At 39.1% G+C, this 72,089-nt stretch overlaps 2 protein-coding genes across 6 annotated transcripts in view; both read left to right on the top strand.

Moving 5' to 3' along the window:
- Window positions 1–21,636, top strand: part of unc13bb (unc-13 homolog Bb (C. elegans)) — a 162,822-nt gene extending 141,186 nt beyond the window's left edge. For 2 of the 5 annotated variants that reach the window (XM_037547066.1, XM_037547065.1), the window contains exons 27-43: window positions 457–583; window positions 1,295–1,391; window positions 2,536–2,679; window positions 3,897–3,974; window positions 4,078–4,155; window positions 8,076–8,096; window positions 14,626–14,646; window positions 15,330–15,418; window positions 16,160–16,306; window positions 16,483–16,606; window positions 17,025–17,075; window positions 17,392–17,469; window positions 18,143–18,290; window positions 19,466–19,522; window positions 20,277–20,369; window positions 20,782–20,941; window positions 21,351–21,636. In XM_037547066.1, the coding sequence (XP_037402963.1) occupies window positions 457–583; window positions 1,295–1,391; window positions 2,536–2,679; window positions 3,897–3,974; window positions 4,078–4,155; window positions 8,076–8,096; window positions 14,626–14,646; window positions 15,330–15,418; window positions 16,160–16,306; window positions 16,483–16,606; window positions 17,025–17,075; window positions 17,392–17,469; window positions 18,143–18,290; window positions 19,466–19,522; window positions 20,277–20,369; window positions 20,782–20,941; window positions 21,351–21,636 (1,799 nt within the window). The remainder of the gene's footprint in view (window positions 1–456; window positions 584–1,294; window positions 1,392–2,535; window positions 2,680–3,896; window positions 3,975–4,077; window positions 4,156–8,075; window positions 8,097–14,625; window positions 14,647–15,329; window positions 15,419–16,159; window positions 16,307–16,482; window positions 16,607–17,024; window positions 17,076–17,391; window positions 17,470–18,142; window positions 18,291–19,465; window positions 19,523–20,276; window positions 20,370–20,781; window positions 20,942–21,350) is intronic. The other 3 variants (XM_037547063.1, XM_037547062.1, XM_037547064.1) reach the window with 2 other exon arrangements.
- Window positions 21,637–27,967: 6,331 nt separating this feature from the next.
- Window positions 27,968–71,822, top strand: atp8b5b (ATPase phospholipid transporting 8B5b). The gene is made up of 28 exons (XM_017697258.2): window positions 27,968–28,288; window positions 33,522–33,603; window positions 34,491–34,546; window positions 34,638–34,751; window positions 35,310–35,408; window positions 37,101–37,162; window positions 37,262–37,334; window positions 38,474–38,544; window positions 38,668–38,750; window positions 39,078–39,236; window positions 39,463–39,551; window positions 39,647–39,840; window positions 41,476–41,684; window positions 43,165–43,208; window positions 47,155–47,320; window positions 48,901–49,089; window positions 49,269–49,384; window positions 55,718–55,882; window positions 56,085–56,196; window positions 61,476–61,581; window positions 62,400–62,541; window positions 63,153–63,336; window positions 63,568–63,791; window positions 63,975–64,058; window positions 64,283–64,528; window positions 66,068–66,206; window positions 67,975–68,105; window positions 69,315–71,822. The coding sequence occupies exons 2-28, from the start codon at window positions 33,549–33,551 to the stop codon at window positions 69,570–69,572; spliced, it is 3,570 nt and encodes a 1,189-aa protein (XP_017552747.2). The 5' UTR covers window positions 27,968–28,288; window positions 33,522–33,548; the 3' UTR covers window positions 69,573–71,822.
- Window positions 71,823–72,089: the final 267 nt, after the last annotated feature.

Below are 72,089 nucleotides of genomic sequence, written 5' to 3'. Positions count from 1 at the left end.
TCTAAAGGGAGGAACTTCTACTTTTACTGGAGTAATATTTTACCATGGGTATTTCTACTTGAACTCACGTTCATAGTTTGCGTACTTTTGTCCACCACTTCAGATGACTGGGGCAAATCTAGCAGGGCAGATTTTAATATTCACACAATATAGGCCTTTTTTCCCTCTTAGAACATCTGTGTTGTCTGTATGTTAAATTAGTGCTGAGTGCCATGAATATCATTCAAATGCATCAGTGTCACTACTTATCATTAATAATAATAATTAATAAACCCTTGCTTCCTGAGTGCATTATTCTGAGAGTGCCTTACAAACCTGACATAGCTTTTTTGATTTGGCTGTTTTATTGTTTTCTTCTTTTAAAAGTGCACAGGGTATTGTAAGTGTTAACCACACAGAAAGCATATCTCCAGAAACACAGTGTGTTATTTATTGTTATTCATTTTTAATCCTCAGAGCATGAGAAGCATCGCCTGTGTAAGAGTGCAGATTACATGAACCTGCATTTTAAGGTGAAATGGCTCTGTAACGAGTATGTGAAGGATCTGCCAACTTTCAAAGGAGTGGTACCTGAATATCCCACGTGAGTGACCCTCAGTTTACTTCAACACAAATATCTGGAGCGTGGATTATTATTATCTTTCTTGTTTTATGTGCCATTACTTTGTTGCATAATTGTAGCATGTGAAAATATATTTATTTACAAGTAAAGTCAAAGCACATTTCAGATTTTAGGCTAAAATCCTTTTTAGGCTTTTTAATGACCCTGTATCTTAATTATGTTGATAATATTAAAATAAATGATTGAACATTTGGCACCACCAAAACAATCATAACACTACCAAAACTGTCCCAAATGTTTCAGTAGTGACAGTTTACTTAATTGCAAAAAATCCATGTTTTGGTAGTGACAATTGTTAATATTCCACACTGATTTTCATACCTTGGGGTAAAATCAATGGAAACTAACTGTTCACCATGCGGCCATGAGGGACAGGGATGAGGCTTTAAAATACAGAGGCTTGGCTAAGATAAGGCTCTGCCCATTGTCTAAAACTCATCATAAATGTAAAATTTTCAACTTCACTTTAAAAGATATTAAAAAAAGAAGTAGTATTATTTTCACAGGTGTAAATTTGGAGGTTTTGGTTTGGGCCAGACACCTCCCAATATTTTTTTTGTACATATTTAGTTTATTTCCCTATCTTTTTGAATAGACCATAACCTGATCCTCGTAAATATCTTAGATCTGGAAGCTCTGGTTGTTGTAGTAATGACCTTGTTGTGCATTTAGGTGGTTCCTGCAGTTTGTGCTACAGTGGCTGGATGAGAATGAAGACGTGTCCATGGAGTTCATGCATGGAGCCTTAGAGAGGGATAAGAAGGATGGCGTGAGTTGATCTTTTGTTCTGCTAGTCCTGTTTAAATAGACATTGTGGTTTATTTCAAAAAGCGATGCTGTGAAGGTGAAGGAAGAAACTCTTCGGTGCCACTCGTCGCTTGCATTTAGAGATCGAAGTCAGAATCAAGCCTTCGCAAAACAGCTTGGAGAGAAACTTGCCTATGTTCTCTGTCACATAGCTTCGAATCCATGCATTTATACCCCAGATGTTTTTGACATAACGTATAGTCCACATCTGGTTCCTATTATAATAGCTTCAGCTTATTCTAAAGTGAGGGGCCCATCTCTCGCTTGGGACCCAGAGCTTCAAACCTGGGCCCCCTTGCAACATATGGAACAGTATCATATATAGCATTTTTATCAAGCCTGATACACTTCACTATACAGACTCATACTTGTTCAGTTAAGTAGGATTTTATACTTTGAGTGCAGTTTTACAGTTTACAGTTTGTTCCTCCTTTGTGAAGTACTGGTGCTGATCAAAAGTGCCTTGATCAGTTTTTGGGCACTACACACATTAAATGTAGTGAGACCAATCCAGTTCAAGCAGAATACGTTTGATAATCCAATAAGTTTTACATTAAGAAAGAAAATAGCCAGTGAAAGCTTTCAATTAACTTTTTTCAACAAAACTTTAAAATAATTCCCCACCACAGACATTACAATTCATTTATTTAAAAATATGTAATGTAATTTGCATACATTTGGGCTGTGATATTGTGTAAAATAATATCTTTTTGTACACAATAAGTTTTAAATAAATCACATTGTTAGCCATTCTCTCTTTCTCTAGAGTGTTTGAGCAGTCTGAGCATGATACTTTTAGATGCCCACCTTAAGTGAAATAATTCAGTTAAAAACACCACCATAACTGAAGTGAATCAGGTAAAATTACTACCTGGATTACTACCTTGAACTGAAAATAAAATACCACCTAAAATTAAGTGGTTCATCTTAAGGAAAGTGATTCATTTAAAAGTACTACTTTAAGTGATCAAATAAAAAAGTAATCTTAAGTGATTCAGTTAAAACAGCTAAATTTAAAACGTGGTTGTTAAAGTTTGGTATCTCATCTCGAAAGATTGTGGTCTCATCACTACCAGTAGAATGATGTTTCCTCTTTTCTCCTGCAGTTCCAGCAGACATCAGAGCATGCTCTATTCTCCTGTTCAGTGGTGGATGTGTTCACACAGCTAAACCAAAGCTTTGAGATCATAAAGAAACTGGACTGCCCGGACCCCAAAGTCATGGCCCACTACAGCCGCCGCTTTGCCAAGGTAAAGCCAGGCAGCACTGAGCACACTTACCCCTGACCTGTGCCATCCTTTGCTTTTATGCTTTGTGTAATTTCATTAGACATAGAGTCCTGTATGATGAATATGTCCCGATATTTCACTTAAGTTTGGGTCTGATCTGCATTTAGAGTGAGCTTGCCCAGTTTTGACCTCCACAAATGGTATCATTGGTGGAAAAAGCGGTCGAGGAATATAAATGGGACTGAAATACTTGTCTGAAAAAGAACGAGATTCTTCTGTAATCAAATGAAAAAGCCTAATGCGGCTCTATCTGTCAAACTGGAGCCGGCCCCAGGGACAGGCTTGGCTCACTCAGTCCCTGCATTTCTGCAGAGATGGGATGTTCCCTCAGGAGTCTTTATCAGGAACGCGAAGACTTTAGCAGAGCGATTTCCAGCCGTTTATGACTGATAATGCAGAAGAAGCAGCGGGAGTTTCAGTGGTTTGTTAGACACTCGCTTGGGCAAATGCTGCTTCAGCATCCAGCTTTCACTGAAATGGTTTCAGTCATGCCTCTTCTAACAAACTGATGTTTTGATTGCCCTGCTGATTTGAAAACTCTCAATTTAGAAGTTTAGTTTAGCTTAGTATTGGGGATTGAAACCACTGAAAATGTAAAGCAAAAAAGCAGTTTTTGAGAAAGGAAAAACAGCCAAAATTTTGACCAAAAATAATTACAGAGTGATAATGTAAGACAATCTTATCCACAAAGAGCTGGTGTGGCTGCAGGTTTTCTTAAACAGCAAGCTAGAGCTCTTCTGGTTCTCCTCATCAAATAATTCAGTGTCAGTCACTGAACAAGTGCTAATCTAATCCCCTGCTTTGTTACGAGTGAAAACCTGCAGCCACGCCAGGACTTTATAGATAAATTGGTCACCACTCTCTCAGATTTTTCTCTTAGATGTTCCTTTTGGTCAGATTGATGGCTTTTTCTTACTGCACTGGTCAGCAGATGCATTCAAGTACTTTGAGCTGCTGCAGCAGTTAAACAATAAAAAAATCGGTTGTGTAAATCTATTTCACAGCTTCTATGAAGGACATTAGACAAACCTGCGACATTCAACCAGATGCTGACACGACTCTGATCTGGCAAAAAGCCAGTAGGTCAGATCCACTTGAGATTCGCCTGAACCAGAATTTCTTAACTACATATGGCATTTTAAGTGGTATTTTGTCTGTTTTTATGTTTTCCCCATCAGACCATTGCCAAAGTGCTCCTACAGTACAGCGCCATTCTGAAAAAAAGCTTTCCCTCCTACTGCGACAAAGAGAAGATTGTGAGTCAGTCTACTACAGGACCATTTAGATTTTCTGTTTTTGCTTTTTCTGTGAGTTTGTCTTAAGTCATTTCCTACTTCAACTCTATTTCCTCTCCTCCAGCCATGTGTCCTGATGAATAACGTGCAGCAGCTGCGCGTTCAGCTTGAGAAGATGTTCGAGTCAATGGGTGCCAAACAGGTAGGAAGAACACAGCGTGGAGGACAAGTTTGTCCTGAGAAAAGACAGATAAATGCCTCTATACGCTGAAAGTGCAGTATCTGTCTTGGCTGTTGCTGCGACTCACGTTCTATGTTCTGGTTTTCTCTCGGTGTAAGAAGTATGTGTACCCAGCTGTCTGCAGGTAGAGGGATGGGTGGATGGGTGTGGTGTAAGAACATTGTGTGAAACATTTCCACTCCTCACTGAATCACTATCATCTTCAGAGGTCAAATGGTTTTGGAGTTTATCAAAGATTTGAGAGAATGAATGCATGATACAACTATCACTGATATGCTGATCGTAACTAATCTGCAATCTAAACTCTATCTGATCTAAAATCTAGTATTTGCATCTTTTATTCTCAGATTGCCACAGAGGAGGCAAGGGTATGTTACGATAGTCTCTTAGAGACAAGCTGCAGTGTGTATGTGTAGATGCCTCTTTAATTTCCCTTTTAGAAGTAGAAGAAACAATGAAGCTCCTGTTAAGAGTAGAGGAGTATTTAGTGCAGAACCCTTCAGTCTAAATACTAGCTGTGGATTTAAACAGTGGTGTTCTCTTCCATATTGAAGCTGGATGAGATAGTGGACCCTGAGGAGGAGGAAGAAGTAGAGGTGGGTGTGAGTGAAAGTCTCATTAATTCTAATTGTGTCTCCGAAAGATAAAGATGGCCACTTAAACCATTAGCAAAGGTCACGTTTCAGTTAGATGAAAATAATTCTCTGTGCTAATGGCTCATTTAGACATTATATTGTCTTTGTCATGATGTCAACTCTCTTTGCCTTTATGGTTGGCAGGTGACTGCAGAGGAGGAGAAGGTACCTGGGATGGGTTTAGTAAGAGCAAAGTGCTTGTAGAATAGTTTGAAGTGGACTTTAGATAAACTTAATTTCTCCATGAATATGGAGCTCCTCACTACAATTAGTTCTAGTTATGAAATATCTGTAGTTACAGTACCAGTCAAACATTTGCATTAGTGATGCGCTGATCCAGTACACTGGATTGGCATTGAGGCCTTTACTGACCTCATTAAACAGATCGAGTTTGATTAGGCATGACTCATCCACTGTCGAAACCATTTCTTACAGCTGCTCTAAAAGGGAAGCGTGTCATTCCAAAACATCAGGATACACGCATTATATGGACAAAAGTATTGGGGCACCTACACATTACACCTACAGAAGCTTTCATGACAGGTGTTGGATGGGCCTGAGGTCAGGGCTCTGTGCAGGCCAATCAAGTTCTCCCACATCAAACTCACTCAGCCATGCCTTCGTGGACCTTGCTTTGTGCACTGGGACACAGCCATTCTGGAACAGAAAAGGGTCATCCCCCAAACTGTTTCCACAAAGTTGGAAACATACAATTGACCAAATGTCCTTTCTGCTGGAGCATTAAGATTTCCCTTCACTAGTCAAGGTGCCTAGACTAACCCTTGAAAAACAATCCCATGGCATTATCCCTCCTCCACCAAACTTTAGTTCGCTCATTGCAGTCAGTCAGGTAACGTTCTCCTGGCATTCACTAAACCCAGACTCGTTCATCAGACTCAGATAGAGAGGCGTGTTTCATCACTTCACAGAATACAATGTGTTTTGGATGAACTCTTCACTTAACAACAAGTCATTTGAGGTATACAGATTCTGAATAAAAATATTGGATTGGTACCCCAGCAAGTAGTTTTTAGCAGCAAGTACAGTGAGATTGTAAGTGGATCTTTTTCAGTCCTTTTGGAAAGCATCTCAGGTCGATCCTCATGAAGCTGTGTTATTTTATGTATGTTATTTTATCATTTTGATGTCTTCAGTATTATTCTAAATGGTGGAAATCTGTCTAAGTAGGTGAGCACTAACTTTTAACTGGTACTGTATGTAGATCGTTGCAATAGCTTGTAGCATATCGTTGCTATCAGAGCAAAACCTTGTATTGCCAAAATGGTGTCTTTACTATATGAAAAGCTAGAGGAAAAGCTGTTAATCGCAAGTTAATATAAAGCTTTTATAGTAAGTGATTTTGGGACATTTTTTGTGTTGTATCAATTGAGAAATGTTGACACAGTGTGATACAAACCGACAAAAACAGAGAGGATTTGTATGTGGAAAAAAATAAATAACTTTTGAGGTTAGGGTTGGGACACCTCCCAATAGAAAGTACTATATAAATTATGATATTGTGTATATTACTTAATGATGGTAGTATAACTTACTACTATCTCTATTAATGCTTTGGGTTTAAATAAATAACAATATTCTTGTAAAAAATCTAATCTCAAATAAGAATATATTGAGCTCTCCGGATGAAAAAGAGAGTCAACTTGCATGTTTTTCAGCCTCCTGCAGATGGTGTTGCATGAGGATGTTCAGGCTGTAAATGCCTGGGGTGGTGAGATGAGATTCATGGATTGAGAGGTAGTACAGTGCAGTGAATGAGTTTAATATGTGGAAAATGGGTTGCGTAACAGATGTTAATGATTGGCAAAAAGTACTGATTGCATTTGGACAGTGTGAAGGAAGAAGCTGAATTTGCAGGTGTGCTGAAACATAGTCATACAGGTCTACCAGCAGTGGCAAAAATCTACAGACAGTTCTCGTTAGAATTGTTGCAGAAAGATAAAGCTAACAGACAGGGACTGCCGGAATGTTTCACAGCTTGTGAATAGAGATTACTTCACTTCCGGGCAAGATTTAATTCTAGAGGTCAACTCAGGTCCTTCACAACCAATTTCTGAAAAAAAAAAAAAACAGGGAAGCAATTTAAAAAAAAATTTGAAGCTGTGAAAAACAGCTTATGAATCCCTACGCACACAATGCAGGCATTTATAGTCCAATCATCCTCATGTAACAGCATCTGCAGCAGCCTGAATTTACATCCACCTTAAACATGCAAGGTGACGTTTTTTGCGGGGAGCTTGGCTATGAGCTAGCTATAAAATCTAAAATGTAAAAAATATAAGCTATGAAATATAATCAGTCAGTTCTGATGATTGAGGAGAGTGTGTGCGTGTGTGTGTGCGCGTGTGTGTGTGCGTGTGTGTGTGCGTGTGTGTGTGCGTGCGTGTGTGTGTGCGTGTGCGTGTGTGTGTGTGTGTGTGTGTGCGTGTGTGTGTGTGTGTGTGTGTGTGTCAGAGAGAAAGAAAGCTACAGTTTAAGCTGTGTGTGAAGGTTGTGTTGGGGGCTGATTACAGTGGGATTAGTGAACTGGAGTGTGTGTCCACACTCTGGAGGCTGAGAGACACACACAGTGACGGGATTTCATATCAGCGGAGAATGCTCGCTTTCATTTCTCCTCCTGCTTTGTTTTTCATTAAAATGCTGGAAGAAATTTCAATAACTGGTTTATAAAGTGGAGAAATTTGACAGTGGCGTGATCTCAAATGGCTGGGTGTCATTGTCACAATTAATGTTTGCAAAGGTTGCAATGAATTAATTGTTATGTAGAATAATAAACAAATGTTTTATCCAGTACTGTGCAAAAATGTAACCGACCTGAGAAAAAGCTGTTTATCTCTAAACACACGCTAATGTTAGAATAAACATGAATAAACATTAATACAGTAAATAGTAGTTCACGGTGTTCTGTAGTTTTCATCCAATGAAATGTGTTACTGATGGAATTTAATAAATTCATATAATTGCTGGAGGTGTCCAGGAGAAATTTGGAACCAAACCTGTGTTCTCCTACTCAGCATGCATTTTTTTTAAATTAAATTTTATTGTTACTTTTTACTGTCTGTATGTTTATTTGCATTTATTCTAGTGGTATATAGTGTTTCTATGCATTCTCACTGCTAAAATTTTAAACAGTTTGCTAAGGTGTTTGACTTTTGCACAGTACTGTGTCTATTGAATAATTTAGTGTAAACTCATCATTCGTGGTCTTTCTTTTCTTCCTTTTTGTAGCATGACAGCCGTGCTATTAAGGTGGGTGTGTCGATAACAGCAGATATGCATCCATGTGTATACATGTATGCATACAACTATAAAACTGCTACTTGTCTAAGACAGTATATTTAGAAAGGAAAGAAGCACACCTGTTAAAACTGTGGGGACACCAGCTTTGTTCTTAATACAAATATGGCGACTTTCTTTTTCAGCTTGCACCATTTTGACCATATTAAAGGCCCAACAGCGCTTAAACCTTTCAGATGTTTAAACCACCTTTGGGCCAAGACAGTTCTAGTATGAAATAAATTGTCATAATTGAGGCAAAACAAGGCCATGTGTTGAAGCTAAATCCTCCTGAAGGATTAGCACAGAGCTGTTTTATGCTAACAACCATTTACAGGTATCTTTTCTAAGGTAATTCCACTGAGTTTGTCCTTGTAAGTTGGTATTTGAGGATGTAAACAGAGTGATTCAGAGTGGTTCAGATTTCTTTACAGTGGTGGTAATAGGAAAATGTTTATATGTAATGGTTTTTCGTTGGGGGCTATTTTGGTATACAAAAGCCTGCATGTACCCCTGCACTATTATAGTGTTTTAAAAATATGTTCTAGGTAAAACCTGATTAATAAGCGTTGTCTTATGCATCAAGCAGGGTGTTTATGACCATTTCATGTTCTAACCTTCTGCAAGAACTTTAAGAGCCATTAAACTCTCCAGCATATGGTTCCCATCGCCACCTCTGTGAACAATTTTCTAGATTCGAGCATTTTACCTCAAACCACTCTGAATTACTTTGTTTTGTAATGGATACAAAAAAATTGATGGACTTCCACTTTAAGTGAAAAGTAACAGAGAGACAATTCATATATTAAATTCTGTTTAAGCAGACCTTAAACTTTTGCTGGGCAGTAAATTTATAGCTTCGGGTTTGGGCTGAAATTTGAGATGAAACATGAGCGAGTAGTCTACGGTCTTCACTCTGCCCTCTGCTGCACAAATACATGGTCTGATTTCTCTTCAGTGGCAAGTAATGGAAGCAGACAGAATAGAGTTGTATTGCTTTTCCTTGAGCAGCATGTATAGAGTGCTCTCTAGTGGCAGGCTGACAGAACTGTGTTTTCTGTCTCCTCCCTCCATCTCTCAGTTCTGTGACAGTGAGGATGAGGAGGAGGAAGGGGAGGAGCTGGCTAAGGTTTGTTTTTGGCACGGAGTAGATTGATATTTTCCTTATTTGTGGTCTGAAGTTATCATTATGATCTCAGTTCCATCTCCCTCTTCTACCACACAAAGAGCCGTCCTTACACGCACACAAACACCATCCTGGTCCCGCTGCCACAGTGCGTCTTGTCTGAACTGTACTTGTTCTCTGTTGTTTGACAAGCAGCGTCAATTTAATCCTCATCTGTTGTGTTTTGTTGATTTAAACAATAGTTTGGTAAAAAAATCAGGATTTCAAATCTGTAGTGAATCAGTAAAGATATGTTTGGTGTCGGAAGTTTGGTTGTCTAGTTTTTCCTGCATAAGCTTTACTGGGGGGCTCTGCCCTCCCTACTGAAGACTTTAACTCCAAAGCAAATTAAAAAAGTATATTATAATATAACGTTTTATTTTAATATTACACAGGTTATGTAATAGGTGGGCAATGTCATCATAAAACTTTGTCGCGATACGCAATATGTCAGAATATTTTTTCTGATGAATGATGAAGTAGAACCAGATAAAGCAGTGTCAGTTTAAAAAAAAATACTATCAAAAATCATCAATCCAATTTGTTCTCAACCTTTCCTCTACCACCTCCATTCCCAAAATGTTGGGATGCTGTGTAAAATGTAAAATGTAAATAAAAAAAGAATACGAAGATTTGCAAATCTCATAGACCCCTATGGTATTCACACTAGAACACACAGCAGATTTTAAAAGTGAGACATGAAAGTGAAATTTGCTCCCTGACTGAAGCTACAAAGCTAATGTGGCTAACAAGTATTGGAAGTTTATGAAGACGTTACTCATACTACACACTCAACTGCATGGAGTTGTTCAGTATCTCTAATAGACTTGCGTGTGTGCACTGTTTGCTCCAGACATGGATGAAAGTACATAGTATAGTTAAAAACAATAGCAGCAACAATCTCAAAACCTAAATTTTAGACATAGTTTTGTAACTTTTCCACAGGTCTATTAGAGATTACTTGGCATAATTGACATAATCTAAGGCTGTGGTGATTTAGCAGTCAGCACAATGCTAATTGCTTTTCTTCTCAGTACAAAGCTAAAGAAGCAAGCTTCAGACGCCAAACTTGTCTTGTTTGACCATCCACATTTTCTCTACGTGTAAATTAGATTTTGCCAAACTATTTTTTAAACGTGTACAACTCTAACACCCACTCTCCCCTCATACTCTCCATTCACCATACTGGACCAGTCATCCAGTATGAGTTCCCCCAGTGCAACCTGAATTCAACCTTCACATTGTGCTCTGAGGTAGCCATTAGCCAGGGTGAATGTCAGGGTTAGGTTTGGATCCATCTGTGCCAAACCATTCACAAACTAACTCGCTCAGTATATTTGTTTACTGCTGTCTGGTTACCCACAAGCCACTTTCTATTAGTCTGTCTGTTTAGTGCCTTTAGCGCTGGTGTGCACATGCAGAAGACATAACACAATCGCTGATCGGCAGATTTATCTTTTGTCAGAAACACTGTAGGTTGTTGATTTTGTATGTGCACTAGGTTTATACAATGCTAAAGGTTATGGTTTTCACCCATCCTTAGTTGGTTGGTTCATTTTCTTTGCTTTCTCTTTTTTCAATAGACTGATGAGGAAAAGGTGGGTTTGTATACTTTGATTAACTTAATGTAACCAGATAAACTTAGATAGACATACAGACAAATTCTAAGCATACATCAAAAATAATTTATCTATATGGACATTACAAAGGTCAAATATGTCCAGTTCTCCCCCATATAACCTTGTCTCCGTGTTCGCTTTTCTGTTTTCAAAAGACTGATAAAGAGAAGGTGGGTTCACTTTAACGCTCTGAAATAAAATTCTGATAAATACTATAAATCATTATACAGCTCTGGCCCCATATCCTCATTTTTTATCAACGTGTGCTCTAGAGGTCATTACCTGGGATGTGTTTAAAATTATGCTCTACATTTTTAATTAGGATTCGTCCACTGTGGTTTACTTTAGTTCAGTGAACCAGAAACTAATGTTTGTTTCGACATTGTTATTGAAGGCCCAGTCCCATTTATCCCCTCGCCCGTACCACTTAGCCCTTAGCCCTCTGTTTTGCGTGTTCACGTCTAGGGGTAGGGTGTCCCAATTTTTGTTCAGATAGAGGGGTAGGGCAAAGTGTTAGGGCTACATGGTCCTTCATATTGAGGGTTTCAGAGACTCACTCCGAACAGAGTGTTACGAGTAAAAAAAAAAAAACGTGCAAGATCGCTGAGCAAGCAACCAAAGAAACCCACAGATGTGAGTATTTTCTCTGTCAAAAATAGGATGACCATTGTTTTATCTTAGTTTAATGTCATTTTAATATGTTATGGTCCTTTTCTTCATAACAAGCTTAAAAATCATTAGAAGTTTGTTGATGTTGATGCCGAATTTCCCGTGCAGCATTCTGGTGCATAGAACTGCTGCATTGTTTAAGGTGGAATGGGAAAATTTTAAAAAGTAAATAAGAAATGACTGACTTCAGCTTCATATCACTGATATGAAGAAATATGATGCTCTAAATGTAGCTAAAGCCCAGCAGTGAGGTTGCTGAACTTTACCCTCCTCTGCAGACTGGCAGGGTCGCTTACAGAGCAGTGCTGGTAGCCTGATAATGAAGTGATGTTCTTTTTATTTGAGCGTCCCATTTCACAGGCAATATTTCAACTGCTAACCCTTGTAATTCAGCTTCAAGGGGCAAAGTGACGCTTGAAACCAAGGGGTAAAAATAAGAAATGGGATTGGGATTTTATTTATCAGGATGATCTGTTTGTTTTTAGATACCTTTAGATGATGGCTTGATACATTTATACTACAGGCAGATTCACCTTTCTGTGCTCTGCCCACAAATGTGTCCTTTCATAGTTCACTCTCAGAAATAAACGGCACTTAATCTTACTTCTTTTTGGTTCGAATACTGTCATTGTGACCTCAAAAGGACGTCTTCAGGGCCGGTCAGAGAACATAATTGTGCCATATTCCAATACAGTCCTTTGTTTGAAGTGTTTAAAACGTGTGAGTCCTGCCTTCACTCCAAGTGTTTTATTTTGTTGTTCTATGTTAAAAACTTTTTTAGGTCAAATATGCACCTTTTCACTGAGAAGGTAAATGTAATGCACCTTAAAAACTCATTTAAGGTGCACAATTGGACCTTAAGACCTTAAGGGTGCATTTATGTTGTTAGCACTTTGGGGCAAAAAATGTTCCTCTTTATGGGACTGAAGCTGTTAGCTGTTTATTCAGTCTTTGCAGAATATTGACAGCTATTCAACATAATGAGAAATTGTAGTGCTGTTTTTAGAGCTGCTAAATTACTTTCCTGTTGAAAATGCTTGACTGTGTTGTTGTGCACTCTTAAAAAGAGGTTCTTCAAGGGTGCTTTAGTGAAGAAAATGGTTCTATTTAGAACAGTGAACACTCAAAGATATATAATTAATATAATTGTAAATTTATAATTAACGGGTCCTTTGCATCATGAAATGGTTGTTCAGATTGCTAGATAATGTTGTTCTGGGTTATTCTACTGTTATGTTGTCAAGCTTGTAATGATAGAAGAACCCTTTAGTGCTATATAGAACCCTTTTTAAAAATGTTCTGTATAGAACCATATAGAACACATTTTCCATCCACTTTAACAATGCAGAGAACCCTTTAATCATGCAAAGGGCTCCTTGGGTGTTCATGGTTCTATATGGAACCCTTTTTTTTTTTGGCTAAAGAACACTTGAATTGAAAAGAAGGTAGGTTAGAAACATTTGCCACCATGCTAATTTTAGCTCAATTACATGAGCAAATAAATAAAATATAAAATATCTGATCTATCCTGACATTTTCACATGTATGAAATGCAGTGTTAACAGTTAGTAAATCATTCTTTACATGGTTATTCATTTACATATTACTGAGTAGTACAGTTTCTAATTGGACTGAACGTAAAGCTTGTCTAATCTAGCAACAGTATCTATGAAAGAACACATTTGTGGCCAGAGCTGTTTCTATAAACCCTGTTATGTAGATATGAGAGAAATTGAAGTGCAGGCTCTTGCAGTAGATGCGATGAAATTAAAATAGCAACACAAAAGGGAAAACATGACCCGCTTTTCTCTTTCTTGCTGCTCTGTGATTAGCCTAAGAACACTGAGCATGAGAAGCAGGTGAGTTCAAGGTTTTAGGGATAAAAACACAGAAACGTCCCCATTTCATGTCGTTTTACCTTCTGTGACATATCCCTTCTTTTAAAATGCTGTATTGAATTACATAGGTATTCATCTCCCTTAATGGCCTTTATTATAGATGGTTTCTGGTAGTCAAACTGACCTGATTAAAAAAAAGAAGAAATAAATGATAAATGCAGTTACCAACACTCTCCAGTGGAAACACTGCGTCAGATAAGGCTGAGAAGAGTTACTGCAACAGCAGTGATGCAGGCCAATCAGATGTGTTCTGAGCTAATCACCTACGCTCTTTCTTGTCTTGGACCAGTATGCAGAAAGACTCTATAGTAACAGCTTTCTTCATGAATGAAGTATCTTCAGAACGGAGCATCTTAGCAGTTTTGTATTTTAGGCAGAAATTTTGAAAAATTGGTGGTCTACCAGTTTTTCTAAATGACTGCACAATTCAGAACTTGAGAAGTGAAAAGAGTGGTTTGGTGTGAAATGGCTGATTATAGAGACTCAGATTCCTTTACAGTGGTGGTGATAGGAACCAGGGGACACCATGACTTCAACGCAAATATTGTTTTATTTACTCTCTGTAACCACCAGTGAACTTACATGAGTCTTCTGGATTTTATGTGTAATGTTGATGATGGTAAAATAAAGTAGTGATAAATCTGAAAATAAATGAATACTTTGAGGACTGTTTTGCCTCATAACATCCTGCATGTATGCCTCCACCAGTAACAGATTTAAAAAAAAAAAAACAAATTTTAGGCCAAATCCTTCTCGGAACTTTTGGAAAACAGTGAGTCAGACATCAGGCAGTGTATTCATGTGTAACCATTTCATGTAATGGCTATCTGTGGCAGAGCTTTTAGAGGTGGACATCTGGTTCCTATCACCACCACTGTGAACAATTCTGACTCTAAGTTTCTCCAGAACAGAGCATTTCACACCAAACCACTCTGAATGACTGTTTACATCTAAACTATTTAATTATGCAGACATTTTGCAAAAACAACAGAAATCAAACTCAAACTACCTTTTTCAGCCACTAAAAATCATGATTCTACCCCTGGATCGCTGCTGTCCCTCTCCAGTTGATTGTAGAGAAGGAGATCATGGTGTTAATATGGCAGTGAATGAGTTATTAAATATGTGTCTTTACTTTTCTTTTTCTGAAGGTGGTGTCTGGCAGTAAAAAGGTGGGTTTGAGCAGGCTGTCCGGTACAAGGCATGTGTGTTTAACAGCAGATGAATCATTAACCTAATGTGTGTTGATTGGAGTTTCTTTTCCTCGGGTCTTATCTGTGCCAGAGGGGTTTACCGCTGACTGGGGGGAGCGCTGTGCTCTACTGTTTTCAGTCACACCAGGTTTATGTGTTCTGACGTGTGAATGAAAAGAATCACTGGTGCAGCTGTGATGAAACAGCGCTGGGTGAAATGGGACAGCATGGAGATTTTGAAACCTGAGTTGGAATTAGGACTGTCACACTAGTAATCAAGTATTCTAATGATTCAATTGTCGAATAATGAACAATAAGGAATAAGGAATCAGGGAAGAAGCAACAAAGATTGACTTTATTCAACAATTTCACTGATAATAAAACCCAAGCAAATGAAAATGCCATTAAATGCTGGGTGAGTGAATAATTGCCATTAAATGTGAATGAGATAATACTATAGAGAGATTTTGAGAATTTAAAATATGCATCATTATCATACAGCTGCCGTCTAATCTTGTGCAGATTTGTTGAAAATGTATATGTTAATCACTGCTGTTTTAATTTGAATGGCAATGATAGTCCTAGTAGGAATACAGATGTCGGCCTGTAGTCTGAATGATAAGAGTACATGTGAGTGTATATGTGTGTGCCTATGTATGCAGATGGACTCAGAAGCCAGTGACATCCTGAATGAGCTGCAGGTGAAGCTGAACAATGTGCTGGATGAGTTGAGCTCCACATTTGCAAACACGTGAGTCCATTATCACTTTATCGTGAGTGACCACAGCTCTGTATCACCCATCTAATAAACAGCAGTTACGTGAGCCAGTGAGTCACTGTCCTTCAATCATCTGAATACTCTGAACTATAAACATTGAATTTATTTTTTTTAAAAAAAGCTTTAAAAGGTTGATTTTGTCCACATATTTTTAAGTGAGGTGGTCATTTAGTAATGAAGTAAATAATTTGTTTCAACTTAAGTTCAGAAATAGACTTTAGCTTTAGTGAACTGTCTATTGTAAAGTACAGTAATGAAGTACAGTTTAGATTAAAAGGTTAATATTTCTAAGTGTTGATTGCACATTAACTGGACTTTGTTTCCCTCTCATACATTTTCATTTCAACTAGTTCTTTTCTTTCTTTACATAGAATATCCTTCTTTCTTTCTCTTTTCCTATTTACTTAGAATTTCTTTCTTTCTTTCTTTTTTTCCTGCTTCTTGTGCAGCACTTTTACACTTCATTGTTTTTCTCCTACATTTCATTTTTTTTTTGTTTAGGTTTTTTTCTTGTTAGGTTTAGCTTCTTTTATTGTTCTTTGTTGTTTGATTGTTTATACTTTCTAAACATTATTCTGTAAAGCAGTTTGATATACATTTTATCGCATGAAAGATGCTTTTTCATTAAAGATATTATTATTGTTGTTGTTGTTGTTGTTGTTGTTGTTGTTGTAATAACAGTTATTATTAGCTGACATCTCTGTGCCTCTGCAGTTTCCAGAGCCGTATTGATGAGTGTACGCGGCAGATGGCCAGTCTGCTTTACCAAATCAAAGGTCCAGTCAATGCCAATAGCCGCAACCTGGTGGAGGCTGACTCGGACAACGTGCTGCGGCCACTCATGGACTTCCTGGACGGGAAGTGAGTCAAAGCTGCTCCTGCATGAAGCAAAACATTTACCTCAAATCTGAATCTAAAGGAACCTGAATGAACTGGGCTATCAGTTCTTCACATGATGTCTGGATTTGGTAGAACCTGACTGAGTTAGTGTTAATCCTGACACATGACCCTGTGTGTGTGCTCATGTGTGTGTACAGTCTGATGCTGTTTGCGTCGGTGTGTGAGAAGACGGTTCTGAAGCGTGTGCTGAAGGAGCTGTGGAGGATCGTGATGAATAGCCTGGAGAAAACCATCGTTCTGCCGCAGAGCAATGACACCTTCGTAAGACTCACACATACACACACATACGTATATACACACGCACACATACAGTCATGGTTTTGTTTGGTTTCGTTTGGCTTCGTTTTGTTTGTTTAGTTTGTTTAGTTTTGGTTCTGTTTTGATTGTGGTTTGGCTTTGGTTTATTATGTTTTTTTATATGATTTGGATTTGTTTTGTATTGTTTGGTTATTTTTTTTGGTTTTGATTTGTTTTGATTTCTATTTGTTGTTTTATTTGGTTTCTTTTTTTTTGGTTTGTTTTTAGTTTTAGACTTATTTCATGTGGTTTCTGAAAAGTAATTTCCTCACACTGTGTTGATCTTTCTATGCTCTCTCTCCTCTCTCTCAATCTCTCTCAATATCTCTCTCAATCTCTCTCAATATCTCTCTCTCTCTCTCTCTCTCTCTCTCTTTTTCAGGGAACAATATTTTCAGCAGCTAAAGACCTGGGCCAGCTCTCAAAACTTAAGGTACTGTTTCGGATTGATTGATCACTTCACTTTTGAAAAAATACATTTGGAAACACACATTAATCCATATTAGGTAATGTGTGCACTGGAAAATTATGAAAAAATCAGGAAAAGTTTAGAGGTTGCTGGAAAAGTATCACTCTAATGTAGTGTGAAGTATCTGACTCATAGTCACAGCGCAGTCTCACAGTAAATGAGCCAACTGTATATCAAACTCCAGTTTATCTGTAACATTTCAGTGCTCAGATGATGACCAGTTGAATATTAAATTATCAATATTGCAGGTTGTAATGTGAGGTTTGGTTTGTGACTGCAGGATCACATGTCTGGGGAGGCCAAAAGCCTCACACCGAAGCAGTGTGCTGTAATGGATGTAGCGCTGGACACTATAAAGGTATCAGAAACCATTAGAGCTAATTACATTTACATTACATACATGCAACTACATTCATTATTTCAAAATATACTATATATAAACTTTCTTAGCTGGCTTTCTGGATGGAGTTTAACCACCAGAGTGAAGTGTTATTTTATTGTACGCTCTTAAAAAGATGGTTCTTCAAGAGTTCTTTAGTAAAGAAAATGGTTCTATGTAGATCCCATTGCATCGTGATACTCGGAAAATCTTACGTATCCTTTTGAGAAGGGTTCTATATAGTTATTGTTACAGAGTCAAGGAAGGATTCTGAGCTCTGTCTGAAATTAAGATGCGTCATGAGAAAATGAATCTAATTCACAATGTGTGCAACTGAAAATGAGTTGCACCTAAGGAGACTGAATACCTGGGATTGGGAGCGGAGTCACAGCAAAATTGTGGATTGGCTTCAGGACCCCATGGATTCAGTGAAGAACCACTTTTATTTAAAAAGGGCCAAAACTATGTCACATAGTTAAAAACAGCAGTAGCAGATATCATGAAACTTTTGTAAAGCTGTAGAAGCAGTCCGCAGACACCAGGCGTACAGGCCGATTACCTACATTTGCATTAATAGGGAGCAGTACTGTCATTGTTTTAGATGCTTTTTGTCCTACTATTGCTTTTTTGAGTCTTGTTCTCTCCTTTTCAGCAATATTTCCATGCTGGAGGGAATGGACTGAAGAAGGCCTTTCTGGAGAAAAGTTCAGAGCTTTCTTCACTCCGCCATGCGTTGTCCCTCTACACACAGACCACCGACACGCTCATCAAAACCTTCGTCACCACGCAGCATGCACAGGGTACGACTCTGATATGTCTCTGTTTCTCTCTCTCTCTGTGTCTCTCTCTCTCTTACTCACTCCTCACTTTTGATCACAGTCTATCTCACTCTCTTTTCTGCCTCTCTTATGAGGTTTTGCTATGTGTTATAGACCACTACAATGTTGCGAGTGGACTTTACACATATAAGAAATGACAGTGCTTTATTATGATTAATTTCATCTTTATTAGAGAAATAAAAATGTCTTCTATTACATATCAGCTGTTTTTCTTTTCCAAAACACATCAAATCAAATCAAATTTATTTGAATAGCGTTTTTTACAACGGATGTTGTCACAAAGCAGCTTTACAGAATTTCGGAAAAGACGAAGTTTCAACAGGACTGTAAGAATGTACAGAAACCCCCCGGTGGGCAAGCCAGGGGCAACAGTGGCAAGGACAAACTCCCTCAGAACTGAGGAAGAAACCTTGGGAGTAACCAGGCTCACCAGGGGGGACCCATCCTCCTCTGGTCAAACTACCTACAAGTGATTATATTACTAATATTAATAGCAGTAATATTGGTATTAGGAATAACTAGGAGTCTATGAGAACATCAGTGTAGGGTGGGCAGCTCGTCCAAGGCCGGTGGTGGCAGCTGGGGCGTGGGCAGCTGGTCTGAAGTGGGTAGCAGGAGGGCTCAGCAGTCGGTCTTCCAGCCGGACATGTGGGTGATTGTATACTCAGAAAGAAAGCAGGGAGATGGAATTAGTTTTATTCTATCCATTTGCACATTATATCCAAACACATGTACAGCTTTTTAAATATTTTTTTTTCATTGAAGGCTTTTTCTTCTTTATTGTAAGCTCATGTGCACAAACACAAGCTTTTCAAAGCTGTTTATTTGCAGATATTTTCAAGATTTGTAGAAGTTTGTATGTCAATATGTGGTAATTCATTCACACATTCATTTATTTTGCTTTCATCAGCAACCAGAGTGGCCACCAGAGGTCACTAGTGTGCTTAGACATTTCAGTGTTATGTTTGTAACCTTTCTGCTCTACGGCAAACATCTGGCATTTCAGACCGTGTCTGTTTTGTGTCTGTTCTTTGCCTCGTTTCTCTGCTCTCTCATTTTTTCCTTGTCCTGTTTATTCTTCTTGCTTCTCATTCTTCCGCTGCACCGTGCTTTCGTCACCACTTTTTCTACCCCAGTGCATGGTGGGAAGGGGATGAGGATAACTCTTAATGAGAGAATCCAGCCGACCAGGGGTAGGTGCTGACCGCAGACCAGTTTACCTACAGCCTGTCTTGTCTTGTTCCCTTTAATACCTCAACTTGACTCAGTTAAATATGTTGTGTATCCAAATTTAGCAAAAACAGGTGTAAAAAAAAAAAAAAAAACAAGCAGAATTTAATTTTCTTGCATTGTGTGCCTACCTCCAAAAGTCTTTTTCATATAATCTGATTTTTGGTACATGTGAACATAACTGATATTTGCCATGCAATGAATATGCAAACACAGATGCTTAACACAGTATGCTAGAGTGTTGGTGGTAGTCTTGAAACATCGACACTTATACAACAACCTTGTACTTCCATTCACAAGGCCACTTAGAAACAGCCACCTTGTACTTCCACTCACTGGCCACTTTATTGGACACAGCCAACCTGTACTTCCACTAACTGGCCACTTTATTGGACACAGGTACCTTATGTTTCCACTCACCTGCCACTATATTAGTACCACACCCTCCTTGTATTTACACTCACTGGCCTTTTTATTGGAAACAGCTACTTTGTGCTTCCATTTGCGGGCCACTTTATTAGAAACACTGACCTTGTGCTTCCACTCACTGGCCACTTTAGAAAAAAAAACTGAATCATGGACTTTCAATAACTGTATAATAACTGACATGCCGGTAGTCTGAACACTGACCCCAGAGCAGTTTGTTTTGTTCTCCCTCCTCCATGTTTTTAAATGCTTTGCTTCCAAGTGTCACTTCCTGCATGTGTTTCATTTCAGGCTCAGGTGTGGATAACCCTGTGGGAGAGGTGTCCATTCAGATTGACTTGTTCACCCATCCAGGCACAGGGGAGCACAAGGTCACAGTCAAAGGTGAGTCTACTGCCCAAGAAAACCACTTTAGTGCATTTTGTAAAAATAAAGGGAAAATGCTCAAGATTAGGATCCGATACACCTGTCAGTTTGTATGTTGCTTCACTGAGAGTGAGTGTTGGCCGCTTTTTTCTTGAAACCTGATGGTAGGGTGTCAATGATAAAGGTATAGTTCAGTGGAAATTTGAAGTCACACTTTTTGCTCAAATGTAGCCAATCAGCCAAGTTTTACACCAGAGCTACGAGGTTAATGTGACACTGTTATCTATAAACATAGACAGACGTGTGTCACAGTGCAGTTTAAAACTACTGCAAAAATGATTTCTTTAGCTTTCATTTATTATTTTGAGTAAACATATGGGTCTTCAGTAATCAAAACAACCTAATCCCTTTGCTTTTCATACATCTTCAGTTGTAGCAGCGAATGATCTGAAGTGGCAGACGTCTGGAATGTTCCGCCCCTTCGTGGAAGTCACCATGATCGGCCCACATCTCAGCGACAAGAAACGTAAATTCACCACAAAGTCCAAGAACAACAGCTGGGCACCAAAATTCAACGAGACATTCCACTTGTGAGTACAATAAAGCAACATCCATTTCACCAAGACTTTATTCAAAGGTGATGGGGAATCAATAAAACTACAACATTCAGCTTTTTAACCTATTATGCTCAAAATTGTGTAGATATTTAATACATGGCATATTTATATGTACATTGTCATGCACTAGTAAGTATTAGGTATTATTTTTGGTTTTGGGTATCATTTTTAGAAAGAAAGTTGTGTAGCACTCTTCTTATTAAATATCTCTGAGTTTTCCACTTTGTTGTATCACATTCTTATTACAATAAATGCAATAACAGCATTTAGATATCGCTTTATTAACAAAATAGGCCAGATAAAACAGCAGAAACAGCCACTGTTTTGTTTTGGCCTTAATGGGTTATAAAAAAAACATTTTGTTCCGGTGTATGAATTACAGTATCCTGGGGAATGAGGACGGGCCGGAGTGTTACGAGCTGCAGGTGTGTGTGAAGGATTACTGCTTTGGTCGTGCAGACCGTGTGGTCGGCATCGCGGTGATCCAGTTGCGGGACGTGGCTCAGAGGGCCAGCTGTGCCTGCTGGTGCCCTCTGGGGACGCAGGTACACATGGATGACACAGGCCTGACAGTGATGCGCATCCTGTCCCAGCGCTCCGGAGACGAGGTGGCCAAGGAGTTCGTCAAACTGAAGTCAGAGACTCGCTCAGCGGAGGAGGGCAGATGAGGAAACAGAGGGAATTCAGAAAAGCCTCTCTGAATCAGGATGGACGGCAGACGTGGAAAAACATGAATGTTAGTAATAAAGAAAATGCTGCTGATCAATGGAGGAAGAATGTGAGGAGTGGACGGAGCAAAGTTGTGAGAGAGCTTTGTCCAGGTTCCTGTGTTATGGTGGGAGGAGTCTTGTCCTTCTTCCTGTCTGTTGTTTCTATAATGCACTGTTCTCACTTGGCCGCTTGTCGAGAAGCTTCACTTTTCACAAATGTGACATCATGCTCTCTCTCTCTCTCTCTCTCTCTCTCAAATTCTCTTTCTTTGTATATGTTAATATATATGTATATTCCAGTGAAAATGGCCAGCAATTTTAGGAGTTTTCAAAGGAGATCAGATATAATATAATCTACTAGCATACTGAAGAAGAAAGCCAAAGTAAGGTGAGATTAAAAGCTACAGAGAAAATAAGACTTCTAACAACCACCTGGAAGACCTGGTAGACACCAAAACTGCCCCCTTCGGATAAACAGCACCTAAAGCTTTCATCTTTGAGAGAGAGGAGGACATCAAGGTGCTTCAGATCTGAAAACATCCACAGGTGTTTCCGTCCATCCTTCCACTGTGAGAAGACAACTCATCGCTATGGATCTGAAAGGATTTGTAGCTGCCAAGAAGCCCTCAGAAAAGAAAATAGACAAAAAAGAAGAAACACAACAATGAAACATCTGAGATGTAAATCCAACCAATTTCTAAGACTGAACTGGAAAAATATCTCTACACATTCTTTCAAAAGGTGAAAGCAAAAACCTGAAAAGAATGCAAGCTGTTCTAAAAGTGGAGTGGACACAATAAATACTGACAAATTTGACATTTTCAGTTGTAATTGCTTGTTCCTGATGCTGAAGAATGAATATCACTTGATGGCCATTTTGACAGGAAATTAAATACATATTTATTGACCACAAGGGAAATTTTATTCACATTTCACGCTCACTCACTTTATCCCCTGTGGTCCGTTTTTGTATTGTAGCTCAAACTGTTGAACATACATGTGTTGTGCACTTTTTTCACTATCACCCTGTTCTGCCATGAGTATAAATGCCTTATTTTGTTGATCTGAATGTATGGAAATTGTGGTTTCTCTCACTGTTCACCAGGACATTCAGTTTGTGTTTAGACCCTGTATGCTGTAAACAGTGAACTGCATCACCTCCCTGTGAGAGCAGTTAATGATGTGTTTGATAGCCAACTGTGTGCCTTTAGAACTATAGGCTCTGCGCTGTTGACGATGGTATTTCTGGTCCTGTCCCTGCAGTATTCGAGAGGGAGAGAGAGAGAGAGAGAGAGAGAGAGAGAGAAAGAGCCTTCCACCCAAATACTGTCATGTTTATTAACTGAAAAATGGCAGAATTAAGTTCCCTGCAAAGGATATGTGAACTTGTTTATACCAAGAAAATTAACAAAACGTTCTTCACATGAAATATCTCTTCACTTTATTTTCAATAGAAATGGTCCAGAATTACGTCCTGTCTTCAACATAGTAACTATAAAGCACTAGTAAAACCATTCTTAATTTGCAAAGGAGGTTGATGGACCAAGTATTTTTGGATTGTTTCTCTTGGTTAATTTATCATGGAATTTTAATACAATGCAAAGGTTTGCTAGAGTTTTCAAATTATGTAAAAACAGGAAAAAAGAAAAGACGAAAATGGAGATAGAAGGCTTTTGTGCAACAGCAAGGACATTACATTGCATCAAAAGCTTGAATTGTTTTCTTTGGAGATTTTATTTTGGAGATACAAACTTTTGTCTTGGCACCAGTGATATGATTCCCTACCATGACAACAAGTTGAACTAGAGTTAAACTTTACTAGACCCTTTAGTCCTGGATTTTATAATCAGAAGAGGTGGATTCTGGATTGGAAGACTTCTGCTCCAGTTGCAAAAATAGCTGAAAGTAGTCATAAATACTCAACTGGCTGCAAAAAAAATCACTAATAAGTGAGAGTAAAACACACCACTGGATGTAATAGGGTGGTGAGAACCTGTTGTTTAGAGAGCTAGACGAGCCTCAGCATCCTGAGCAATACACCAAGTCTCAACAGCTAATGCAGCAGCCCTGATTAGCATGCGTGATATTTGCATAATGCTAATTGTCTCCTTGCATCCATTATTAACCGTTGGATTTATTTTCTTTAACATGGTTAAATCATCCAGACATACTCTTCACAACACACTCATATCACAAATGTAGATTATGCCACAAAAGCTGATGTGGATATTGTGCTGTTTTTACTCTAGGAGGAGGGCTGTTGTGCTGTAATGTGAATGAATCGGTATGAATTTGTGCGAAGGTGTCGTATCCGTGTGATGTCAATAGGCAATACAAATGAACCCAGAGCTCAAATGATCACCAGGGTTTATCAGAAAAGCATCCACTTTTTCTTACTGCTAAGCGGCCTTATTTCAAGTCTGGTTTTGATTTACATTAACCTTATTTTTGTTGCTGTTATTGTTGTTATTGATGTCGTTTGTTTTGTGACGTAAAAACAAGTGAGTTTTCTGTTCCTGTGTATTCTGTTGCCTCTTATTTGTTGCTTCTTTTTTTTTCATTTTCTTGTGGAAAGGTTATAAATCAGAGCAATATTTGTATCCGTATCTCCCTTTATGGTTGTTTTTCCTCCAGTTGAAGAGTTTGGTATTACTGTATGTGCTGTTTTTCAAGGTTATTTTTGATCTGGCATTTCTTAACACTGGAAATTCATCATGCAATCCAAGAAATGTGCAAAATACTTGCCTAAAACACTGCCTATGTTTGGGATGTCTCTTGCCAATGGTCATACAAAGACAGCTAAACGCAGCATATCTGTATTAGAATCACTTTCACACTGTATACTGTATAGACACTGTTAGTTACTGTGACATTGTTTTTCTTGGACTGTGAGGGATGAAGTTACCACTCGTTGTAAATTATATATTTATCGTGCCAATTTGTGCAAGTGTTCACTTTTTTTTTCTTTGTAAAAGTATTTTTTAAACTTGTGAATTCTTGCACTAAATGATAACAGTGACTGAAAAACAGCATGTGATGCAACAAGAAGTCTGTTCAAACCACATGTTTGGGATTGTGAAGTTTTATTTATATTGTTTGCTGTCACTACTGCAAAAAAACTGTGTTGGTGTGATCATTAAAATGTGTATGTATACACTCCAACAAATTACTTTTATATAAAATATTCAATGGATCAGTTGCTGTGATGTGAGTTCTTACTATCAACGTGTGACAACTTTGTGGTGACACTTTTTTATTTGGAGTGGTCCTGTTCACATGAAACTAACACTCAACAGGCTCCCAGTAACATGTCAAAAACAGGGTTAGGATTAGGCTTTGGGTTAAGGTTAATCTTAGGTTTAGGATTAGGACCTTCAGTGTATTCAGATGCTTCACTACTGCTACTTTACTGATATGTTGTTGATATGTTATTGATAATCTGTCAAGAGTTTATTACTCATCTACAAAAGACCACTCGAAATAATGTGGCCATTTTCTACACAAGTTAAACAAGCTGCACCTTTGAGACAAATGTAAATATAAGGCAGCATAATGGCTTAGTGTCTCATTTAAAAAGCAGTCTGGGCTTAAACACTCCTTATAACTTCAGTGTGAATGGGTGGGGCCAAACCGCTTTTGGCTGAATGGGGTCAATTGAAGGAAGACAACTCGCAGGATGTTGTGGTTTGCATGTTTTGGGGGTAAGAAGTCTCCCCAGACTTTATCTTATTGCCTCAAAACATTATTTAGCCAGATTTTTGATCAATTATTTCACTGAATCCATTAGCATTACATGCTAGCTGTTCATTAGCATTTTTATCCATCTTGCTGAAAATTAGATTTTTATAATAATAATACTCATAATAATAATAACTGCATGAGCATTATATTGTGCGATTAAAATAATCGCAATAACCATTTCATGAATGAATAAAATTCTAACTATTTCAATTTGACTATTTGTCTTTTATCACAGCTCATTAAAGTGAAGTGAGATCAGTAAGACACATTAATAAAGGCCTCAATTTCATTTGCAATTGTTTTTTGTGTTTGATTAATAATGATTTTTGAAAAAGTGCAAACATTGTAGCTTATTTGAATATATTATTAATACATTTTGAAAAAAAAAGTCTTACCCCACTATTTGAGCAAAAGTTAGGGAGAAAAAAGGTGTAAAGCAGAATTGTCTCATGTTCTAGTTTCCTCTCAACTGCTAAACTTATGCGCACATTTTATGTAGCTGAACAGTAATCAACACTTTTAAAAGATGGCATTTTCCCCTTATATAGAGCTGGTACTAATGTTGTGTATTTCAACAAAAAACTGAAGGTTTTTCATGTATGTCCTTTAATTTTGGCCTCAACCAGCTCATTTGTGTTTGGTTCTATTTGCTAACATATTCAAACCTTATGATTTGTGTTCTACCTGGATCATCTGTTCAGGCAAGTACATACAGACTAGCAGGAGCTCTCACAAGACTGGATTGATAATAAGGGTGTACCTTACACCATCTCAGTAACATACTACTTTTATAGCCTCCCATTTTAAGGAATGCTTTTTTAATTAACTTTAATAGTAGCTGAAGGTGCTGTTGCTTCAGGCTTCTATTACAAGTGTGTTTCAAGTTAACTTGAAAGCAGCAAAGAACTCTGGAATCTGTAATAAATGCATCTGAGACTGTCTCTTCTCCTGAGTCTTGATTCCTCTCTGATTTGCCTTGTGCTCTTACAGAGTTCTTATCTCTCTCTGTGCTGTTCATTAGCAGCTACACCCACAGCTAAGGAGCGATGTCTGTAATCTGCACTGTAAACGGAGCCTCCTGTTTGTGATATACCTCATATCTGCGCCCACAGGCCTTTCAGAAAAAACTACAAATAAACTACAAACAAAAAAAATAAAGCATTCAGGTCACTCTTTTGTTCATTTAATCTCCAGGCAAAACCAGAAAGATATATTTCACAAAATGTACCCAGAGGCCTCAACAATTATAATATTGTATTGTTCAGTATTTCACTCTCACTCACTTTCAGCTTCTCAAAGCAATCTGCAGACACCCCCACAAAGTTCAGTCTTAAAAGCTGTTTGATCATTTCCTGAACTAATCAAACACAATCAGTGATGTTGGGGTCTGGACACTGGGGTGGTCAGTCTGTTGTTCAGCTTCTTTGTTTGGTGTGTTTGTATCCTTTTCTCAGTGAGGCTTCTTTACAGCTACACATCCTTTCAGATCCATAGCAATGAGTTGTCTTCTCACAGTGGAAGGATGGACGGAAACACCTGTGGATGTTTTCAGATCTGAAGCAGCTTGATGTTTTCCTCTCTCTCAAACGTGAAAGCATTAAGTACTGTTTATCTGAATGGGACAGTTTTGGTGTCTACCGGTTCTTCCAGGTGGTTGTTATGAGCCCCATTTTCTCTGTAGCTTTTAATGATTTTAAAACTCCATTTTTAAAACACCTGTTGTTTTCACCACATTCCTTTGACTTTCTCTTTTCTTTATGTATTTTAAATAATGTCCTCAGAAATATCTCAGTATCTGATGGGGGTAGTTTTGGCGTCTACCAGGTCTTCCAGGTAGTTGTTAGCAGCCACATTTTCCCTATAGCTGTTGTTTATTTTTAACCTCCAGTTGTTTGTTTTCTTTTGACTTTCTCCTTCTTCGTGTAAGTGAATTATCAGGTATCTAATGTCCTGAAAATTGTACTTGACTGGAAATTAAACACACTGAGGGTGAGTTCTTAGTTTGGCACAGTGCTATAGGTGCGCTTTGTAGGTTTACAGTTCCAGACTGTAGCCCAACTGTTGCTGTACAGTTGATCAGCCCCAAACTCCTCCCCCTTCCAATTTGTTACTGATAAGGGACTACCATTGTAGGACCACTGCTGACCACTCCAACCAGCATCATATACACTACTGTCAGTGTCACTGCTGTGCTGAGAATAGACCACTACCCAACTAATACCTGTAAGTGTAAGTCCTGCAGTGGTCCTTTTTCATCAGATGAAGAAAAGGTGGGCTGATTATTCAAACAGTAACAGGTGAACACCTGAATACAGCACCTATATAGAAGGTGTTTCTGATAAAGTGGCCAGTGAGCCAGGTGGACCTAATAAACATTCTGAATTGAATTGTACTGAATTGTACATTCAGGTAGTTCCTCTAAAGGAGCAACTGCATTGGCCGTGTTCTGGTCCACGTCACTCGTCCAGCCTGTGTTTTCACTGGTCTGTCCTTGAGTCCAAAGATCAGTTAATGTTTGCTTTCTGCGTGAAGCTCAGCCAGTTTCTATTGTGCTTCTCCATTTCCTTCCAGCTACAGGTGCGTCCACACTCCCCCCACTATACTTCCTCACTCCTTGACCTCTGACCTTTTCTCCTGACCGCACCTAACCCCGACCTGAGGACCTTTCCTTAACCTTCATCTGGACCATCCACTAGATCATTTAGACCTGCTGTGGCCAGGTGGAGTGGACAAAAGTGTGTTACAGTGTTGCACTGTGGGAATTGTAGTCCACATCACTTTGTTCCTGTTCTGGTGTATAAGTGGGTGTGAAGTTTCGCCTGAGACAAGACTTTTTCTTCAGGAACTGAATGAGATATTTCTGGCTCAGGTAGGTGCGATAACGTTGGTTTATTTTAACTTCAAGTAAGGAAACTCTTCGGTTCTTCATTTCAGGTGGTTTAGTGATTCCATCTGAGAGAGAAATCAGTCCACACTAGACACAGAGACTGTAGCTCCGTCATAGCCTTTAAGCAAAAAGGTAATTACCTATTAATGTATCTCATTGCTGTTGCGACTAAATCTCATATCTCATATGGAACATTTTTACAAGCAATTTTTGAGTGTTTCTTTAAATACCATTTAAAGAATATAAATACATATAAATACAAATATATTGAATATACATTAAAATCATGTAAAGAAAAGGATTTTACTGATTCAATGGTTTTTACTGGTTTTATTTAAGTGTAGTTTCTAGATGCTGTGAAAGCAGGAACAGGTGGTTTTCACGGTTGGTGGTGGGGCGGGGGTTCTCGAGACTGAAATCCCCACCAGTGTCACACATAGCTGTGGTCACTGACCTGTTACGAGTCTCTGAGACAAACATGACTGGGCATTTGAAACACTAATGATGTCACAGTTCAGTTGAATTTCTGCTTTTATTTTGCAATACATTATGCTTTTTTTTACTGGAACGTAGAATCCCTTCCTGTTAATCTTGGTAAAATGCTTGTAGGTGACTGGTTTCATTTAGCACCTCTTTGAAAAAGAGAATACTTCCTGTAAAAAGATCATTGTTACAATTGAGGAGAGTTCCATTAAAGATTTCTTTACAGTGGTGATGAAAGGAACCGGGGGTCATCATGACTACAACACAAATATAGCCATTTTATTTAGTATCCAAAACCAGCAGTGAACCTACACGTGTTTATATATAAGAGTGATGATGGTAAAATAGCGAAAAGGACTATTTTGCCACACAACACCTGACACATGTGCCCCTCCACTATGGTTATACTTAAAAAGAAGTCTTAGGCCAACATCTTGTTTTTGAAAATATCATAAATTAGCATCTTCGTTACCATTTCCTGCAATAAGTTTCTGACATTTCTGAACATTTCTGTCCATTTGTTTCTCTAGAACACAGCATTTCAGACCAAACCACTCTGAATGACTCTCATTACATCTTAACTATACAGAAATTTAGTAAAATCATAAAATCAGTGGAATTGCCCTTTCACATTATGACTGTGAAAGGATTAGTGAATTTGTTAGTGATTGTTCATCTTTTTGCAGAACACTGTACTGCTGTACTGCCCTCCATTACATTGAAAACTATGACCAACGACACAATGTGGCAGTGAAAGAACTTGTTTATCAGTGTGTCTATGTGAAAACAGAATTCTTCCATTTGACTCACGAATGAACTACAGCCACTGGTAAATGTAGTCATTTGCTTGTTAGAGGGTGGATCCACTAAAAGCTCTGAATTTTGGAGTTGGGAAGAGTTTTTAGGACATTCCGCTCTTTTTTTCTGTCCTGATGCGTCAGTTTTAGATGGTTGAAATGAGATAAGGGAGAATAGGACAGGGTGTGAATGAGACAGAGTGAGAGGGAGCACTCAGGTCTAATGTTCAGGGTTATGGCTGACATGTTATCACTACTCTAATTTGTAATGATCTCAAAGGGCTGAACGTTGGAGGCACAAATGCAATACTTACATTTTAAAATATTTTTATTTGTTTGAAACTTATCGTTTCTGTGATGATTAAAACTCAAATCTCCAAAATGATTTACTTGATGGTTGACTTTATAAGAGAAGGATAAACATAATTAACTTTCAATGGAAAATAATAGAACACTTTTTTTTCTCCAAGCAGTTTTGGAGCATTTCTATTGGTCCATTACTAATGCAACTTTAACCTTTAATACAATCACACACACATTTTCTAATCTGCTTCTCCCTCAGGGTCATGGGACCTTTAATACAATCAAAAACTATTTTTATACACGCACATTTCAAAGAGGTGCTAAATGAAACAGTTACTGGTGCAGGATAAACCAAGAAGTTCCACCTCGGTTTTGTATCTGTTTTTTTTTTTTTGGAAAGGTGCTTTTTCTTTCACTGCAATCATTACTCCACCAAAGTGATGACATTTTACTTGAGTATGAGTTCAGACTGCGCTACTCACCTCTGCTACAAAATAAACGGTTTGGAAAATAGGTGTGTGATACACACACACACACACACACACACACACACACACACACACACACAGGAGAGAGAGACTGTAATGTAAATGCATCACCATCTATGGGCAGCTCAGCTCTGATAAGAGATTCAGCTATAAATGCTCAGTATTTCCTGAACTATCTGTAGTTTATTATTAACTATATGGAGGCGAGAAACACCTTCAGTCCACTGATCATCTCACTCCATCTTAGCTGCAGTAGTGTAGCCTGAACAAGTCACACATAAACTTAAACACTCTTCTATTTAGTTATGCAACTGAACATGTGCTTCACCGTTTTTAGACCTCAAGGTTTTTAGACCTTTAAGCTGAAAAACCCTTTTTTGCTATTGACCCACAAAAGGAACCATAAGCAATTTGCTGCACAATTAAGACTCAGGTTTTCTCATCAAAGATGCAGGAAAAACTCTATTTTGGCTGTTGTTAAACACAATGAATTGTATTGTAACATTCATTGCTATTAAAGAAGACACAACTTATGCACATGTTGTTGTGCTTTATTAACCAGCTGTATTCGGCCACAGCCACGCCATAAAATATGCAAGGCTTTAGCCTAACAGCTCGCTCTACACTCAGCTCACATCTGTATTCGCTCGCTTCCAGCTCTGACTCGCACCCAGTTCTGCTCTGACACACATTCCCCCAAAGGTGAACTAGCTCCACCTTCATTTTAAGAGTCTTTGTCAGAATTAATCCAGAGAATAACTGCAGGAGAACAATACTCAGAATAAACATGCAGAACATTTCTTGAACACACAACAGTATTCTTGCTATTTTTTTTTTTATATTAAGAAATATTATCTACATTTTCCATTTGCTAAGTATGTATCACTGATGTCCAAAAAGTGGGTTGCTTGTTTATTTATTTTTCTACATCATTTGAACTCAGCTGTTTTACATTGTGTCAGAATGTAATGATTATTGGACCAATATGAATTATTTACACAAACTTACATTGAAAGTTAAGAACATTTTTGCCTTCTCTTGCAAAGTTCCTATTTTGGCAGCATAAACAGTAGAGCATATTTGCCACCCTGGATATTCTTATATTAACATATTTAGAATAAATCTTAATAAACCATATGGGAAAAACTCAGCTGTTGTAATTTTTATTTAACGCACACTGTCTGTTGCTATTACTGTTTGTATTGCTTTCTTCAGGTAATTCTTAATAATTGTTAATATGTTTCATGAAAGTCCAGATTTCATGTCCAGATAGCAGATCAGTTAATGGCATGTACAACCCCATTTCCAAAAAAGTTGGGATGCTGTGTGTTAACACTGAGAATTTTATATATATATATATATATATATATATATATATATATATATATATATATATATATATATATATATATATATATATATATATATACATTTGGGTCAATTTTTAATTTGATGGCAGCAAAACGTTTAGAAAAAAATAGAGACAGGGCAACAAAAGAATGATAAAATTGTGTAATACAAAAAAGCACCTGGTGGAACATCTCACAGTTAATTGGGTACAGGTCAGTAACACGATTGGATATAAAAAAGAGCACCTCAGAGAGGCTGAGTCCTTCAGAGGTGAAGATGAGAAGGGGTTCACCACTCTGTGAAAGACTGCAAAGGAAAAGAGTGCAACAGTTCAAGGACATTTCTCTAAGTAAAATAGCAAAGAACAAAGAGGAAGGGACCATCTAGCTTGTTCTCAGTGCACAGTTCAAAAGCCAGCATCTGTGAAGGTATAGGGGTGCATTAGTGCGCATGGCATGAGTGAATTGCACATCTGTGAAGACAGCATTATTGCTGAATGATATTCTCAGGTTTTGGAACATAGGCTGCCATCCAGACAATGTATTTTTCAGGGAAGACCTTGCTTATTTCAGCAAGACGATGTCAAACAACATTCTGCATGTATTATAACAGCATGGCTCTGTAGTTAAAGAGTCATGGTGGTAAACTGACCTGCCTTCAGTTCAAACCTGTCACCTATGATAATATTTGGTGCATTATGATACAAAGAAAATGACAAAGACCCCAAACTGTTGAGCAGCTGAAATCCTACATCAAGCAAGAATAGGAAAACATTTCACACTGAGTTTTGTTAAAAGAAGACGCAGCACAGTGGTTAAGTGGTCACAGATCATCGCCAGTAAATACTGATTTTTGGCCTTGTCCCTTGCATACAGAGATTTCTCCAGATTCTCTGAATCTTTTAATGATTTATGTTGAGAAACGTTATTCTTATTTGATTGTGCAGTCTTTCACAGGGTGGCAAACCCCTCCTCATCTTAACTTCTGAAAGACTGAAAGCTTTTTTTATACCCAATCATGTTGCTGATCTGTTGCCAATCAACCACCAGGTGTTTTTTTTAGCATTACGCAACTTTACCAACCTTCTCCATCCCAACTTTTTTGGAGTGTTTAAATAATTTGCGTGTCATTGCATTTTGTTTTTATTTACATTTTGCACAGCATTCCAACTTTTTTGAAAAGGGGGTTGTACGTAAGTTGTATACAAGAATCCAGTCCATTGCTGAGGACACTGTTCAATTCCATCCTCCCTCAAAAGAGCTCAGTAACACTGAGATTAATCGTTGGTCATAACAATGATTCATCAGCTCTTCTCAGGCTTTAGCAGAGCTCAGTAAAACTGAGATTAATCACAGTTCATCACATTGATTTATCAGCCTACTCAGGCTTTAATATGAACTTCAGTAGTTGTGAAGTAGCAAATATTGGGTTCCTCTCCAGAGTACACATTTACATGTCCTGAACTGAATTTGCAATAATTAATAAACAAATATTGGTGGTATTTCCTTCTAGTAGGCACACAGAACACAGTGTGTAAAAAGGCACAGCAGCACCGCTGTGTCTGAAACACTGTCAGTGCCACACAGACTACCATATCAGTGTCATTGCTGTACCAATCTGTAACTGTAAACCTATATAATAGAGGTTTAAGGTCGGTGTTTCTAATAAAATGTCCAGAGAGTGTAGACAAGCAGATGATGAAAACTGACAATTGGTAAAACATGTTTTCTCAAGTAATTTATATGCAAAGTGTCTCCAGGATACATGTATATTTTGTTATTCTTCTCTCTTCAGCATGCAGCTGGATGTGTAGCATGAAAGATGGACTCTGTGCTGTCAGCATGTGGACTGAACGGTAAAAAAGAGAAAGTACAAGGTAAATCATCACCACCACCATCATGCTCATTTCTAAGACAATCTAAGACTTTTGGCATACTTCATACTGAATACTAACATACAGACAAGGTACCTATACATTCGCTCAAATCTGGAGCAGGTGATTTTAGTTTTTGTAGAAACCATGTAGAAACTAAGCAAGTTTTTTAATAAATCAAACTGAAAAAAGAAACACGCCCTCTACTTTCAGCTCTCTCCAACCTCCCCAAAACATATGAACACACATGGATTGACTAGACAGAACTTCTTGAAGAATCTTCTTCATAACTGTGCAGATAACCCACATCACCTCATTTGAACACCCTGTCCAAAGCCAATAAATGTACAGCCTGATAAGATATAAGATAAATACCATAATAAGATAAATACCATCAAATGATGCTTGCTCAAAGTATCAATGCAGACACTGGTGAACACAAACCCACAGATTACATACAAGATAAACATAGCTAGCTAGCTTACACCTATATCTTAGCTAACATTAGTGTGGGACTGATACACAATGTAGGTACATAATTAGCAGCTGCGTTGGCTGCATAATTCAGTAAAATAACAAATCCCCCCTTAAACAAAATGAACTAGATGTTTACTTGTCCAACAGAAAATTAGTAACCTTAACTTGGCTTTCCAGGCCTTTCAACTCCCTCAGGATTCTCCACTGTTGGAAAGCCACACCTATGTTCACTTTGGATTGACTTTGTTTTTTGTGCTATCATACAGAGTATGTTCAAGAAATATAACAAATAAATCACCTACTCCACTTTTAAGTACAGTTATTACCACATTTGCTTCTGTGTTAAATGTGTGTTATAAGTGGCACAGAACAATAAGAATTTGTGTTCATTTTCTTTCTTTTTTTTGCTGCAGAGGAGAGGCACCTACGAGCTAATGACAGAGAATTTAATCTTTCCTTCAAATATGCTGTAAGTGAGAACAGTGCATGGAAACAGTGCATTTTATACGGTGTCAGTACATGTGACTACATTCTGACATACTCTCTGTGTGTCCCTGCAGAACAATGCCATCAAAACGTCTAAATACAACATCTTCACTTTCCTGCCCCTCAACCTGTTCGAGCAGTTCCAGAGGCTGGCCAATGCCTACTTCGTCTTCCTGTTGATCCTGCAGGTGAGGTGCAGTCTCTGAGCTGTAGATAACCTCTGTATGTCTTATCTAACACTCAATAAAAACTACATGATAATTAACTAATGTAGGAATGGTTTGCATGTCCATAGCCAGATGATAGAAAGAGACTTATAAAAAAATCAATGTGAACATGTCCTATCAAAACTCCACAGCTTGGTTCAATAACGTTAGCTATGCTTAACATTGTGTAAACATTTATGATTCATAATTTGATTTACTTATTTTATTACTATATTTTAAGTTTCTGCTTGTATTGCTTTATTTCACTGTTGAGCACTTTAAGCTGACTTTTAAGCTGCAGAAGTCAGAGTCTACCCTTCATTATTTACTTTTCAGTGAAAAACAGCCATTTAATACAAGTGAAACTGTCCCCATTGGATAAACAGTAAGACGTTTTCAAAGAAGTGTGACCTTCAAACTACACAGAATGCGACTTTGATAATCCTAACTGGGACTGACGATTCAGCTCTTGAATTCTTATATAAATACAGCTCTTATGTCAGTGATGATGTGTATGTGTTGTGTGTGTTTGTGCTGCAGCTGATTCCAGCGATCTCCTCTCTCTCCTGGTTCACCACTGTGGTTCCTCTGCTGCTGGTGTTGTGCATCACTCTGGCTAAAGATGGCACTGATGACATTGTGAGTGCCGTTACTGCTGCAGGGCTTCAGTGGAAGAGCTTGCATTGACGCCTTTCCTTCAGTTCAGTTTCACAATACCCAGTTGGACCGAACTTAATGTAAATGAATTCAGCTGTACTGAACTGTATTTTAGGGCGCCCTGCTGGTGAGATCCCATATAAATAAAAATGATTAATGGCCACCACTAAGTACACAGTAAGGTGTGGGAATAAGATTATTAAGTCGCGCATTAGGATCTCATTCGTATGCCTGACTAAGTTGTGGCCACGCATTATTTATATTTATCTGACATGTCACCAGCAGGGCACCGTACAATTTTATTAAAATTAGCTCTACTTTTTAAACTAAACTTAAATGAATCAACTGACCTGAACTGAATTTGAATGAGAAATCTAATGTTCAACATGGTGTCTATTTATGGGGAAAGTCACATCCTTCAATAAAAACAGCCATTTAGTTTATTTATAAAGCTGCAACTGGGAAAAGTGGCACACCATTGTAAAGATACGCGTCTATTACAGAAGCCGAAACAAGCTGAAAAAATAGCAGTTTGTGTATTATTTGGGCCAAATGCTGCAAATTTTACCAGTGATTTTAAATGCCTTAAAACAGCATTTTGGCCTTTTTTTTAAGAATTTTCCCTTTTTTAAGAATCTTCCCTTTCAAAGAGATGGAAACCTGGGCTGGCTTACAGAAACGTCTTAAGTCTGAAATATTATCTGCTTATTCACCATGACAATGTCATTTAGAACAGAGGCTATTACAGAACGACCTTTCTTAAATTCACAATCTTATTCTTTGACAACAGTATTACAGAAAAAGCTATCTACACTGAAAACAGCGCTTTGATTTATGAGACAGCGTTTTAAAAGCCTAGACACTGTAGACTCTGTCCTCTCTCATTATCTTTGTGTGTTAATGTTGATGAAAACTCATCAGATAAAATATTGCAGTGATATTGGTGTATAATAAGGAGACAAAGCTGAATGTGTGGCTGTTTATTAGGAGGAATAATGTTAGCATGGTTGGATAAAGCATTTGGGAAACTAAAACTGAAACTGTAGAGCGGTGACACTCTGAAAACAGCACAAAGGACTGTCACAATATTCTTAACTTCAGTCAATTAAGAAACTTAAGTTTGTTGCGCTTTAGTTTTCTTTGAGCTTTTATACTTCAGTAATGGTAGCGAACATTAGCTGTCTGGCTAATTAACTTGATTATTTTGAATATGTGTTTACTTTTCAGCTGTGCACGTATGGTCAATTGCTAGATAACAGATATGACACTTGATTGTTAACTTCAATCAAGTAAGATTTCCAAACTTGAGGGAGGAGTATGTGCATTAAGGTTAGATGTGGACTTCCTACACAAGCTTTAACTGAACGGACCTTAACTGAAATTGAATAAAATGGACTGAACTGAGCTGAACTGCTATTCATTAAAAAAAGTACTGAACTAAACTGAACAGAACAGAAATTTTAATTATATGGACTGAACTGACGAACTGAACTGAACTGAAATAAAAACTGAATTAAAGTAAATTGAATTGATGTCATTTGAATTGAATTCGATTGAGTTAATGCTACGATAATTAATTGAACTGATCTCTTCAACTGAACCAGAACTGAGGGCATTTACTTACTCGCATATACCCTCATCCCTCTCTCTCTCTCCTTCCCTTTCTTTCTGCAGAACAGACACAAAAACGACAGACAGGTGAATAACCGCAGGGTGGACGTTCTCATTGATGGACAGTGAGTGTCTGGGCCAGACATCAAATAAATATCAGTGTTATAGTGTTATCATGCACTTTGTAAAGTTCCTTAAACCTTAATCTTTGTATCGTCCATTAGGCTGAAGAGTGAGAAATGGATGAATGTTCAAGTTGGAGACATCATTAAGCTGGAGAACAACCAGTTTGTCACAGTGAGGACGCTCACACTCTTATACACAAGCTCAGACCCTGGTGTACTAAGCTTTTGTGAATGACATTTTATTGGGTGTTATATAATTATATATATTATTGCATACTAACACATGCAAGCATATTAATAAATCATCTCTCAGGGAACAGATTTAGACCCCCTCTCCTTTTTTCAAATATGATCTTTCACAAACCAAAAGGCATTTGACCAATTTTCCACAGTAGATGGATTTGCATTATGGAGCTTAGCTGTAAACTAAGCTTTTTATAGCAGTTGCAGTAGCCAATCAGACTTCTTGTACCCTCAGGTTATGCATAAAAAGACACAGTTTATGGGCTGTGTGCATGAAAAAAACACAAATCGCACCTCTTTCCCTTTATGCATATGGATTTGATGGAGGACCATGAAAAATAAGGGAGGAAACTGGGTAGAGATATGGAAGTTTGGCTGATTACATACAACGCTCCATTTACAGCAGCTGGTGGCAGCCTGTGTTTGCATTGATTCTTCCGCGCTTTTAAAAAAAAACGTGTTATTGAGAACCTTCCTTTAAAAATGACCACAGACACAGAAATTAAACAGAGGCTTCAGAAAAACACTCTTTTATACTCTCAGGATCAGAAATCATGTGTGAGAAGATGCAACACAAACACTTGTGTTATTCTTTCACAGATTCTAGAGTAAAATATCATCCCTGTAGAATGATTTAGTGGGAAAGATATCTCTTCATCACTGAGCTTTCAGTTTCTCTTTTTTTCCTGATGGCTTCATTATTTTACTGTGCCTTTTAAATCATGTGCCCCACAAGCAGGTAGTTAGTTAGAATGAGATCTTGTGCAAAGTTTGCGTCCATTTATGCGGTTTGCAGTCTTATGCACAGGCTACGGTTCTATGCACAGTTTATGGCAATGATTTCCAGTTGTGATTTAGAGTTGGGGGTTATATATGCAATTTGCAGTCCTGTGCACCGTTTGTGGTCTTAAGGTATCATTGCTTTCAGAAACAGGTAGAAGCATCTGGCCCTGATACACTTTAATAGAGTACATTTTGAATAGGCCATATTTACATTTACATATCACTTTTTAAATCTTTTTTCCGGGCTAGCATATTTCATATCTTTCCATGTGCTCCACTGTTTAGGCTGATCTGCTTTTACTGTCCAGCAGTGAGCCTCTGAACCTGGTCTACATCGAGACTGCTGAGCTGGATGGGTTAGTTACACACATTACAAGCACAGTCTTCACTAAGGTCTATAAAAGTATGTATAATACACTTTCAGTACTTTCTCATTCATTCTCTCTCTCTCTCTCTCTCTCTCTCTCTCTCTCTCTCAGTGAGACTAATCTGAAGGTGAAGCAGGCTCTGACAGTAACAGGTGATTTGGGAGACAACATTGACACACTGGCTGCCTTTGATGGTGAGTCACACATATGGTAACTAATCTGCTTCCTTGTGATGTCATGAATAACCAATTTACATTTTCATGTGTCCACCTATTTAGCTTACAGCAGATAAGCCCTACCCACTCACTCTAAAGTTATAAGGAGTGTATGAATCTGGACAGTTTTTTAAATGAGGCGCAATACAGGACAACCAATCAGAACAAAGCTCATCTACATGCATCATTCTTAAAGATTTAAAACCAGCCTGTTTATTTTGAGGGATATGGATATATCCACTGTTGTAAGTACACTGTATTTGTGTTGGACTCTGCTGTTTACTGTTTGACTGTGTGGCTGTTCAGGTGAGGTGCACTGTGAGGCTCCAAACAACCGTCTGGATAAGTTCACAGGTACGCTAACAGTGCAAGGAGAGACCTACGCTCTGGATAATGAGAGGATTCTGCTCCGAGGCTGCACTCTACGCAACACTGAGTGGTGCTTTGGCCTGGTGCTGTTTGGAGGTACATCAGAAATACACTTGCACTCATTCTTACATTTACTTTAACCTTAAAACCTAAAAAATATGCTTTGCCTTACCCCAGTCTCAACAATTATTGTTCTTTTTGCTATTTTCACTTAAATTTGCACATCATTCCATTCTGTTCTATTTACATTTTGCAAAGCGCTCCAGTTTTTTTTCAAAATAGAGTTGTTTATTTACTATTACCCTTCCCTGAAACCCACTAGGCCCTGACACAAAACTGATGCAAAATTCAGGGAAGTCTGTATTCAAGCGCACAAGCATTGACCACCTGATGAACGTTCTGGTTCTGTTTGTAAGTGTTTAATGTTGTATGAGAGTGAATTCACAATTTCAGTGTGCTTGATCTGATATTAATGTGTGTTAATGGTCTGTCCTCTTATTCTGTAGATATTTGGACTTCTGGCTTGCATGTGCACCACTCTGGCCATTGGTAATGGGATTTGGGAGCATCAGCAGGGCACCTCATTTACAGCCTTCCTCCCACGGCAGGACGGGGCAAACGCAGCCTTTTCTGGATTCCTCTCCTTTTGGTCCTATGTCATCATCCTCAACACTGTTGTGCCCATCTCACTCTACGTCAGGTCAGTCTGTATTAAACATGCTGGTACTGGAGTAAGACTGTTCAGAGTTTGTGAGAACACAACTAGTCTTAGCCTCAGATGTTCCGTTCATACCGCTGATATCTATTGCATGTTAAACTAGCCACAACTATTGGGATTTAATCTGCTGCACTCTAAACGAACATCCAAGTGTAAGTACATTTAAATCTGCCTGACAGGAAACTCACTTTTGCAAGCAGTTGCTTGCTCTGCTCACTCTGATTATTTTCAGAGCAATTTTAGGGCAAGATTGTCACGATTGGCCCCTCCCAGTCCTGTCCATGTGTTTGTGTTGTGTGTTGGTTTAGCCCTCCTGTTCTTTGTTTTGTCTTTTTAGTCCAGCCCCCTCGTTTCGTGACTCCACCCCTGATTGTTTCCACCTGTGTTCCCACCTGTTTCTCATTTACCCATGTGTATTTAAAGCCTGTGTTTTCCCCTGTCTGGTCGCTGGTCTTTGTTGTCTGAACTGTCTAAACTGTTTGAATCTTTGTTTGTTATTTATCGTTAGAAGTTTGGCTGGTGTTTGTTGTTTTTGTTTGTTTGGCTTGTTCTGTTCCATTTTGGTGTTCTTAGTTATGTCTGTCCACCCTGCTCTCAGTAGCGATTATTGGAACCTGGACTGGCTCGACCACGACCCTGGATTTTCCCATAATAAACATCGCTTATCTCCGCATATGCGTCTGCCTCCTCGCTCCCAACCGTTACAAAGATGTTGTTGCTGGATTTGTGAATTTCATAAAATCTCTGGTGTAAAAGTTATTCATGCATTTTCTTTTAAAATGTTTTAAAAAGTAGTAATTTAAAATGTAGTAAATGAGAGATCCTCGTGATTTTCCATTGCATACCACTTTGTCTCATGCACATGTGTTTTGTTGAAGCTGTAAGTTTTAGAAGTCCTGTGCTCCTACATTTCACCTCAAAACAATAAGCTATGGCTGGTTATTTTGCATGTCAAATGGCTCTTTTCTGTGAAAGTAGGCAATTCTTGTCCAAGTTCAGGGAAAAAATGTGGTTGTCCATGATAAGCAGACGTCTGGCTAATGAGATATGCTTATAATGAAGCCTTAAAAATAGGTGTTTCCTTTTCCATTTTAAATGTGCTTTGACTCTGACTGTTCTTCTTAATAAAGGGAACCTGAGCTTAGCAGCAGTCAATGGTGTAGTCCACATCATTGATGAGATTAAATAGTTTAGTGAGTAATGCCATGGGTTGCACCCTGGCAACTGGGGTTCAATTCAATACTTCTTCATAATTAAATTATTTGGATGTTAACAAACTCATTTAGAGTGGTTTAATGCAAAGTTCATGCCAGAGGAACTTTTAGAGTCAGAATTCTAAAAGTTTTTTCAGACATTTTTGTTCTAAAATTTATTTTTTTTAAATCCCTTTGTGGCAGAGGGATATGTAGGATGTTCAAAAGGCCTAAAAGTCCCCAACCAAAACTTTTTCAGATTTTTCACTATTTTACTTTCATCAACATTCCATATAAAATTCAGAAGACACAAATAGGTTCACTGGTGGTTTCAAATAGTAAATAAAATGGCTGTATATATATATATAGACATAAACAATTTAATTATAGAGAAATAATTTAGCTTGGATTGCTTTGTTTACAGTGTGGAGATCCTCAGACTGGGGAACAGCTACTTCATTGACTGGGACAGGAAGATGTACCACACTAAGACTGATACTCCAGCCCAAGCTCGGACTACTACCTTAAATGAGGAGCTCGGGCAAATAAAATACATCTTCTCCGATAAGACTGGTACCTTGACCCAGAACATCATGACCTTCAACAGGTGCTCCATCAATGGGAAATCATACGGTGAGGGCTTTTAATAACTAAGTCAGGACGTTCTGAACAGTGGAATACTTCACTACATAAAGCAGCGGTAACACTTTACATTAAGGGTACATAATCTGCCAGTACTTAAGGCATTTACTTATGAATAAGTAATCAGAAAGTAATGAGTCATTATCCACCACAAGACTAAATTACTAACGCATGTACTAATGAATGAAGAAGAAGGGAATAAAGGCTTTCTTCAGTGCCTGAATTTATTAGGAACTCATGTGTTAATTCATGCTTGTTGTCACAAGGTCCACCTGACACACAAAGCTCTGGAATATTATGCCTATCAAAGTCAAATATGTTTTTTTTGTAGCTCAGTCCTCTCATCATCTTGTCTTTCTGCTTCATCATGCTGTGTAAGCAGCCCTTGTATTTGCCTGTTTCGTCTGTCAGGTCTATAAGTTTATTTGATTTCTTATGTTACCTCGTCTGTTTCTACCCACCTAGTGACTTTTATTAAAATGAAAAGCTTACACTGACATTGTTCTGCAACTAGTCCTCATTTGTGACAGTTGCCATAGTTTTAATTCATCTTTCACGTCAATAATATGATGTTCTAACTCCTATATTGATACACAGAGCCTCATGAGGGACTTATCACTGAACTCAGAAATGAGTTAATCATTGATAGGGAAAGTGCAGTGCCTTTCTCCTGGGCTCATTAGAATTCTTAATTGTATGCACATTTTTGTGCTTTCCCTCATCTAGTACACCTGATTGAACTCAACTGCTAATTTATAAGCTCCTCTTGTGCTGGTTGAGGTGTCTCAGTTCACTATAAAGAAAGCAATGGTTACTGATAACCCATGATGAAAGTAAAGTTAACCAATCACACTTTATTACTCATTAAATAACTAAATAACTCATTCTTCCTGATGAATTCATAATGTGTTCGCCCCCTAAAGTAAAATTATAAACCAGTCACACTTTATTACTGATTATAAGCTAAGGGGTTGATCATTACTTACCAAACTAACAGTCATTAATTTCCCCCTTTTAAGAACAGTGAAGAAAGATAAGTACAATATGGCTCATACAAAAACAGGACATTGTCGAAATTCACAGGAATAAAAAAAGCATATTTTGTTATTATCTTATGATTTCATGACTTCTACACAACACACAGAACCAGAGCAGGCGAATGTCACTGTAGTACACAGAAAATGAATATATATATATATATATATATATATATATATATATATATATATATATATATATATATAAAGAAAGTTCACAGGTTTAATTAAATCATTAGTAATTTAGTCTTGTGGTTGTTAATATATGACATTCATTTGTTCCTGATTAATGACTCATTATTTTGTATTAGTTATTCATTAGTAAATGCCTTTATTACTGACAGGTCATGTACCCTTAATGTAAAGTGTTACCCATGAAGCTAATGTTGCTAATAATTATTCTCATGTTCTCTCTGGTTGCATGTTTTCTCCAGGTGAAGTTGTGGATTTCTCTGGGCAGCGGGTAGAGATTACTGAGGTAAGTTACCAGTTACATTCATTCATATAACATGCTTGCTTCTCCTTTACTGTTGTGAACAGAGGTGGATAAAATACAGGAATACAGAAGTAAACATATTCAGGAAAAAGTTGTGTAGTGCAGTATTCATAAGACTGCATGACACCTACATAAGACCCTCATGACAACTGAGATAGACCTACATGAACATTTATAAAGACTTATTCCAATAAGACTCGTTTGTCATAGAGGTTGCATTGGCCAACTTTAATGTCAAGTTGACACAGCATGTATGACATAGCACAGGTGACACTGCAGTGCATTTACAGGCACTTAATAATCTGATCATTATCAGATTTTAGCAGTTATCTGATTATTGAAGTGGTCATATAAACAGCATACTCTGATTTCCTAGATTGGATCCAGGTTTTCTAGGCTTTAATCCAATTAATCAAATTTTTGTGATTCTCAGCCTGCGAAAACAACTGTACCGCAAATAGCAAGCAACATCTGTGAGATGACAAAAAAACACTTTTAAAGTGATGCTTTAACCAATTACATGCTTGGTGAAATGAAGAATTTAAATATTCTTGATCTTTAAGATCAGGGGTCAGCACCCCAAATACTAGGAAAGCCAATTTGTCCTTTCATCAAAAATTAAACCACCCTGGGAGCCACAGTGTGATATGTCCATTTTACCATTTTGGCTGTAAATATGTCTTTGTGCTAATGTACTAGAATAGGATAAAAACAGAACAGAAATGAAAACACAGACTTACTTTGCTCTGCTTTAAACTTTAGCTCAGTTATAACCTTTTCTCGCATCTCAGGCAGGAAACTTCTCTAAAAGTTCAGCATTCGATTTTTTACTAGGCTAAAGTCAGCTTCTCATTCACCAACTTCTTGTTTGAATTTGAAGGCACCATTTAAAGTGGAATGTCAATATTCAGCCTTCAGCTGCATGACTTTTTAGTGTTTGACAGTTTCTTGTTGCAGATTAAACATTTCAGAAAACCAGCTAGAATGCTTACAAATGCAAAGAAGTCCATTTGTCTCCAAATGATCAACGTTCGACTTAAATCTCTCTCTTTGCCTTTTCGTTGCCTAAATTAACTGCAATGTTTAAGGCCTTTTCTTGTTAAAACTGTGTTAGAAAGATCAGCAGGGCTTTATTTTATTGCATAGGAGGATTATTTTATTCTTACCTAAAAATCTAATCATGTCATAGAGCCAAAATACAGTAAAAGAGCCGCTAACCCCTGTTCTGGATGATATATATATTCTCAGTTTTCTCTAAAGTGACTTGATGTTTAAAAAAAAAAGCTGTGTTATGACAATACATTTAATGTTAAGTTTACATCAAGTCTTATTCTGTGAGTTTATTGGCCCGATTACTGCCTGACTCACATAGACTCATGTAGAGTTTTCCTATCATCTGATTAACCAAGTGCATGTAAATGAATTGAATGAATTACTGGCAAAAGCTGATTTTTCAAAAGCTGATTTTTCTGATTTGATTATTATTAAGTGCATGTAAACACACTCATTGATTGTTTTCTGTCATTGCACTTTGGGTGTGGTGACAGACTTTGTAGCTTATTGTATGTCACAGTGACATAATGCTAATAATGCTGCCAAGGGTTGGATGAACAAAAGAGAGCATTTTCTGTGTATTTGTGGTAAAGTGAGTATAACATATAACATTATAATGTACAGTGGGGCAAAAAAGTATTTAGTCAGCTGCTGATTGTGCAAGTTCTCCTACTTAGAAAGATGAGAGAGGTCTGCAATTTTTATCATAGCTACACTTCAACTATGAGAGACAATATGAGGAAAAAAATCCAGGAAATCACATTGTAGGATTTGTAAAGAATTTATTTGTAAATTATGGTGGAAAATAAGTATTTGGTCAATAACAAGTTCAACTCAATCCTTTGTAACATAACCTTTGTTGGCAATGACAGAGGTCAAATGTTTCCTGCAAGTCTTCACCAGGTTTGCACACACTGTAGCTGGTATTTTGGCCCATTCCTCCTGCAGATCTCCTAGAGCAGTGATGTTTTGGGGCTGTCGCTGGGCAACACAGACTTTCAACTCCCTCCACAAATTTTCCATGGGGTTGAGGTCTGGAGACTGGCTAGGCCACTCCAGGACCTTGAAATGCTTTTTACGGAGCCACTCCTTCATTGCCCAAGCAGTGTGTTTGGGATCATTGTCATGCTGGAAGACCATGGCCCCGTTCATTCTTCCCTTAACACGGATCAGACGTCCTGTCCCCTTTGCAGAAAAACAGCCCCAAAGCCTGATGTTTCCACCCCCATGCTTCACAGTAGGTATGGTGTTCTTGGGATGCAACTCAGCATTCTTCTTCCTCCAAACACGGCGAGTTTAGTTTTTACCAAAAAACTTTTTCATCTGACCACAAGATATCATCCATATGCTCTCTGGCAAACTTCAGACAGACCTGGCACTGCAGGATTTGAGTCCCTCTTGGCGTAGTGCGTTACTGAGGGTAGCCTTTGTTACTTTGGTCCCAGCTCTGTGCAGGTCATCAGGTCCCTCCATGTAGTTCTGGATTTTTGTTCACCGTTCTCATGATCATTTTGATCCCACGGGATGAGATCTTGAGTGGGGCCCCAGATTGAGGGAGATTATCAGTGGTCTTGTAGGTCTTCCATTTTCTTACAGTTGCTCCCACAGTTGATTTATTCACACCAACCTGCTTGCCTATTGTAGATTCACTCTTCCCAGCCTGGTGCAGGGCTACAATTTTCTTCCTGGTGTCCTTCGACAGCTCTTTGGTCTTGGACATGGTTAAGTTTGGAGTCTGACTGTTTGAGGCTGTGGACAGGTGTCTTTTATACAGACAACAAGGTCAAAGAGGTTCCATTAATACAGGTAATGAGTGGAAGACAGAGGAGCTTCTTAAAGAAGAAGTTACAGGTCTGTGAGAGCCAGAAATCTTGTGTCACGGTTGGCCTCCCAGTCCTGTCCATGTGTTCGTGTTTTGGTTTTGTAACTCCACCCCTGATTGTTTTCACCTGTCCCTCATTGTTCCGTGTATTTAAGCCCTGTGTTTGCCCCTTGTGTTTGCCCCTTTGTATCTTTGTATTGGTCTTTGTTTGATGTGGATTCTGATTTTTTTGTCAAGTCTTACCCTCATTCTATCCGTGTTGACTCATTGACCCTGGACTGCTTTGACCACGACCCTGGATTTGCCCATAATAAATCTCGCTTATCTCAGCGTGTGCGTCCGCCTCCTTGCTCCCCCTTACATCTTGCTTGTTTGTGGGTGACAAAATACTTATTTTCCACCATAATTTACAAATAAATTCTTTAAAAATCCTACAAAGTGATTTCCTGGATTTTTTTTCTCATTTTGTCTATTTTGTCCATATAGCTATGATGGAAATTACAGACCTCTCTCATCTTTCTAAGTAGAACTTGCACAATCAGCGGCTGACTAAATACTTTTTTGCCCCACTGTATAACGTTTAATTAGGTAGCTCATGTAGGTGTTATGTAATGTTAAAATAATGGTTTGGCAAAAAAAGAAAAAAATTACACAATTTTCCACTTAATCCAGATGTAGTTGATCAGCCGGGACATGTTTGGCGTCCAAATTTGAGCTTCTTTAGTTTAAAACTGGGGCAACAAGACTAACATTGATAGAACTCAATAGTCACCCAGATTGTTTCAGTGAAAATACAGCATTAAAACTCAAACCACATCCACCTTTGCAATAAGGTTGCGTGGACCTGTGGATGTTTTTTAAGACATGGCGTGACACAACAGAATGAAATTAAACCCAAAGAAGAAAACTAAATGACAACTAATGACACATTTAAGTGATAAAAAAGTAACTCTTGCTCTCCACAAATAGGCTTGAGTACAAGTAGAAGTATGAGCATTTAAAGATATTTGAGTTTCACAGTGGTCCCTGTGTTCATGTGTCTCTGGCAAGCAGAAGACAGAGAAAGTAGACTTTTCATGGAACTCGCTGGCAGACACAAAATTTTGTTTCCATGACCACGCGCTAGTGGAGGCGGTAAAGCAGGGTTCCTCAGAGGTTCATGCTTTCTTCCGTCTGCTTGCACTGTGCCACACTGTCATGCCAGAGGAAAAGACTGAGGGTGAGTAAGAGTCAATAAACTTCTGGTCTGCATAATTCAATCAGTCAGATGTAAACAGTCATTCAGAGTGGATTAATGTGAAACGGTTAAAAGTAGAGACTCAGATTCTTTAACAGTGGTTGTGATAGGAACCCAGGGTCACCAAAACTGCAAGACAAATGTAGACATTTTATTTAGTATCCACCACCAGTGAACCTCCACATGTCTTCTGAGGTTTTATATGGAACGTTGATAAAGGGCAAATGTTGGTGAATCTGAAAAATAATGTTTTTTCTACCACATGGGGAGGTAACAGTACAACAAATCATATTGTATGATTAGTGTATCCTAGGTATTGTGATGTTTTGGGACATGGGGCAAAATGTAAATAAAAACAGATGTGCAAATAATTTACGCCATGTATTTCATTATTAGTGCAAAGACAACATATCAAATGTTGAAACTGGAAATTTTATTGTTTTTTTGAAAAATGTATGCTCATTTTGAATTTGGGATGGGGCAACAAAAGACTTTGTATTTTGTTATGTAAAAAACCCTGTGGTCATTTGGCAGTAACATGGTTAAGGATAAAAGAGCATCCCAGAGAGCCTGAGTCTTTCAGAAATAAAGATGGGGAGGAGTTCACCACTTTAAGAAAGCCTGCCCTAGAGATTGTAAGGCACTGCATCTTAATTTCTTCAGTGGATTTTTTTTCTCTCCTTTGCAAGGAAACTTTGTCACTTAGAAAAGAATCTAAGAGGGCACTTCATGTGTTTTTCATCAGAAGGACAGCTGTAAGGAATAACAAATAAATCAAATTTCAAGGGCATGTGTATGGGTATCCATTAGGAAACTTCCTGACACCCTTAGAGACACCCTTAATAGCACTGCATCACATTTTATCCACTGTAGGGGGCACTTCTCCATTAGAGGATCACCTAATTAGTTACTTCATTCTGTTGTCTCAGATGTAGGTACCCTATTCAACACTGCATCTCATTTTCTTTGCTGGCATCCTTTGGGATACTGTCATGTAGTGGCAGCATAGAGAGCACTCTTCCAACAAAATTCTTTCCCAACAGAAGGGCACCCATAGGAAACGTCAAGTTTACGCCATTGTAAGGGCATCTTTTAGGGCACTGCATCATGTTTTCTACACTAGAAGGGCATTCATTAAGACACAACATTATAAAAACTGAATCGTTTTTTTCCACATTAAGGGCAGCTAACAGGGCACTTCCTCCCATTTTCACCACCCTAGAGCGCACTTTAGCGATGCTTTGTCAACTGTGGGATCACCAAGGGGGTAGTCACCCATGTCACCCCCATCCTGAGTTGGCCACTGAATACCACTATCTCCACCACTATGAACAATTCTGACTCTGTAAGTTTCTCTAAAATAGAGCATTTCACATCAAACATTCTGAATGACTCTATTTACATTGCAATGATTTATTCATGAATAAAATAATGAAATTCCACTTTAATTTCAGGCCTTTTTATATCAGGTGTTGTAAGATTTGTCAAACAAAAATATTCAAAGCTGAGCTGCACTAAGACATAGAAAAACAGGACTGTATGTTGGTAATGCTCCTCTACAGGTCAGTTGTTCTACCAGGCTCAGTCTCCTGATGAAGGAGCTCTGGTCACCGCTGCAAGGAATTTTGGTTTTGTGTTTCGCACTCGTACCCCTGAGACGATTTCTGTAGTGGAGATGGGGATCAACATCACATATGAGCTGCTGGCAGTGTTGGACTTCAACAATGTCCGCAAAAGGATGTCTGTCATTGGTGAGGATTTTGCTCTTAGACTAAGTCATATTACATGTTGTAGAGAATTGTTCATTGGTACTTTTTAATGGAGATTGTTTTCTAAACTCACACCCCATTAATCACATATGATTGAGATGAATTTGAGGTCTTGTGGACCTGCATTGCATTCAGTAAATTTGTGCATGTGTATCTTTCAGTTCGCAGTCCAGATGGAAGGCTAACTTTGTATTGCAAAGGTGCAGACACCATCATCTACGAGAGGCTCCACCCCTCCTGCTCCAAAGTCATGGAGGTCACCACTGAGCATCTCAATGTGAGTGTGATTTACTTGTTAGACATGAAGGACCAAGAAGGATTCAAAAGAATAATCAAACTGAAGGTTATTTATTAGGTCTCTTTTGGGACTCATCACAGGTTTACATGAATTTTATAGAGCTTATGGAAACTTTATTTTGGATAAATGGAATTTGTTAGGATTATCTTTAGGTTTATAGCTATTGCATTAGCATTGAAGTCAGTGTAGGTGTATGGTAGGTCTGTGTGAGGCAGTGTAATTAGATATTAGTGATGACAAGTTACACAATGACAGTTAGTACACAAAGTAAATTCCCCACTGTGTTTTCATGGTTTCAGTGTCAATGGTTTAAATGAGTTGTAAACTATATATATATACACTGCTCAAAAAAATAAAGGGAACACTTAAACAACACAATATAACTCCAAGTAAATCAAACTTCTGTGAAATCAAACTGTCCACTTAGGAAGCAACACTGATTGATGATCAATTTCACTGCTGTTGTGCAAATGGAACAGACAACAGGTGGAAATTATTGGCAATTAGCAAGACACACTCAATAAAGGAGTGGTTCTGCAGGTGGGGACCACAGACCACTTCTCAGTACCTTTCTACTTTCTGGCTGATGTTCTGGTCACTTTTGAATGTTGGTGGTGCTTTCACACTCGTGGTAGCATGAGACGGACTCACACAAGTGGCTCAGGTAGTGCAGCTCATCCAGGATGGCACATCAATGCAAACTGTGGCGAGAAGGTTTGCTGTGTCTGTCAGCGTAGTGTCCAGAGGCTGGAGGCACTACCAGGAGACAGGCCAGTACACCAGGAGACATGGAGGAGGCTGTAGGAGGGCAAAAACCCAGCAGCAGGACCGCTACCTCTGCCTTTGTGTAAGGAGGAACAGGAGGAGCACTGCCAGAGCCCTGCAAAATGACCTCCAGCAGGCCACCAATGTGCATGTGTCTGCACAAACGGTTAGAAACCGACTCCATGTGGGTGGTATGAGGGCCCAGCATCCACAGATGGAGGTTGTGCTCACAGCCCAACACCGTGCAGGACACTTGGCATTTGCCAGAGAACACCAGGATTAGCAAATTCGCCACTGGCGCCCTGTGCTCTTCACAGATGAAAGCAGGTTCACACTGAGCACATGTGACATACGTGACAGAGTCTGGAGACGCCGTGGAGAGCGATCTGCTGCCTGCAACATCCTTCAGCATGACCGGTTTGGCAGTGGGTCAGTAATGGTGTGGGGTGGCATTTCTTTGGAGGGCCGCACAGCCCTCCATGTGCTCGCCAGAGGTAGTCTGACTGCCATTAGGTACCGAGATGAGATCCTCAGACACCTTGTGAGACCATATGCTGGTGCGGTTGTCCCTGGGTTCCTCCTAATGCAGGACAATGCTAGACCTCATGTGGCTGGAGTGTGTCAGCAGTTCCTGCAAGATGAAGGCTTTGAAGCTATGGACTGGCCCGCCCGTTCCCCAGACCTGAATCCGATTGAGCACATCTGGGACATCATGTCTCGCTCCATCCACTAACGTCACGTTGCACCACAGACTGTCCAGGAGTTGGCGGATGCTTTAGTCCAGGTCTGGGAGGAGATGCCTCAGGAGACCATCCACCACCTCATCAGGAGCATGCCCAGGCATTGTAGGGAGGTCATACAGGCACATGGAGGCCACACACAATACTGAGCCTCATTTTGACTTGTTTTAAGGACATCACATCAAAGTTGGATCAGCCTGCAGTGTGTTTTTCCACTTTAATTTTGTGTGTGACTCCAAATCCAGGCTTCCATTGGTTAATAAATTTGATTTCCATTGATGATTTTTGTGTGATTTTGTTGTCAGCACATTCAACTTTGTACAGAACAAAGTATTCAATGAGAATATTTCATTCATTCAGATCTAGGATGTGTTTTTTGAGTGTTCCCTTTATTTTTTTGAGCAGTGCATATATATATATATATATATATATATATATATATATATATATATATATATATATATATACATACACACACACACGCCTCATGTTTCCCCCCAGACATCTATAGATGAATTCCAAAACACCTCCACAATAACAAAGATTTGTTTTTTACACAAGGTCCTATGCAAAACTTCTCATATGTTGTCTACTTTATGTGTCACTGAAAATTAAAGAAACAGTCATTGAAAAAGATAAAAAGCCCATAAATGCACATGATCACAGGAAAGACTTTCCATTTTATTGCAGTATAAGCTACCCAATATTGATTGATTTCATTAAATCAGTTATGATGAACAAGCACTTAGAAATTCTTAGTTTCAGATGACTACTGACAGGTTTCTAGAGGTAACAATTGAGCAGATTTTTTAATAAATTAGTGGTAATTGCTTTTTACATAATCACCCCTGCCTAGTGTACAGAATGTAAATGCATAGTGATATCTAAATACTACAATGAGAAGGATATTACCATCACTTGAACTTAAATTGGATGTGCTCAGTCCTACTTGCACCCAAAAAAATTGGGCACTTGGAAAACAAAGAATAATGAAACAATTGCTGATATACACAAGCTGGCTAATGAAATCATTCTAATTAAATGAGACACATTTGACAGCCATCAGAAACTTGTATCATTACTCGAAAAAGAAACAGCAAAATTAAAATGCTTCACACTTGCAATAGGGTTAGCTCCCATTGTCATTACATTACATTCGTAACCCGTGGCCATCATCAGTGGATTAATACACTGGCATTGCTAATGGGAGCATTCTGGAGCTGGGATATTTGAAATGCCAATGAAAAGTTCCTGACCACAAGTTACATCACAAGAATGAAGTCTGGGATGGGAACGTAAGCTGGGTCAAAGATCCAGGGGCAATAGAATGCTCTGCCTTCCCAAAGAGGTAAAACAGCTAGAAGGTCCCATGGGTTTAGCCCCATAGCTGTCTTGTGCCACAGATGTAGTGGTGTCCCAGGAAGTTTGAGGGATGGGCTTGTTTGGTTGGGTCTGACACACGGGTGCATTCTGGCTTGGCTGGCTAGCTGATGGAGTCCCCAGCCTTTAGCTGAACCAGCAAGGCCAAATGCCATAGCTGCTTTGTTGGGAGACTGGAGTATCTGATTGAGTGCCCGGGCTCTGCAAAGTGTACCAGCCCGGCCAAACACTGCAGCCGCTTTGCTGGGAGACTAAGGTATCACTTGCTAAACTCTGAAATACACCACTGAGGTCAATACAAATCGTGCTGCGAGCCCTCATACACAGCTGTACACATTTGTTGACAAGCTGAAAGATATACAATTTGACTTCCCTGTGTGTGCATGCATATCATGCAGACATATACTTTACGTTTTACACTGATGATTTTGGATGTTTCTATATATAAACAACCAAAATGCATGTGAAAAGGATTCAGATACTGCCAGTGAACACAACACCGACAAACATAAGATCAAAAGAGATAGAACCATGGCAACTTAATATTTAGTGTTCTCTGTTCTATGTGCTTCTTACAAACTGCTTTGGTAACCTTTTTTTGATGGATTCTCCTATTACAGAGATCATGGTTAGATAAAGCTCAATATCTGTGTACTTGCAAAATGAGAGCAGAGTACTAAAAATATTGTATTATATTAAACTTTTAATATAATCCATCCATTATAGCCACTAAGCCGCTTCTCCGTCAGGGTCGCAGGGGGTGCTGGAGCCTATCCCAGCAGTCTTCGGGCGGAAGGCAAGATACACCCTGGTTGGGTCGCCAGTCCATTGCAGGGCAGACAGACAGACAGTCACACCTAGGGGCAATTTATCATGTCCAATCGACCTGACTGCATGTCTTTGGACTGTGGGAGGAAACCCACGCAGACACAGGGAGAACATGCAAACTCCACACAGAGAGGACCCCGGTCGCCCGGCCAGGGAATTGAACCCAGGCCCTCCTCGCTGTGAGGCGACAGCGCTACCCACCACGCCACCGTGCCGCCACTTTTAGTATAATGTTAAGTGATAAAGTTGTTTTTGACTCTGGGTGACCTTGTGGATAGGATTATTCCTGAACTTTTTTTGGAACTTCAGGATAAATTGCCTCACAACACACATACCCATCAACTAAATCCTAATAGATACAACCTGTCAAATTTGTTAGACCTGTTGACAGTTCTGGTCTTTATGCCCCAAACTGAAAGCAAAGCTTTGCAGTCACACTTCAACACTGAAAACAAGCTTGTGTTTCCAGTTTAAAGTGGGGCAAAAGAGCAAAGAATTGTCTTAAATTTGAGCATTCACACCAACCATTGCCATTTTAAGAGTACATTTATATATGATCTACATTTGAGAGATGAAACAGATCCAGAAGATGGTTTTGACACTTTATTACATTCAGACAAGACAGACTTGCCACTCAAATGAACAAAACATGCCATCTTCCACAAATACATGGCAATAGAAACATTTAGTGCTTGACTGAGCTGAACTGGCCAGTGGAGCGCTGGAGGCCAGGTTTGTAGACATGGGGCTCATTCAGCCTCTGAGGGCCAGGTTTGTAGACATGGGGCTCATTCAGCCTCTGAGGGCCAGGTTTGTAGACATGGGGCTCATTCAGACTCTGTGAAAAGCTGTAGCTGGACGTTCCTATGTATAAACAACCGAAGTGCATGTGAAGGGGATTCAGATACTGCCAGTGAACACAACACCGACAAACACAAGATCTAAAGAGAGAGAACCATGGCAATTTAATATGTAAAGTGTTCTCTGCTCTATCTGCTTCTTACAAATTGCTTCGGTAACCTTTTTTTGGGGTTTGGCGACAATTGCCGTCAGATGGGTTCTCATATCGCAGAGATCATGGTTAGATAAGGCTCAGTATCTGTATCCTTGCAAAATGAGAGCGTTCAAAGCACTAAAGGTATTGTATTATCTTCAACCTTTGGAGTCTAGTAATGCAGTAATACAGCAAAGAAATATGGTTCAAACATTTCTTAAATCTGCAAGGTCGTCCTTTTGACTGCAACTTATTAGCAAGATTGTACATGACTCACATCTGGAAGCTTATGAATAAGTGTTGAAATACACTGTGTGTCATTGCTAAATTGGTAGGTCTATTTACATTTTGTGTAAAATTCACCAATGAACACTCAGGAATCACTAAATACTGACCCATCACTTAAGATACCCTTCCATTTTTACTGAGTTGACATCAGAGATGCATGTAAATTTGTGAGCAGAGTTTACAGCTGCTGAATTTGCTGCAGCAGTTTTGAAAATTAGCAACAAGTATAACATTGCATTTTGTTTTAAAACATGGATATCATGTTATATGCAAATTGAGAAAATGCCCATAGACCCCAAAGTGTTAAGTGATATCAAGTTGTTTTTGACTGTGGGTGACCTTGTGGATAGGATTATTCCTGAATTTTGTCTGCATCTTTAGGATACTAAATGGCTTGATAATGATTTTTTTTAAATATATCCATGCATTTTGTTATTGGTTGCCCTCTCACCTTCCAGCACTTCCATGCATAACAATCAGGGACATGGTAAGAGGTTGATTAGTTGGAACAGGTGTAGCAAATTGTGGTTAGAACTAGTCTTTGCTTGAAGGTAGATCTCCAGGACCAGGATGGGAGACCATTGGTCTGATGACATTATAAGATCTATAAACATATAGAAAGAAAAGAAAACAGTGCTAAATATCTGCCCACAATATGATTTGAACCATATGTCATTTGAAGTTTAAGTGTGGGTTACAATTAAAACATCAATAGGGTGTAGGATGACCAGCAATTAAAACACAGCATATATTGGTTTTTCTATCAGGGAGGTTTCATAGGTTTATACAGGGAGATTCACATGAAAGAGGCCCCGAATATTCTGTAATAACTTTCACTAGGATGAAGCAGTCCAAACGAAACAATGTGCAATGTGCTCCTCAGTATATGGAGTTTAGAACAAGCTGGGATGCTCCTGCGTCGGAGCGATGAGGTAAGTGCTGGAAAGCTGTCACAATGTTTAACCTCTGTTTGCAACTCTTGGGTGCATAACCCCATACCCTTTCATGTGTCTGGCAGAAAACGGAGATGAGTTCCACCATCGCATGTAATGCAACCGATTACACATACATCAATGTGTATTTTTTGGTTCAGATTGCTTCATCCTAATGGGAGTTACAGCAGAATATTTGAGGCCTCTTTCTAGTGAATCTCCCTGTATTATATTAATTACTAGGGGTGTCTAGTGGACACTTGAACCCTCCATAAATTAACCATTTTGCAACACAGTTGGCTGGAGAACTTCAACTTTTCATGAAGCTTTGTATGACAAGAAATACAGCACTGAACATTTACTTGCTGTACATATGTTTGTCTAGGAGTATGCTGGTGAAGGCTTGCGGACTCTGGCTCTGGCTTATAAGGACTTGGATGAAGCAGAGTTTGAGCAATGGAGAGAGCGCCACCATGAAGCCAGCACTGCACTGGAGGACCGTGAGGAAAAATTGGATGCCATATATGAAGAAATCGAAAAGGACCTTATGGTAGAGACTCATGTTTGAAATATATGTTATTTAATTAAAAAACAATAATCCATGTTTTGGTACCAATTAAGCTAGTTAGTATTTACAAATTATTATACATTTCATCTGGTTATACATTTCATTACATTATACATAAACAGCTGTATGTTTTTGCCTGACATTTGCAAAGTTTACTGACAGATTGGTGTGGGTTTGTGAATAGCTCATAGGGGCGACTGCAGTGGAGGATAAGCTGCAGGATGGAGTTCCTCAGACCATTGAACAACTTGCCCAGGCTGACATCAAGATTTGGGTCTTAACTGGTGACAAACAGGGTCAGACTATTACATTTGCCATTGCTTAAGAAGAACTGCTGCACGAGTCATTCATGTAGTTTCTTGGTCAGTGCTTTTGTGTTTTTCTGCCTGCCCGGAGACCACAGTGAAAATTATTATTTTTTTAATGTTAGTGTTCATGCAGCTAACAATTTGTTAGAACTACTTTCTTTAAAAAGATGCTTCTTAAAGGGTTCTTCAGTAAAGAAAATGGTTCTAGATAAAACCATGCACACTCAACTACTTGCATATTTATAGTATTCTTTGCAGTTTGAAAGGGCTATTCAGATTGAAAGTGTTTGGAGAATGTGCATGAATTTGCTATATATCGTTCAAGGGTTCTTCTATTGATACAATCTTGATGTCATAACATTAGAATAATGTTTTTGGTGCTACATAGAACCATCTACAGCACACTGCACCAATCAGTGAAGAGCTCTTTCATTAAGCAAGGAACCTTTTATTCATACAATAGGTTGTTTGAGTGTTCATGGTTCTATATAATCATTTCCTTTGCTATAGAAACCATCTTTTTTTTTTTTAAGTGTAGGGTTAAATAAAATTATTTAAGTTGCAGTCACCTGCCAACTTAATCATTTGGAAAAAAATACTACAGTCTGAAACTTATTATCTTAAAAAATCTTAAATCTTACAGCTTGTTTTTTTAATGGTAGTTACTTGCTGGTGCTTAATTCTAATAATCACTTACTAACTGGCCATTGTGACACTAATTGATGCCTACACTCTAAAAAGTAATTAGGTCTAAAACAGTTCCTTTTTATGATGCAATAGAAGAACCACTTTTGATTCCTTGAAAACATTTGAATGGATAAAGCTGAATAATTTAGGGGAAGAATCTAATTGCTACCATATTTTTTCTGGACGATATTTTCAATGCAAGTTTAAATTGCAATTTTTACAAATTAGGCTTGTTATTTTGGCCAAGACGACTAGAGCAGCCTTTTCTGGCTTGAGACTTGTGCAAGACTAGTAGTTCATGTCACTAGGTTAAATTTCCTATTTAAAACTTGTGTTGATAGTATAGGCTGTAATTAAAGTGGCAGCTCTTGTGATTTAACATTTATACTATTTGTAATTGTAATTTCATAATAAAAGCAATGAGTAGTATAAAAATGTAACAATAGATGGTTCTTTAAAAAGATTTTCACATACACACATATGTTTTAAAGCACCTTATAGACCTGGCTTGACATGTGGTCCAGCAAAAAGAGCAACATTGTCTGCAAATAGCCTTCGTACATAATGCCCAAGTGACTTTAGCTACACCTTGACACCCTGTCCATGAATATCTTGAACAGGAGTGGAGACAAGGCACAACCCTAGGGGAGTCCAACACTAACACTGAAAGAGTCTGATTTAATGCCGAGTATATGAACACAGCTCTCACTCCAGGAGTGCAGAGATTGAATGGCCTGGAGTAGTAACCCCGGCATTCCATACTCCCAGAGGACCTCCCTCAAGGTATCTTGAGTCTGGAGTCCTTCGGGCCATCCAGTCCCTAAAGGCCTCTTTCTTCAGCTCGACGGCCTCCCTCAACACTAGTATCCACCAGGAGGTTCTTGGGTTACCGCCCTGACAGGCACTCACAAGCTTTTGGCCACAGCCTTGCAGCTTCCACATTGGAGGTTTTGAACAGGGTCCATTCAGACTCCATGTCCTCTACCTCCTCCGGCACATGAGAAAAGCTCTCCTGGAGGTGGGAATTAAAATCATTCTGAACAGGGGCCTCTGACAGTCATTCATGGCACACCCTCACAATTCGCTTGCGCCTACCGGGTCTGACCATCAGTCTTCCCAGCCATCTGATCCAACTCATCACCAAATGATGATCAGTTGACAGCACCTATCTTCACCCAAGTGTTCACCACATCGGATGAAGTGACAACAAAGTCGATCATTGAACTTAAGGAGCTCTGGTACCATGTACACTTATGAACATCCTTGTGTTCAAACTTGGTGCTCATTATGGACAATCCATGTCTGGCAAAGAAGTCCAATAACAATTCACCATTCGGGTTTAGATTGGGCAGGCCATTCTTCTCAATCACGCCTCTCTAGGTCTCAAAGTCATTGCCAACATAAGCATTGAAATCTCCCAGTAAGACTATGGTTTCTGTAGGTGGGGCCCTTTCCAGAACTCCACCCACTCCGCATAACCACACACAACAGTCAGTTTTCCTCTCTGCGATTTTACTTCTCATTGAGACAACCCACTTTTCCACTGGGCCAAACGTCAACTGCACGGCCACCAGCCAGGGACTTGTGAGTATCCCTAGACCTACCCGGTACCTCTCACCCTGTGCAACCCCTGAGTAGGAGAGGATTCAAACCCTATCCAGAGTTTGGTTCCAGAGCCAACACTGTGGTAGGAGGTGTGTCCAACTATATCTAGTTGGTACTTCTCAACCTCCCACACAAGCTCTGGCTCCTTCCCCCCAGTGAGGTTACATTCCACAACCCTTTTGTTTCTACACTATATTGCCAAAAGTATTTGCTCCTCTGCATTCACACAGATTTTAACTTGAGTGACATCCCATTCTAAATCTGTCCTATACCCTTTACAGCTATAACAGCTTCAACTCTTCTGGGAAGGCTTTCCACAAGGTTTAGGAGTGTGTTTATGGGAATTTTTGACCATTATTTCAGAAGCGCATTTGTGAGGTCAGACACTGCGAACCAAGCCTTCTCGTCCAAAATCAATCTCCACTCTAATTTATGCCAAAACTGTTCTATTGGGTTGTGGTCAGGACTTTGTGCAGGCCAGTCAAGTTCTTCCACACCAAACTTGCTCATCCGTGTCTTTACGGACCTTGCTTTGTGTACTAGTGCACAGTCATGTAACAGGAAAGGGCCATCCCCAAACTATTGGATGAATGAAATTGTCTAAAATCTTTTTCACTTGGCACAATGCAGTCAGACAAGTACTGTTCTCCTGGCAACCGCCAAACCCAGAGTTGTCGTGATTAATTACTCCACAGAACACATCAGTATGCTCTAGAGTCTAGTGCTGGTGCTTTACACCACTGCATTCAACGCTTTGCATTGCACTGGGAGATGTAAGGCTTGGATGCAGCTGCTCGGCCATGGAAACCCATTCCATGAAGCTCTCTACACACTGTTCTTCAGCTAATCTGAAGACCATATGAAGTGTGGATACTCACAAGTCCACGGCTGGCGACCATGCAGTCGGAGTTTGTCCTGGTGGACGAGAGCATCGCCTCAATGAGAATTAAAATCGCAAAGAGGAAAACTCTGACTGTGGTGTGTGCTTATGCACCAAACAACAGGTCAGAGTATTCAGTCTTCTTGGAGTGAGTGGGCAGGGTTCTGGGGTTCTTTGGGATTCTCTCCGGTGGTGAGGGAGGCCATCACGCTGAAGAAAGGACTCCTGATTCAGCAGATAGGTACTGACAGGCAAAAAAGCCGCAATGGTGGCAGAAGCAAAATCCAGGGTGTGGGACGAGTTTGGTGAGGCCATGGAAAAAGACTTTTGTTCGGCCTCAAGGAGGTACTGGACAACTGTCCAGCAACTCAGGAGCGGTCGGGGTGGCTGCGCCCAAGCTGTATTCGGCAAGGGTGGAGAAACTCTGACTTCAAATGAGGATATTGTCGGTCGGTGGAAGGAAAACTTTGAGGAACTCCTTAATCTGGGAGACGTGCCTCCCTCATGGGAGTCAGGGCCAGAGGCTCCTGGTGTGTCAAGTTCCATTTCCCTGGTGGAGGTCACTGAGGTAGTTGCTAAGTTCCTCAGTGGCAAGGCACTGGGGGTGGATGAGATTCATCCAGAGATGCTTAAGGCTCTGGATATTGTGGGGCTGCCATGGCTAACACACCTCTGCAATATTGCATGGAGCTTGGAGGATATGTGACAACTATTGGGGAATCACACTGCTCAGCCTCCCTGGGAAAGTCTATGCATAGGAGGCATGGGAGTTTGCCAATCCAGTCTACATGTTTTGTAGGCTTATGAACATGTTCCCTGGGATATCTAGTGGGAGGTCCTCCGGGAGTATGGGGTGCCGGGGCTACTACTCCGGGCCATCCAATCTCTGTACTCCCAGAGTCAGAGCTTTGTCCATATACTTGGCGTTAAGTCAGACTCTTTCAGTGTTAGCGTTGGACTCCACCAGTCTGTGCCCTGTCTCCACTCCTGTTTGTGATATCGATGGACAGAGTGTCAGGGCATAGCCGGGGTCAGAAGGGCATTATGTGTGGAGGCTGGAGGGTGGCGTCTCTGCCATTTGCAAGTGATGTTGTTTTTTTGGCTGAATCATATGGATGCCTCCAGTGCTCACTGGAGTGGTTTGCAGCTGAGCGTGAAGCGGTTGGTATGTGGGTCAGCACCTCCAAGTCTGAGTCCACGGTTTTAGCCCGGAAAAGGATGGCATGCCCACTCCAGGTAAGGGAGTTAAAGTATCTTGGGGTCTTGTTCACGAGTGATGGGAAGAGGGATTGTGAGATCAGCCAGAGGCTGGGACAGGCGGCAGTATTAATGCGGTCACTGTACCGAACTGTAGTGGTGAAGAGGGAGCTGAGCCAAAAGGCAAAGCTCTCTGTTTACCGGTCGGTCTACATCCCGACCCTCACCTATGGTCATGAGCTGTGGGTAATGACCGAAAGAACGAGATCGCGAATACAAGTGGCGGAAATGAGGTTTCTTTGTAGGGCGGTGGGCTGCACTCTATTTGATAGACTGAGGAGCTCGGTCATCTGGGAGGAGCTTAGAGTAGAGCCACTCCTTCTCCGCATTGAGAAGAGCCAGCTAAAGTGGTTCGGGCATTTGATTCGGATGCCCCCTGGATGCCTCCCAGTGGGGGTGTACCAGGCACGGCCTACCTGGACAAGTCGCTGATGCTCAGCTCAAATTCTGAAGTTATTAACGCTAGGATTCAAGTATGCATTTGCACCAGAATTCAGGCTGTGTGTTCAAGGGCTTATTATTTATTTCAGGCTTTACAGGACAACTTGCAGCAGAACACACTGACCGTATTTTAGAGTGTTTTTAGTCTTCTGACTCAGCAATTATAATTCTTTCAGTTTTAACAAAATTATCTTGCACAGTGCAGCTATAAAAACTTTAAAAATGGTAAACCAAATGTGGCTCTTCTCTGCAGTGCTTTTCTTTGTTACGGTTGTTGTTAAAACATGTACATCATCTTCTTAACAACACTTGTCCTTCAGGATTTAAATTTGATTGTATAAAATGTGAGAAAACGCATGCATGCTCTGTGTTGACATGACTGTCTGTTATTGTGCAGAAACGGCTGAGAATATTGGCTATTCTTGCAACATGCTCCGAGAAGAGATGACAGAGGTGTTCATAATAGCAGCCGATACAGCAGAGGGCGTTAAAGAAGAGCTAGTGTGAGTGTCTTGCCCCTCCCTTACTGTCATCTCAAGTTGGAATCATAATTGCATGAATTTTGTTACCAATGAGAGTGAGGCGGCAGTAGAGCATGACCTCAAATGAAATTCTGAAGATAAATACATCTGAATTTGCAGCATTTAGCAGATGCTCTTATAGCGATTTACAAAAGTGCTTTGTTATACATTCTCTGAGCAGACCTTTGCTAAGCTCAGATATGGCTAGAAACAATAGCCTATAGGAAACAGTGGTTAGACATACATTCCAATAAGTGCAGTACAATATCTTACAATGCATAACTTAACCTAGTGCTCACGTAAGTGCTGTAAAAAGAGATGTGTCTTCAGTCAGCGTTTGAAGACTGCAAGAAAGTCTGCTGTTCAGACCGCCAGCGGGAGTACGTTACACCACCTGGGTGCCAGGACTGGGAAGAGCTGTGATCCTTGTTTTCAATGAGTCTTGAAGGATGGCTGGTCAAACCGAGCTGTTCTTGAAGCTCGAAGGGCTCGAGGCACAGTTTGAGTTTTGACCATTGCTATTATGTAGGGAGGGGCTTGTCCATGTTTGACTTTGTAAAAATCAGGGTTTTGAATCTGATGCAGGCAGCTACAGGTAGCCAGTGAATGGAGCGCAGCAGTGGAGTGACATGAGTGAATTTAGACAACTAGAACTTTAGATGTCAAAATGTGATTCTTTCAATGCTAGATCCTATTAATGCTGCTTCTGTAATAAATTATTAGTGATATACTTACTGAAACTTCCTTTGGATATTGAGTTGATATCATATTTTGACACTGACATTATCTTTTATGTTTAGGACTGCCCGAAAAAAGATGTCACCTGATTCACCAGAGGAGCCTCCCTTTCTAAAGAGCAGGTTTAGGGGTCAAAAATCACAGGTGGTGCTTGATGAGGAGTCAAACGGAGAGTATGGCCTGGTGATTAATGGACACAGCTTGGTGAGCACACTTCGTAGATAGATGCCCAAATAAGAAACTCTGGGTCAAAACTCTGTGCTTTGTTCTTTGTACATTTGCTCTCTGAATGTAACTGGATCCTCTGAATTATGAGGTTGTCAAGAAGTCCACAGACGACTATTGCTACACTCAAGCAAACAGTATTGCACATGTATAGTTGAGAGGCTTTGACGGTAGCCTACAGTTTAAGTAGCTAGTGTTGTTTCAGTGCCATATTTGACCCCTACTGATTTCTTCTGTTTTCACATATTAGTTACAATTGATCAGAATTAGAGTTAGAATCAATTTAATTTGCCAAGTATGTTACACATACAAAGAATTAGGCTTGGTGAGTGAACACATGCATGACATGCAACACACTTAGCAGACCAGACAAGCACACAGACAGGTAAAAAAATATTTCTCTAAGGGATAAATAAAATAAAAAATACAATAAATAGAATAAAGAATAAGAAACCATTATTGTTTCAGATCTTTAAACAAAATTGAGCATAAATGACAACCTAAGAAAACACAGTGCATTTTTTAAGTGACCATTTTATTTGGGTTTTTTTTTTTTTTGCTCTCTCTTTCTCTCTGCCTTCTCTCTCCAGGCTTATGGTCTGCAGAAGGACTTTCAGCTGGAGCTGTTGCGGACGGCCTGTATGTGTCAGACGGTAATATGCTGCAGGGTCACTCCCCTGCAAAAAGCCCAGGTGGTTGAGCTGGTCAAGAAGTACAAGAAAGCCGTTACACTCGCCATTGGAGATGGAGCAAATGATGTCAGCATGATCAAGGGTGCGTGTCACTATGAGAGAGGATCAGGAAGAAAAGGAAGGAGATATGTGTTTGAGTTAATAATGCTGGATGGTCCTTCCTGGAAAATAAAGAAGTTGCACTGTAATAAACTGAGCTTTCTGATGTAGTTGTAATTCACCACCTGCAGGTACACAATGAACTGCTCTGTCCCAATACAAATGTCATTTTCATATGATAAATCTTTCTTTCTTTCTTTCTTTCTTTCTTTAGCTGCCCATATTGGAGTGGGTATCAGTGGTCAGGAGGGCATGCAGGCTGTTCTTTCCAGTGATTTTTCCTTTGCTCAGTTCCGATACCTACAGCGTCTCCTGCTGGTCCATGGCCACTGGTCTTACCTGCGTATGTGCAAGTTCCTGTGTTACTTCTTTTACAAGAACTTCAGCTTCACCTTTGTGCACTTCTGGTATGGATTCTTCTGCGGCTTCTCAGCCCAGGTGACTATTTTATGGTTATTTCACTGTTAAGCATGCGATGAATGGCTAACTGCATTTTTTCAGGGTTTTTTTTACACCTTTTGAAAACATCAGCTGAAAACAGATTTTCTTATAATATGAAAAGTATTTGAAAAATAACTAAAGTATTTGTTCAGTGCTAACTGTCTTATCTCACTGAAACAGACGGTGTATGACGAATGGTTTATCACAATGTATAACCTGGTGTACACTGCATTACCCATCATTGGCCTCAGTCTTTTTGATCAGGTTTGTGCCTCCAGTCCATGTGAACGATTGTAGACTTGTGACTCCTCATACATGTGTACATGTATACCTTACCCTGACTCATTGATTTAGATAGCCTGTTAGCATGAAGGCAGATTTTCCAAGTAAACAACAAAGCACGTCTGTAATTTCCTTTTCCTAACTGCATGTAACAGTATGCTGTAAATATAGTTGTAAATATTTATACGTGTATGTTTAATGTCCAGGATGTAAATGACCGTTGGAGTATGCAGTACCCCCAGCTGTATGCCCCAGGGCAGAAGAACCAGTACTTCAATAAAATGACCTTTGTGAAGATCCTCCTGCACAGCTGCTACAGCTCCCTCATCCTTTTCTTCATCCCCTATGCTGCTATGCAAGACACTGTCCGAGACGATGGCAAAGACATTGCGGATTACCAGTCTTTCGCCTTGCTGGCCCAAACCTGCCTGCTTGTTGTTGTGAATGTGCAGGTAAACAGCTTCAGTTAATATATAGTGCTGACCACTAGCCTCAACTGCAGAGTCAAGAGTCAAGATACTTTGTCGTTGCACAGAATACAGCAAAATTGGGCAGCAATCCTAATGGTGCATTAACAAAAGAAGACTAAACTACGAATGAAACAAAATAATAAGCTAATATAAAATGCAATATATGAAACGAAATACTATATCGTTTAAAATAAAAAAGTAAAATAAGAAATAAAACTATAAAATAATGACCGTAAAGTCACCTTTAAAGTGCTAAAAGCAGTGTGTAAATCTCTGACTTCACATCGACATACAAACTACTCTGTCTGATTCATGTAACTTTCATACAACGTGGAAACAAACAGAGATTTAGGCGCAAAAGAATCAGCATCAGTGCATGAAATCGAGCGCCTCATTTACATGTCATTTGCATACCAGCCTCAAGCACGCCCTAAATCGTGCAGATGTTTCATTAGTAGACAAATAAAATCACAGCATGAAATAACATATTTAAACCCTGTATTATTGCATTGTATGAGATGCTTCTGCACTACCTGTGTTTTATATTGTTTATGTTGTGGGTGGAGTCAGTAGTATAAAACGTACAGTGTAACTTTTGTACTAGATAGCCATGCAAATTTTTAGTAATATTGTTATTGGTAATGAATTTTATTCTTATTACTGGTATTATAGACAATATTGATAGTAGTTTCTGCAAATCAAGCATTTTTTTAGGTTGTTATCATTAATGTTAATATCATTAAAAAACATTGAAATTTTTTATATATTTTATTCTTTATTTAGCAAAAAATGAACATCAGAGTCAAGGTTTTTTTTACCCTTTCAGGCACAGGAAAGAAGCCAAACTGAGGTAACCTCGAGGTGATCTAGATTAGAGGTGGGCGATATGGCAAAATAGTAATATTGCAATAATTAAAGAACTTATCACAATGCACAATATGTCCCAATAGTTATTTTTTTCTTACATCTAATAAGTTGAGACAAACAATGGAGTGCCACCTGAGTGGCAAAATCAATTTTATAAATTACAATATTGTATTCAATACTCCAGATAGTTTGTGACAGTAAATCCAGTTCAACACGGCTAATTAGGCTCTTCTTTAAATAAAACATGTAGTTGTTTAGTGTTTTTAAGCACTGACGATATCCACAATATGGTCAGAAAAGCATATTGTGACATTGTTATGTAATTTATCACAATAACGATACATGTTGTCATATTGCCCAGCTCTAATTTAGATAGCCAGCTTAGCTTGCTCTTTGGTCAGTCATATGTCATTTGTGTAATCAATTCTCTCTTTCATAATGATAAAAAAAAATCACTCCCAAGCAGTGTTTTTTTAATAATTCCTCCCATTATAAAGATACATCCTCATTTCTAAAAAAAAAAAAAACACTGTGGAAAATGTATAACTTTCATGCTTTAAAAGTGTGTTTACAGCGTATGTAGATGGTATGTAGATGGTATGTAGATGTATGTAGAGTGTTGCTTTATCTGCAAGTTTTGTCTAAACATTTCAGCTTGGTCTGGACACGTACTACTGGACAGCAGTGAATCATTTTTTCCTGTGGGGAAGTTTGTCTGTGTTTTTTGCCATCACCTTCACGATGTACAGCAACGGCATGTATCTCATCTTCACCTCCTCTTTCCCCTTCATCGGTGAGTCACCCCATCACTCAGCACTCAGTATGTGTGAGAGGGAGCTAAATGAAAATGTCTCCCAAAAGTATTCAGGCTGGAAACAATGTAGGAATGCTAATCAGGATTCGTCAGAGCTGTATATTAAATGTTTATGTATTTTTGTGTTTTTCTAAGAGATTTTTTAAGTTCAGTTGTAACTGCCACTGATCTATTATTACAGTGTGACATGGCTATAGCGAGTAGTGTGCTACAGATACTCATTAGATAGGATAAGACTTTTCTCAACATTTTTTGGAGACTTTGTTATCAACCTGTGGGCTGTGTTAGCCCGAGATGGAGATGTTCATCAGGGAGCTTTCTCCTACCTTGTTTGGTGCGGATCTATCAAACTTTTGTCTTGGTTTGCTCAGTTTTGACACGTGTGAACACGCCACCCGTATTCTGATCTGCATTAGACAGCTGAACCAGTCCAGAAAAAACCTGCAGGTCTCGGTCCGCTTTTAACTGAACCCCATTCAGTTCAATGCTGGTAGGAACGCATTATATGATCAAACGATGGATATTCATAAATAGAGCTAACTTTCTTCTTCCTCTTCCAGCACATCAGTGCTGTATACTGTCGGTATAATCTACCTGTTTTAACCTCTGACTATCAGAGTCTGACACAGAATCTCATTGCTCTCATATCATTCCTCCAGCTCAAGCTGCAACTGATGAAAACAACAGAAGAGCCTTAAAATAATAACGAAGATCTGCTCTTGATTTCTGAACAAGCATCTGCAACCTGAGTAGTTAAACTTAAATTGATAAACTAATGACAAAGAACCAGATATCTAGTTAGGTTTATTATTATTGGTGATAGTGATGGTGCTAATCCAAAAGCCCACTGAGTGGAATGAGGTTTATTTCTAAAACCCACAAAACAAAAGAGACCAAACAGTCACTCCAGTGTGAAAGCCAACAGAGTAATTCCAGTGAAAATGAACTGCAGCTGCAAATCACAGTCAACATCTACCATTTTTCTTCACCCCCTGCCCTTTTTAATGTTTGTTAACATAACTGTAAATTCTGATTTCTTTGAAGTGAAATGGGCAGTTACAGGTCCTAATTCAGATGTTTTCAGAGTAAGCAAAAAAAGAAACAAAAGAACACTAAAGGAATTAAAAAGTTGATTTTAGTTTTTCTGTGGGCCGCTATGCTTTATAAACTGTTATAAACAGGTGGGCCTTGGGGTGGAAACGGTTGAGAACCCCTGCCTTAGTGGCTATTCAATAAATGGAAATTGTAACTCTAATATCAGGAGAGCTAGAATACTGTTGTCTCTTGATTGTGAAATGTTGTGACTGTGTTGAGCTGCTATTGAGCAATGTGTTGTGAAAGGGGAGAGGTCGCAACCCCCTGCTGGGAAAACAGTTCATGCCAACTGCAGCTTTCTTTATATCAAACAACATTTAAAAACTTATAAATGTTGACTTGCCTGCTTACCTATGAAGGAATAAATCTATTTCACTTCTGGTTTGTGAATCATACACATTTCCTTCAAAGTAAAGTCTGTCAACGTTATTGAAAGTAAAAAGGTGGTTAGTGCTGTAGCTGAAGGAAAACAGGTGTAAAAACTGAAAAGGGTTTAAAAACTACTGTGAAGAGTGATCTGTCACCTCTAGTTGCTAGATAAATAGGTTAACTGACCTGCACTAGGCCTAGTTCAGTGATGGTCACGTTGTCATTTTGGTTATCACTTCCGCTGAAGCTCTAACACTGATCAGTGTTCCTATGTGTAAATCAGGTACTGCAAGGAATTCTCTGAACCAGCCCAACGTCTGGCTGACCATCTTCCTGACCACCCTCCTGTGTGTGCTGCCTGTAGTGGCTCTTAGATTTCTGCTCATTCAGCTCCGGCCAACCATTAACGACAAGGTAGATCAGAACACACAAACACATATACAGAGACCATCCTTTGTTTATTTACTTTCCAGTCAAAAAGGCCATTAAGTACAATTTATTCACTTTCATTAGATATTAGATGATCCACTTGCAAAACAAAGAGGAAAAAGTAAATAACTTAAAAAAAGACGGGTGTTTCCAAAACTGGAGTTCAAAAACTGATTAAAGATACAAGAGAAAATGGTACTCCTAACAACCACCTGGGAGTCCAGACCTCAACATCACTGAATGTGTTTGGGTTTTGACGTTGATCTTGAAAAGCAGTAAATGCAAAACTAACGTCTGAGATTGAACTTTAGAGGTGTGGAAAATGACCTCTCCAGATTTTAAAATCTAAAGGCAAGAAACTGGACAAAATGGAAGCTGTAATAAAAGGCAAAGACTGGACACACATAATATGATATTATATTTAGCTTTTCATGCTGCTGTTCAATTTTCAGACTCCTGTTTATTTTTTTATTTATTTATTTCCTGAGGTCTGAAATGAAAAACCTGATGGTCATTGTGACTGGAAATGAAATAAATGGAAGGTGAACTGTGTCTTATATAGATGAGACAGATGTAAGATGCAGTGTGTGTGCGTGTGTGTGTCTGTGTGTGTGTGTGCGCGTGTGTGTGTGTGCGCGTGTGTGTGCGCTGCAGTGTTGGAGCAGTAGGAGGGCTCTGTGCTGACTCATATCAGCAGAGTTATTTCTGGCAGCAGGCTGATTGCAGTCACAGTCTTATGACCTGCACTCATTCACAACTAAACATCTCTCTGCTTTGACATTTACATTTGAACTCTTTCAGTTGTATTTATTTATTTATTTATTTTTGATGGTGTGCCATAACACAAATCTCACAGGCTATTATGCTTCCCTACAATTTTGCACAAACTTAACGCTTTTCCTTCCCACCCCGGCCTTTCCTCTTCTCTGCTTTATTTCTACTATTCTGAACTCTTCTCCTGTCCTCTCCTTTTTCTCCTCTTTTACATTTTCCTCTCTTTTCTCCCACCCTCTCCTCCATTCTTCTCTCCCTTCTTGTCTTCTCTCTACTCCTCTCATCTCTTTATTTCTCCTCTCACCTTTCCCTTCCTCTCCCTTCTCTTCTTTTTTCCTCTTTTCTCTGCTTCTCTCCACTCTTTTCATTTTTCCTCCTCTCCTCTTCTCTTTCTTCTCTCATGCCCTCTCTTCTCCATAGGTGCGCTATAAAGTGAGGCAGGCCAAAGCGGTGCTCCCTCCTCCTCCTCGCCGGTTCCCACGGCGACGCATCAGCACCCGTCGCTCTGGTTACGCCTTCTCCCACGCTCGTGGCTATGGTGACTTGGTAACATCGGGTCGCTTCCTGCGCAGGCCAGTGAAGACCAGGCTAACATTGTTCCCCTTAGTGGAGTCACCTTTAGCAGAAAACTCACCACAGACCTACCGGAGCATTGGAGAAGGAGCACAAAGATCCTAACAGGCCTGACACTAGGGGGCACTCTCAGGGACACACATATTTTCTTTTCAATACTTTTTATGACATGACCTTCACAAAATTCAACTCGCCACTTGGAAGTATATCAGAACTACATTACATACATAGCTACTCACAGCTTGAGTAGGGAAACGGCACAACAAGGAGCATAACACACTCGCGAGAAAAGTCTGAACATAACATACATCGATTTTATGAATAATTGCTTGACTAAAAGATTTGCTTTAGAACTGTGGTGTTTTGCCTTTATTTATTTCTTGTTAGATAGATGTGTAGCTTTTAGCTTGCTAGCTATCTAGCTAGCAGAGTATAATAATTAAGTTGTATCAGTAGTCTGCAATCGAAAACCCATTCTGAACATAGCAAATTGAATGTTATTTTAAAATATTCAACCAGTATTTTTATTGCTGTGTCTTATAAAGTAGTTTATCCTCCAAATGGAAATGCAGCAGGTTACAATGGTTTCAATGAAGCATTGCCCCTCTGAGAGCTCATCTAAAACTTTACTTGAATTAATACAATAATAGAATGTCCCTTAAGGATTATCCCCTGAGGGGCAATAGTGAGGCCAAGTTAACGAGGGCTTGTTTAAAACAGTACTGGAACATGCAGTTAATGTTTTTTGGGCAAAGGTGTAGTCCATCTGATATGCATGGTACCATGTACCCACTAGGAAATTAATGAGATTAGCATATACTTGCTTAAAAATGCCCAGTCTCCACTCGTTATTGTCATTGTGAAATATTGAAAGCAAAGTACTGAATTGATGCTGACAGTTTTGAATGACTGAAATCAAAACCTTCTACAACTCTACAGTTGGGACCTTGGCTAAACCCTTCCCCCAAATACTGGTTGTCCAGTCAATGCCTAGACATTGCAAGTTTTCAGTAAAATATGCTGCAGCTGGAACAGTAAATCAGAATCCCGATATGCCAAGTGTTTGGAGTAAAATGTTCCCATTTCTAAAAGGAAAGCACAGATGAAGAGGTCTGGAGGGAAGAATTTGAAAGACTTCTACAAATTGAAAAATCACAGAGAACATGTAGACTTCTGGTTTAATGCATGTGGCTTGGTTAGCTAACTAGCAAGCCTAATTGACATCTTATGTTCTATGTGCCTTTAACACGTTCTGTTAAATTGTTCCTTGTGAAAATAGCATGAAGGTAAGGCTGTGAATTTGATATAGACAGAAAATGTACATTTTCAAATTTTAAAACACCTAAAAAGTCTTGTTAACCACATAAGTGTCAAAAAGGAAGTTCTTTTGATTGGTTAAAAGTGGAGAGAGTGTGAGGGTCTTTTGCATGGGTGCAGCTTGAGGGTGTATAGCTGTTGTATTGATAAGAAGGGGGATCTACAGGTTACTCAGACTGCCTGATGCTGTGATTTTGCCTCTTTTTAAATTCTGTTTAATGTGATGTGTCATGTTGGTGTTTCATGTCTGAAATGTCTATGATGTTGTGTAGACTGCATGTGTCAAATTGCAGTCCAGAGGCCCACAACACTGGTGGTTCTTTCTGTGGTCATCCTAAGTATATAATTCACATGCAAGATATAGGAGAGGACCTATGACTAAACTAGACTAAATGTACTTAAATTAAATGGTAGATTGTTCAGTGTTGATGTTTTCAGTGTGAAATTGCGCTTATTAACATACAAACATTTTTCATGACTGTCTTATCCAGGTATGACAGTAATTATAAAGCTTGCTGTATATGCAAAATGTTATAAAGTTATATTTAAAAAAAAATACATAATCTCTCCTGGCAAGTTTCCAAAAGCTTGTACATGGCTGTAAAGAGTCACCTATATCTACAAAATCACAAAACAGTATTTTGTTATTTAATATATGTATAACTAATACAACCTACTTAATACAGTTTACAGCTTTTTAAAGTTCTTTAATCCATTATCTTCATGTGTTAAAGCATTGAAGAATGTAAACTCCACAGCGCTGTGGAAGTTCAGGACTGCGGTTTGACACTCCTGTCTGGACACTGGATACTGTAAAGCAAAACTTGAGCTGATGAGAGATTATATTTTGCTGTCCTAATGCATGTAGTTTCGTTTAGCCTACTGTTCTCTTTTAATTTAGCTGTGCTAAACAGGTTTTCAGGATGTGTGATATTTATGTTTGGCTTTAACTGAGGTACCACTGACATTGACCTGCTCATTTGAAAGTGTCATCATGTTTTGTATGCTGATTGATTCAATAAATTTTGTTGAATTACATTTTCCTAACATACTTTTGTATTATGATAAACAGTTGAGGCCAAATGTTTACAAACACCCAGTCTAAAGGTATTAAAATTCTTTTCACAACTCCATACATTTCATGGTACCAGACGTTTCCTGTGTCAAGTCAGTTTGGGTAAGTAGTTTCCAGAAGAGGTGATTTCAAAATAATTGCTATGATACCGATTTTTTGTGCACTCGTTCAGCAGACCTGACCAAACATGACACTGCCACCACCATGCTTCACAGTTGGGATGGTTTTCT

Source organism: Pygocentrus nattereri, chromosome 18 (genome assembly GCF_015220715.1).
Source record: "Pygocentrus nattereri isolate fPygNat1 chromosome 18, fPygNat1.pri, whole genome shotgun sequence".
Lineage (NCBI taxonomy): Eukaryota > Metazoa > Chordata > Actinopteri > Characiformes > Serrasalmidae > Pygocentrus > Pygocentrus nattereri.
Note: the sequence above shows the minus strand (reverse complement) of the source record. Positions and strands in the feature narration are given on the sequence as shown.

Bases quoted from the DNA above. Each gene is read 5' to 3' on its own strand.
- atp8b5b (XM_017697258.2), top strand. From the start codon at position 33,549: ATGGACTCTGTGCTGTCAGCATGTGGACTGAACGGTAAAAAAGAGAAA. The intron at 37,335-38,473 runs GTGAGGACGCTC...TCCACTGTTTAG, and splicing joins AGAACAACCAGTTTGTCACA to GCTGATCTGCTTTTACTGTC. The intron at 55,883-56,084 runs GTAGAGACTCAT...GTTTGTGAATAG, and splicing joins AAATCGAAAAGGACCTTATG to CTCATAGGGGCGACTGCAGT.